Source organism: Salvelinus namaycush, unplaced genomic scaffold, assembly GCF_016432855.1.
Source record: "Salvelinus namaycush isolate Seneca unplaced genomic scaffold, SaNama_1.0 Scaffold163, whole genome shotgun sequence".
Lineage (NCBI taxonomy): Eukaryota > Metazoa > Chordata > Actinopteri > Salmoniformes > Salmonidae > Salvelinus > Salvelinus namaycush.
In genome coordinates, this window is record NW_024058375.1 from 226,408 (window position 1) to 293,286 (window position 66,879).

The 66,879-nt window shown below is 49.5% G+C and overlaps 2 protein-coding genes across 2 annotated transcripts; both read right to left on the reverse strand.

The window, feature by feature from the left end:
- Positions 1-37,853: 37,853 nt before the first annotated feature.
- LOC120037212 (proline-rich extensin-like protein EPR1) lies at positions 37,854-43,033 on the reverse strand. The gene is made up of 5 exons (XM_038983387.1): positions 43,024-43,033; positions 41,996-42,367; positions 41,707-41,903; positions 39,060-41,627; positions 37,854-38,993 (listed from the first exon to the last, which is right to left on the reverse strand). The coding sequence occupies exons 1-5, from the start codon at positions 43,031-43,033 to the stop codon at positions 38,157-38,159; spliced, it is 3,984 nt and encodes a 1,327-aa protein (XP_038839315.1). The 3' UTR covers positions 37,854-38,156.
- Positions 42,363-57,380, reverse strand: acot8 (acyl-CoA thioesterase 8). The gene is made up of 6 exons (XM_038983388.1): positions 56,917-57,380; positions 55,747-55,883; positions 48,805-49,030; positions 48,356-48,513; positions 43,576-43,767; positions 42,363-43,176 (listed from the first exon to the last, which is right to left on the reverse strand). Exons 1-6 carry the CDS (start codon positions 57,060-57,062, stop codon positions 43,058-43,060), a joined length of 978 nt encoding a protein of 325 aa, XP_038839316.1. The 5' UTR covers positions 57,063-57,380; the 3' UTR covers positions 42,363-43,057.
- Positions 57,381-66,879: the final 9,499 nt, after the last annotated feature.

Consider the following 66,879-nt stretch of genomic DNA (forward strand, 5'->3'; position numbering starts at 1 on the left):
CTCAGTGTCCTGGTCTCAGTGTCCTGGTCTCAGTGGCTCAGTGTCTCAGTGTCCTGGTCTCCGTGTCTCAGTGTCTCCGTGTCTCAGTGTCTCAGTGTCTCAGTGTCCTGGTCTCAGTGTCTCAGTGTCTCAGTGTCCTGGTCTCAGTGTCTCAGTGTCTCAGTGTCTCAGTGTCCTGGTCTCCGTGTCTCAGTGTCTCAGTGTCTCAGTGTCCTGGTCTCAGTGTCTCAGTGTCTCAGTGTCCTGGTCTCAGTGTCTCAGTGTCTCAGTGTCCTGGTCTCAGTGTCTCAGTGTCTCAGTGTCTCAGTGTCCTGGTCTCAGTGTCTCAGTGTCCTAGTCTCAGTGTCTCAGTGTCCTGGTCTCAGTGTCTCAGTGTCTCAGTGTCCTGGTCTCAGTGTCTCAGTGTCCTGGTCTCAGTGTCTCAGTGTCCTGGTCTCAGTGTCTCAGTGTCCTGGTCTCAGTGTCTCAGTGTCCTGGTCTCAGTGTCTCAGTGTCCTGGTCTCAGTGTCTCAGTGTCCTGGTCTCAGTGTCTCAGTGTCTCAGTGTCTCAGTGTCCTGGTCTCAGTGTCTCAGTGTCTCAGTGTCCTGGTCTCAGTGTCTCAGTGTCTCAGTGTCCTGGTCTCAGTGTCTCAGTGTCTCAGTGTCTCAGTGTCCTGGTCTCAGTGTCTCAGTGTCCTGGTCTCAGTGTCTCAGTGTCCTGGTCTCAGTGTCTCAGTGTCCTGGTCTCAGTGTCTCAGGGTCCTGGTCTCAGTGTCTCAGGGTCCTGGTCTCAGTGTCTCAGTGTCTCAGTGTCCTGGTCTCAGTGTCTCAGTGTCCTGGTCTCAGTGTCTCAGTGTCTCAGTGTCCTGGTCTCAGTGTCTCAGTGTCTCAGTGTCTCAGTGTCCTGGTCTCAGTGTCTCAGTGTCCTGGTCTCAGTGTCTCAGTGTCCTGGTCTCAGTGTCTCAGTGTCCTGGTCTCAGTGTCTCAGTGTCCTGGTCTCAGTGTCTCAGTGTCCTGGTCTCAGTGTCTCAGTGTCCTGGTCTCAGTGTCTCAGTGTCCTGGTCTCAGTGTCTCAGGGTCCTGGTCTCAGTGTCTCAGGGTCCTGGTCTCAGTGTCTCAGGGTCCTGGTCTCAGTGTCTCAGTGTCCTGGTCTCAGTGTCCTGGTCTCAGTGTCTCAGTGTCCTGGTCTCAGTGTCTCAGTGTCCTGGTCTCAGTGTCTCAGTGTCCTGGTCTCAGTGTCTCAGTGTCCTGGTCTCAGTGTCTCAGTGTCCTGGTCTCAGTGTCTCAGTGTCCTGGTCTCAGTGTCTCAGTGTCCTGATCTCAGTGTCTCAGTGTCCTGGTCTCAGTGTCCTGGTCTCAGTGTCCTGGTCTCAGTGTCCTGGTCTCACTGTCCTGGTCTCACTGTCCTGGTCTCAGTGTCCTGGTCTCAGTGTCCTGGTCTCAGTGTCTCAGTGTCCTGGTCTCAGTGTCTCAGTGTCCTGGTCTCAGTGTCTCAGGGTCCTGGTCTCAGTGTCTCAGTGTCCTGGTCTCAGTGTCCTGGTCTCAGTGTCTCAGTGTCCTGGTCTCAGTGTCTCAGTGTCCTGGTCTCAGTGTCTCAGTGTCCTGGTCTCAGTGTCTCAGTGTCCTGGTCTCAGTGTCTCAGTGTCCTGGTCTCAGTGTCTCAGTGTCCTGGTCTCAGTGTCTCAGTGTCCTGATCTCAGTGTCTCAGTGTCCTGGTCTCAGTGTCCTGGTCTCACTGTCCTGGTCTCACTGTCCTGGTCTCAGTGTCCTGGTCTCAGTGTCCTGGTCTCAGTGTCTCAGTGTCCTGGTCTCAGTGTCTCAGTGTCCTGGTCTCCGTGTCTCAGTGTCTCAGTGTCTCAGTGTCCTGGTCTCAGTGTCTCAGTGTCTCAGTGTCCTGGTCTCAGTGTCTCAGTGTCTCAGTGTCCTGGTCTCAGTGTCTCAGTGTCTCAGTGTCTCAGTGTCCTGGTCTCAGTGTCTCAGTGTCCTGGTCTCAGTGTCTCAGTGTCCTGGTCTCAGTGTCTCAGTGTCCTGGTCTCAGTGTCTCAGGGTCCTGGTCTCAGTGTCTCAGGGTCCTGGTCTCAGTGTCTCAGTGTCTCAGTGTCCTGGTCTCAGTGTCCTGGTCTCAGTGTCTCAGTGTCTCAGTGTCTCAGTGTCCTGGTCTCAGTGTCTCAGTGTCCTGGTCTCAGTGTCTCAGTGTCCTGGTCTCAGTGTCTCAGTGTCCTGGTCTCAGTGTCTCAGTGTCCTGGTCTCAGTGTCTCAGTGTCCTGGTCTCAGTGTCTCAGTGTCCTGGTCTCAGTGTCTCAGGGTCCTGGTCTCAGTGTCTCAAGGTCCTGGTCTCAGTGTCTCAGTGTCTCAGTGTCCTGGTCTCAGTGTCTCAGTGTCTCAGTGTCTCAGTGTCCTGGTCTCAGTGTCTCAGTGTCCTGGTCTCAGTGTCTCAGTGTCCTGGTCTCAGTGTCTCAGTGTCCTGGTCTCAGTGTCTCAGTGTCCTGGTCTCAGTGTCTCAGTGTCCTGGTCTCAGTGTCTCAGTGTCCTGATCTCAGTGTCTCAGTGTCCTGGTCTCAGTGTCCTGGTCTCAGTGTCCTGGTCTCAGTGTCCTGGTCTCAGTGTCCTGGTCTCAGTGTCCTGGTCTCACTGTCCTGGTCTCAGTGTCCTGGTCTCAGTGTCCTGGTCTCAGTGTCTCAGTGTCCTGGTCTCAGTGTCTCAGTGTCCTGGTCTCAGTGTCTCAGTGTCCTGGTCTCAGTGTCTCAGTGTCCTGGTCTCAGTGTCTCAGGGTCCTGGTCTCAGTGTCTCAGGGTCCTGGTCTCCGTGTCTCAGTGTCTCAGTGTCTCAGTGTCCTGGTCTCAGTGTCTCAGTGTCTCAGTGTCCTGGTCTCAGTGTCCTGGTCTCAGTGGCTCAGTGTCTCAGTGTCCTGGTCTCAGTGTCCTGGTCTCAGTGGCTCAGTGTCTCAGTGTCCTGGTCTCAGTGTCCTGGTCTCAGTGGCTCAGTGTCTCAGTGTCCTGGTCTCCGTGTCTCAGTGTCTCCGTGTCTCAGTGTCTCAGTGTCTCAGTGTCCTGGTCTCAGTGTCTCAGTGTCTCAGTGTCCTGGTCTCAGTGTCTCAGTGTCTCAGTGTCTCAGTGTCCTGGTCTCCGTGTCTCAGTGTCTCAGTGTCTCAGTGTCCTGGTCTCAGTGTCTCAGTGTCTCAGTGTCCTGGTCTCAGTGTCTCAGTGTCTCAGTGTCCTGGTCTCAGTGTCTCAGTGTCTCAGTGTCTCAGTGTCCTGGTCTCAGTGTCTCAGTGTCCTAGTCTCAGTGTCTCAGTGTCCTGGTCTCAGTGTCTCAGTGTCTCAGTGTCCTGGTCTCAGTGTCTCAGTGTCCTGGTCTCAGTGTCTCAGTGTCCTGGTCTCAGTGTCTCAGTGTCCTGGTCTCAGTGTCTCAGTGTCCTGGTCTCAGTGTCTCAGTGTCCTGGTCTCAGTGTCTCAGTGTCCTGGTCTCAGTGTCTCAGTGTCCTGGTCTCCGTGTCTCAGTGTCTCAGTGTCTCAGTGTCCTGGTCTCAGTGTCTCAGTGTCTCAGTGTCCTGGTCTCAGTGTCTCAGTGTCTCAGTGTCCTGGTCTCAGTGTCTCAGTGTCTCAGTGTCTCAGTGTCCTGGTCTCAGTGTCTCAGTGTCCTGGTCTCAGTGTCTCAGTGTCCTGGTCTCAGTGTCTCAGTGTCCTGGTCTCAGTGTCTCAGGGTCCTGGTCTCAGTGTCTCAGGGTCCTGGTCTCAGTGTCTCAGTGTCTCAGTGTCCTGGTCTCAGTGTCTCAGTGTCCTGGTCTCAGTGTCTCAGTGTCTCAGTGTCCTGGTCTCAGTGTCTCAGTGTCTCAGTGTCTCAGTGTCCTGGTCTCAGTGTCTCAGTGTCCTGGTCTCAGTGTCTCAGTGTCCTGGTCTCAGTGTCTCAGTGTCCTGGTCTCAGTGTCTCAGTGTCCTGGTCTCAGTGTCTCAGTGTCCTGGTCTCAGTGTCTCAGTGTCCTGGTCTCAGTGTCTCAGGGTCCTGGTCTCAGTGTCTCAGGGTCCTGGTCTCAGTGTCTCAGGGTCCTGGTCTCAGTGTCTCAGTGTCCTGGTCTCAGTGTCCTGGTCTCAGTGTCTCAGTGTCCTGGTCTCAGTGTCTCAGTGTCCTGGTCTCAGTGTCTCAGTGTCCTGGTCTCAGTGTCTCAGTGTCCTGGTCTCAGTGTCTCAGTGTCCTGGTCTCAGTGTCTCAGTGTCCTGGTCTCAGTGTCTCAGTGTCCTGATCTCAGTGTCTCAGTGTCCTGGTCTCAGTGTCCTGGTCTCAGTGTCCTGGTCTCAGTGTCCTGGTCTCACTGTCCTGGTCTCACTGTCCTGGTCTCAGTGTCCTGGTCTCAGTGTCCTGGTCTCAGTGTCTCAGTGTCCTGGTCTCAGTGTCTCAGTGTCCTGGTCTCAGTGTCTCAGGGTCCTGGTCTCAGTGTCTCAGTGTCCTGGTCTCAGTGTCCTGGTCTCAGTGTCTCAGTGTCCTGGTCTCAGTGTCTCAGTGTCCTGGTCTCAGTGTCTCAGTGTCCTGGTCTCAGTGTCTCAGTGTCCTGGTCTCAGTGTCTCAGTGTCCTGGTCTCAGTGTCTCAGTGTCCTGGTCTCAGTGTCTCAGTGTCCTGATCTCAGTGTCTCAGTGTCCTGGTCTCAGTGTCCTGGTCTCAGTGTCCTGGTCTCACTGTCCTGGTCTCACTGTCCTGGTCTCAGTGTCCTGGTCTCAGTGTCCTGGTCTCAGTGTCCTGGTCTCAGTGTCTCAGTGTCCTGGTCTCAGTGTCTCAGTGTCCTGGTCTCAGTGTCTCAGTGTCCTGGTCTCAGTGTCTCAGTGTCCTGGTCTCAGTGTCTCAGTGTCCTGGTCTCAGTGTCTCAGTGTCCTGGTCTCAGTGTCTCAGTGTCCTGGTCTCAGTGTCCTGGTCTCAGTGTCTCAGTGTCCTGGTCTCAGTGTCTCAGTGTCCTGGTCTCAGTGTCTCAGTGTCCTGGTCTCAGTGTCTCAGTGTCCTGGTCTCAGTGTCTCAGTGTCCTGGTCTCAGTGTCTCAGTGTCCTGGTCTCAGTGTCTCAGTGTCCTGATCTCAGTGTCTCAGTGTCCTGGTCTCAGTGTCCTGGTCTCAGTGTCCTGGTCTCAGTGTCCTGGTCTCACTGTCCTGGTCTCACTGTCCTGGTCTCAGTGTCCTGGTCTCAGTGTCCTGGTCTCAGTGTCTCAGTGTCCTGGTCTCAGTGTCTCAGTGTCCTGGTCTCAGTGTCTCAGTGTCCTGGTCTCAGTGTCTCAGTGTCCTGATCTCAGTGTCTCAGTGTCCTGGTCTCAGTGTCCTGGTCTCAGTGTCCTGGTCTCAGTGTCCTGGTCTCAGTGTCCTGGTCTCACTGTCCTGGTCTCAGTGTCCTGGTCTCAGTGTCCTGGTCTCAGTGTCTCAGTGTCCTGGTCTCAGTGTCTCAGTGTCCTGGTCTCAGTGTCTCAGTGTCCTGGTCTCAGTGTCTCAGTGTCCTGGTCTCAGTGTCTCAGTGTCCTGGTCTCAGTGTCTCAGTGTCCTGGTCTCAGTGTCTCAGTGTCCTGGTCTCAGTGTCCTGGTCTCAGTGTCTCAGTGTCCTGGTCTCAGTGTCTCAGTGTCCTGGTCTCAGTGTCTCAGTGTCCTGGTCTCAGTGTCTCAGTGTCCTGGTCTCAGTGTCTCAGTGTCCTGGTCTCAGTGTCTCAGTGTCCTGGTCTCAGTGTCTCAGTGTCCTGATCTCAGTGTCCTCAGTGTCCTGGTCTCAGTGTCCTGGTCTCAGTGTCCTGGTCTCAGTGTCCTGGTCTCAGTGTCCTGGTCTCAGTGTCCTGGTCTCACTGTCCTGGTCTCAGTGTCCTGGTCTCAGTGTCCTGGTCTCAGTGTCTCAGTGTCCTGGTCTCAGTGTCTCAGTGTCCTGGTCTCAGTGTCTCAGTGTCCTGGTCTCAGTGTCTCAGTGTCCTGGTCTCAGTGTCTCAGTGTCCTGGTCTCAGTGTCTCAGTGTCCTGGTCTCAGTGTCTCAGTGTCCTGGTCTCAGTGTCCTGGTCTCAGTGTCCTGGTCTCAGTGTCTCAGTGTCCTGGTCTCAGTGTCTCAGTGTCCTGGTCTCAGTGTCTCAGTGTCCTGGTCTCAGTGTCTCAGTGTCCTGGTCTCAGTGTCTCAGTGTCCTGGTCTCAGTGTCCTGGTCTCAGTGTCCTGGTCTCAGTGTCCTGGTCTCAGTGTCTCAGTGTCCTGGTCTCAGTGTCTCAGTGTCCTGGTCTCAGTGTCTCAGTGTCCTGGTCTCAGTGTCTCGGTCTCAGTGTCTCGGTCTCAGTGTCTCGGTCTCAGTGTCTCCTGGTCTCCGTGTCTCCTGGTCTCCGTGTCTCAGTGTCTCAGTGTCTCAGTGTCTCAGTGTCTCAGTGTCTCAGTGTCTCAGTGTCTCAGTGTCTCAGTGTCTCAGTGTCTCAGTGTCTCCGTGTCTCCGTGTCTCCGTGTCTCCGTATCCCAGGCTGATAGTTCAGTCGGCTCCCCGACGTACAGGTACGACCGGCAGTACTCCAGCCCTCCTAGGGTAAGATTTGAATACCCCTTCCCTTTATAGCGCACTACTTTGGGCTCCATAGGTGCTGTGGAAACTGAACATATAGGGCTCTTCCTCCTCTATATAGGCAATAGGGTGCCATTTTGGACACAGCCAATGTGTTGTTCTTTAGTACAGCAACGATTATTGTAGAACCTCTCTAAGTAACCTGTTATTTAAATAGATCAGTGTGTTATTTCTGCATTGCATCACATGAATCATTCCCTCCCCATCCACACACACAGCTACTGATGCCCTTCGTCACAGCAGTGTGTGTGTGTTTCAATACCTTCTAACAGCAGTGTGTGTGTCTGTGTGTGTGTGTCTGTGTGTGTGTGTGTTTTAATATCTTCTAACAGCAGTGTGTGTGTGTGTGTGTGTGTGTGTGTGTGTGTGTGTGTGTGTGTGTGTGTGTGTGTGTGTGTGTGTGTGTGTGTGTGTGTGTGTGTGTGTTTCAATATCTTCTAACAGCAGTGTGTGTGTGTGTGTGTGTGTGTGTGTGTTGTGTGTGTGTGTGTGTGTGTGTGTGTGTGTGTGTGTGTGTGTGTGTGTGTGTGTGTGTGTGTGTGTGTGTGTGTGTGTGTGTGTGTGTGTGTGTGTGTTTCAATATCTTCTAACAGCAGCTTCTAACAGCAGTGTGTGTGTGTGTGTGTGTGTGTGTGTGTGTGTGTGTGTGTGTGTGTGTGTGTGTGTGTGTGTGTGTGTGTGTGTGTGTGTGTGTGTGTGTGTGTGTGTGTGTGTGTGTGTGTGTGTTTCAATACCTTCTAACAGCAGCATTTACTCACTGGCTCAAGTCCCAAACTGAACTGTATTCCTATATAGACCCTTTTGATCAGAGCCTTATGGGACCTACAGTATAAATGGAAAAGGGACGTAGACACTATATCCTTCAACAAAGGGGCGTAGACACTATGTCCTTCAACAAAGGGACGTAGACACTATGTCCTTCAACAAAGGGACGTAGACACTATGTCCTTCAACAAGGGGACGTAGACACTATGTCCTTCAACAAAGGGACGTAGACACTATGTCCTTCAACAAGGGGACGTAGACACTATGTCCTTCAACAAGGGGACGTAGACACTATGTCCTTCAACAAAGGGGACGTAGACACTATGTCCTTCAACAAAGGGGACGTAGACACTATGTCCTTCAACAAGGGGACGTAGACACTATGTCCTTCAACAAAGGGGACGTAGACACTATGTCCTTCAACAAGGGGACGTAGACACTATGTCCTTCAACAAGGGGACGTAGACACTATGTCCTTCAACAAAGGGACGTAGACACTATGTCCTTCAACAAGGGGACGTAGACACTATGTCTTTCAACAAAGGGACGTAGACACTATGTCCTTCAACAAAGGGGACGTAGACACTATGTCCTTCAACAAAGGGACGTAGACACTATGTCCTTCAACAAGGGGACGTAGACACTATGTCCTTCAACAAAGGGACGTAGACACTATGTCCTTCAACAAAGGGGACGTAGACACTATGTCCTTCAACAAGGGGACGTAGACACTATGTCCTTCAACAAGGGGACGTAGACACTATGTCCTTCAACAAGGGGACGTAGACACTATGTCCTTCAACAAGGGGACGTAGACACTATGTCCTTCAACAAAGGGGACGTAGACACTATGTCCTTCAACAAGGGGACGTAGACACTATGTCCTTCAACAAGGGGACGTAGACACTATGTCCTTCAACAAAGGGACGTAGACACTATGTCCTTCAACAAAGGGACGTAGACACTATGTCCTTCAACAAGGGGACGTAGACACTATGTCCTTCAACAAGGGGACGTAGACACTATGTCCTTCAACAAGGGGACGTAGACACTATGTCCTTCAACAAGGGGACGTAGACACTATGTCCTTCAACAAGGGGACGTAGACACTATGTCCTTCAACAAGGGGACGTAGACACTATGTCCTTCAACAAAGGGACGTAGACACTATGTCCTTCAACAAAGGGACGTAGACACTATGTCCTTCAACAAAGGGACGTAGACACTATGTCCTTCAACAAAGGGACGTAGACACTATGTCCTTCAACAAAGGGACGTAGACACTATGTCCTTCAACAAGGGGACGTAGACACTATGTCCTTCAACAAAGGGACGTAGACACTATGTCCTTCAACAAAGGGACGTAGACACTATGTCCTTCAACAAGGGGACGTAGACACTATGTCCTTCAACAAAGGGACGTAGACACTATGTCCTTCAACAAGGGGACGTAGACACTATGTCCTTCAACAAGGGGACGTAGACACTATGTCCTTCAACAAAGGGACGTAGACACTATGTCCTTCAACAAAGGGACGTAGACACTATGTCCTTCAACAAGGGGACGTAGACACTATGTCCTTCAACAAGGGGACGTAGACACTATGTCCTTCAACAAAGGGACGTAGACACTATGTCCTTCAACAAAGGGGACGTAGACACTATGTCCTTCAACAAGGGGACGTAGACAATATGTCCTTCAACAAGGGGACGTAGACACTATGTCCTTCAACAAGGGGACGTAGACACTATGTCCTTCAACAAGGGGACGTAGACACTATGTCCTTCAACAAGGGGACGTAGACACTATGTCCTTCAACAAAGGGACGTAGACACTATGTCCTTCAACAAGGGGACGTAGACACTATGTCCTTCAACAAAGGGACGTAGACACTATGTCCTTCAACAAAGGGACGTAGACACTATGTCCTTCAACAAAGGGACGTAGACACTATGTCCTTCAACAAGGGGACGTAGACACTATGTCCTTCAACAAGGGGACGTAGACACTATGTCCTTCAACAAAGGGACGTAGACACTATGTCCTTCAACAAGGGGACGTAGACACTATGTCCTTCAACAAAGGGACGTAGACACTATGTCCTTCAACAAAGGGACGTAGACACTATGTCCTTCAACAAGGGGACGTAGACACTATGTCCTTCAACAAGGGGACGTAGACACTATGTCCTTCAACAAGGGGACGTAGACACTATGTCCTTCAACAAGGGGACGTAGACACTATGTCCTTCAACAAGGGGACGTAGACACTATGTCCTTCAACAAAGTGACGTAGACACTATGTCCTTCAACAAGGGGACGTAGACACTATGTCCTTCAACAAGGGGACGTAGACACTATGTCCTTCAACAAGGGGACGTAGACACTATGTCCTTCAACAAGGGGACGTAGACACTATGTCCTTCAACAAAGGGACGTAGACACTATGTCCTTCAACAAAGGGACGTAGACACTATGTCCTTCAACAAGGGGACGTAGACACTATGTCCTTCAACAAGGGGACGTAGACACTATGTCCTTCAACAAGGGGACGTAGACACTATGTCCTTCAACAAGGGGACGTAGACACTATGTCCTTCAACAAGGGGACGTAGACACTATGTCCTTCAACAAGGGGACGTAGACACTATGTCCTTCAACAAAGGGACGTAGACACTATGTCCTTCAACAAAGGGACGTAGACACTATGTCCTTCAACAAAGGGACGTAGACACTATGTCCTTCAACAAGGGGACGTAGACACTATGTCCTTCAACAAAGGGACGTAGACACTATGTCCTTCAACAAAGGGACGTAGACACTATGTCCTTCAACAAAGGGACGTAGACACTATGTCCTTCAACAAAGGGACGTAGACACTATGTCCTTCAACAAGGGGACGTAGACACTATGTCCTTCAACAAAGGGACGTAGACACTATGTCCTTCAACAAGGGGACGTAGACACTATGTCCTTCAACAAAGGGACGTAGACACTATGTCCTTCAACAAAGGGACGTAGACACTATGTCCTTCAACAAGGGGACGTAGACACTATGTCCTTCAACAAGGGGACGTAGACACTATGTCCTTCAACAAGGGGACGTAGACACTATGTCCTTCAACAAGGGGACGTAGACACTATGTCCTTCAACAAAGGGACGTAGACACTATGTCCTTCAACAAAGGGACGTAGACACTATGTCCTTCAACAAGGGGACGTAGACACTATGTCCTTCAACAAAGGGACGTAGACACTATGTCCTTCAACAAAGGGACGTAGACACTATGTCCTTCAACAAGGGGACGTAGACACTATGTCCTTCAACAAAGGGACGTAGACACTATATCCTTCAACAAGGGGACGTAGACACTATATCCTTCAACAAGGGGACGTAGACACTATGTCCTTCAACAAGGGGACGTAGACACTATGTCCTTCAACAAGGGGACGTAGACACTATGTCCTTCAACAAAGTGACGTAGACACTATGTCCTTCAACAAGGGGACGTAGACACTATGTCCTTCAACAAGGGGACGTAGACACTATGTCCTTCAACAAAGGGACGTAGACACTATGTCCTTCAACAAAGGGACGTAGACACTATGTCCTTCAACAAGGGGACGTAGACACTATGTCCTTCAACAAGGGGACGTAGACACTATGTCCTTCAACAAAGGGACGTAGACACTATGTCCTTCAACAAAGGGACGTAGACACTATGTCCTTCAACAAGGGGACGTAGACACTATGTCCTTCAACAAGGGGACGTAGACACTATGTCCTTCAACAAGGGGACGTAGACACTATGTCCTTCAACAAGGGGACGTAGACACTATGTCCTTCAACAAGGGGACGTAGACACTATGTCCTTCAACAAGGGGACGTAGACACTATGTCCTTCAACAAAGGGACGTAGACACTATGTCCTTCAACAAGGGGATGTAGACACTATGTCCTTCAACAAGGGGACGTAGACACTATGTCCTTCAACAAAGGGACGTAGACACTATGTCCTTCAACAAGGGGACGTAGACACTATGTCCTTCAACAAGGGGACGTAGACACTATGTCCTTCAACAAGGGGACGTAGACACTATGTCCTTCAACAAAGGGACGTAGACACTATGTCCTTCAACAAGGGGACGTAGACACTATGTCCTTCAACAAAGGGACGTAGACACTATGTCCTTCAACAAGGGGACGTAGACACTATGTCCTTCAACAAGGGGACGTAGACACTATGTCCTTCAACAAGGGGACGTAGACACTATGTCCTTCAACAAAGGGACTTAGACACTATGTCCTTCAACAACGGGACTTAGACACTATGTCCTTCAACAAGGGGACGTAGACACTATGTCCTTCAACAAGGGGACGTAGACACTATGTCCTTCAACAAGGGGACGTAGACACTATGTCCTTCAACAAAGGAACGTAGACACTATGTCCTTCAACAAGGGGACGTAGACACTATGTCCTTCAACAAGGGGACGTAGACACTATGTCCTTCAACAAGGGGACGTAGACACTATGTCCTTCAACAAGGGGACGTAGACACTATGTCCTTCAACAAAGGGACGTAGACACTATGTCCTTCAACAAGGGGACGTAGACACTATGTCCTTCAACAAAGGGGACGTAGACACTATGTCCTTCAACAAGGGGACGTAGACACTATGTCCTTCAACAAGGGGACGTAGACACTATGTCCTTCAACAAGGGGACGTAGACACTATGTCCTTCAACAAGGGGACATAGACACTATGTCCTTCAACAAGGGGACGTAGACACTATGTCCTTCAACAAAGGGGCGTAGACACTATGTCCTTCAACAAGGGGACGTAGACACTATGTCCTTCAACAAAGGGACGTAGACACTATGTCCTTCAACAAAGGGACGTAGACACTATGTCCTTCAACAAGGGGACGTAGACACTATGTCCTTCAACAAGGGGACGTAGACACTATGTCCTTCAACAAGGGGACGTAGACACTATGTCCTTCAACAAAGGGACGTAGACACTATGTCCTTCAACAAGGGGACGTAGACACTATGTCCTTCAACAAGGGGACGTAGACACTATGTCCTTCAACAAGGGGACGTAGACACTATGTCCTTCAACAAGGGGACGTAGACACTATGTCCTTCAACAAAGGGACGTAGACACTATGTCCTTCAACAAGGGGACGTAGACACTATGTCCTTCAACAAAGGGACGTAGACACTATGTCCTTCAACAAGGGGACGTAGACACTATGTCCTTCAACAAGGGGACGTAGACACTATGTCCTTCAACAAAGGGACGTAGACACTATGTCCTTCAACAAAGGGACGTAGACACTATGTCCTTCAACAAAGGGACGTAGACACTATGTCCTTCAACAAGGGGACGTAGACACTATGTCCTTCAACAAGGGGACGTAGACACTATATCCTTCAACAAAGGGGACGTAGACACTATGTCCTTCAACAAAGTGTCGTCCTGTTTCCAACTTTCTTTTGATGTCCTCTCCTCTCCTGTCCTGTCCTGTCTACTCCCTCTACTCCTCTGTCCTGTCCTCTTCTCTCATCTCCCTTCCTCTGCTCCTCTGTCCTCTCCTCCTCTCTCCTGTCCTCTCCTCTCCTCCTCTGTCCTGTCCTCTTCTCTCCCTTGCTCTCATCCTCTCTTCTGTCCTCTCCCCTCCTCTCTCCTGTCCTCTCCCCTCCCCCATCCTCTCGCTTCCTTTCCTGTCCTCTCCTTCTCCTCTCTGACTCCATCCCAGGCCAGTATAATAGAATTATGAGTATTAGCAGCAGAAAGAGAAAATAGTGAGCTGGTTAATAAAATATGAAACATGTATTAAAATCTACATCATCATTAGGTCTCCACCACCTCTTCTCCCCCTCCCCCCCTCTCCTCTCCATCGCCTCTTCCCCTCCTCTCCACCACCTCCTCCCCTCCTCTCCATCGCCTCTTCCCCTCCTCTCCATTGCCTCCTCCCCTCCACCGCTTCCTCCCCTCCTCCCCATCGCCTCCTCCTCTCCTCTCCTCTCCACCGCCTCCTCCCCTCCTCCTCTCCACCGCCTCCTCCTCTCCTCTCCTCTCCATTGCCTCCTCCCCTCCATCGCCTCCTCCCCTCCTCCCCATCGCCTCCTCCTCTCCTCTCCACCGCCTCCTCCTCTCCACCGCCTCCTCCTCTCCTCCTCTTCCCCTCCTCTCCATCCCCTGCTCCCCTCTCTCCATCACCTCTTCCCCTCCTCTCCATCACCTCTTCCCCCTCTCTCCATCGCCTCTTCCCCTCCTCTCCATCGCCTCTTCCCCTCCTCTCCATCGCCTCTTCCCCTCCTCTCCATCGCCTCTTCCCCTCCTCTCCATCGCCTCTTCCCCCTCTCTCCATCGCCTCTTCCCCTCCTCTCCATCGCCTCTTCCTCTCCTCTCCACCGCCTCTTCCTCTCCTCTCCACCGCCTCTTCCTCTCCTCTACACCGCCTCTTCCTCTCCTCTCCACCGCCTCCTCCTCTCCACCGCCGCCTCCTCTCCAATGCTTCCTCTCCTCTTCCACTCTCCTCCTCTCCCCTTCACTGCCCCTCCACGGCCCCCCACTTCTCTCTTCTACCTCTCCTCTCCACCACCTCCCCTTTACTCCCTCCCCCTGTATCTCAATGTACAGTGAAGTATAAGAACTGCTTTTCCAGAGCCAGGAGATCAAAGCTACAGTAGGGAGTCAGGAGGAGAGAGAGATGGAGGGAGGAGTGTAGGATGGTGAGAGGAGAGCGAGAGGAGTGGATAGAAGGAGAAGTGGAGAATGAGGGAAGAGTGGGGGAGAGAGGGATGGAAGAGAGAGATGGAAGAGAGGAGTGGTGGAACGAGGGATGGAGAGAGGGATGGTGCAGTGACTTCCTTACCAACTGACCATAGCCACTGCCCAAGCATGAAGAGGGGTCATTTCAGAAACATACAGTCCACATTTGAAGTTCCCAAAAGCCAAACGGCCAAAACATTCAATGAGATCCAGGGATATGGTGCAAATAAATATATTTAAAAAATAATCTTATATCTAACAAAAATTGTTCTCCAATCAACTTAAGGCATAGATTACTTGACATGAAAAGACATAATATGGTCAGCCTAAAACTGTCACGGTTTTCTAAAGTTGAACCCAGAAGCAGACCAGGACAAGGAGAGTAAGACGAAGGTGAGTATTTATTTACAAGTTTAAATGTAGTGATAGAAAAATCCAAGTGGCGGAGCGGGCAGCGGAGGTGAGTTGATGGGATTGAATAGGCAGATCCAAGGAAGTAACTGAAGTCACCGACGACCAGGTAGGGATGGGATGATTGTTCCGGGTGAATGACTGTAGACAGAAAAAACGGAGGTGAGTTCAAGGCAAGCAAGACGCCGGGGAATAGGTAGGGGGTGAAGAAGCCCAGAGCTGGGCCGATTGGTACTCTTATTCTGCGCACAAACAGGACGAGCAGCAACAAACCTCCGGGTATCTTCTCCCATGGCAGGCCACCAAAATCGTCTGCGCAGTAGCGCCATAGTCCGGGCAACGCCAGGGTGACAAGCTATCTTGCTGGCGTGGGACCACTTCTGCTTACTGAACACCTCACCCAACTCGTGATATGTTTCAGGAACCAGGGACAAATCAGGAGGAGCAGACTCACTGACCCGACTGGGGACAGCATGAGAACAGGCAGTCCTGAGGCAGTTAGCATGGCACTCAATGCTCCAACTAGTTACCTTTCCAGTCACCCAATCGAACGAGGGATTGTGTTCTCTTAGCCAGGGGTATCCAAGAACCAGAGGAACATGGGGGGGAAGGCAAAATGAAAAAAGAAATAACCTCTGAATGATTCCCCGACAACAACATCTTAACCGGTTCAGTCCTCATAGTGATCCGTGCCAAACTACTGCCGTTCAGAGTGGTTGCTTCAATGGCTTCCGGTAATTGCTCCTTGGAAAGCCCCAGCTGTTCCACTAAGTCGGCATCAATGAAGCTGTCATCGGCACCTGAATCGATGAAAGCGTTAATCGCTAAACTCTGATTCTTATTTATGAGGGTAGCAGGAAAACGAGGTCTGACAGGGCTCTTGAGAGGTTGAAACTGGCTCGCTAACAAACCTCCCAAACTTAACGAGCCGAGCAGTTTAACGGGCGCTGAGGACAAACGGAGATGTAATGTTCCGAGCTACCACAGTAGAGGCAGCTGTTGGTCTCATGTCTACGTTGGCGCTCGTCCTTAGTTAACCCGTGCCGCCCCACTTGCATAGGTTCAGGATCTGGCGGCAGGACTCCTGACCCGAATGGTAACCGAGTAGCTGATTGATTGGACGGGACCCACTGCTTCTCCCTCCTTCTCTCTCGAACTCTGTTATCCACCCTAATAGCTAATGCGACCAAACTGTCCAGGTCACAAGGCTCCGGATAGGAGATCAGCTCATCCTTGAGTTGCTCCGACAACCCCTGGTAAAAAGCCGCTTGTAGTGCCTCCTCATTCCACCCACTCTCCACAGCCAATGTCCGGAACTCAATCACAAAGTCTGCCACGTGACGAGCTCCTTGGCGAAGAGAGAACAACCGCTTAGCTGCGTCCTTACCTCGGACTGGATGGTCAAAAAGCTTTCTCATCTCTGCCGTGAACTCCTGGTATGACGCCATGCAGGTGTCCTGTTGTTCCCAAACAGCTGAAGCCCATTCCAAAGCTCTACCACGCAGCAGTTCAATAACAAAAGCTATCCTAGCCTTGTCTGTGGCGTAAGAGTGGGGCTGCAGATCAAACACTAAACCACACTGCATAAGAAATGAACGGCATCTTCCCAAATCCCCTTCGTATTTATCAGGCGTCGGTACCTTGGGCTCACGGAAGGAAACCGCTCCAGAAGCGGCAGGTGAGAGGGGTGAAACAGGTGGTGGAGAATCCGCCGGCAAACTGAACTGATCCTGGATACTCGTCAAGCTAGCAGAGAAGTTCTGGACTGAAATCGCTATCTCCTGTAGCGCCGTGCTGTGTTGTCCCAATATCTTCCCCTGATGGGTAATGGCATGGCGAACGGAGTCCAGGTCCGCTGGGTTCATTCCTGGCCGGATCGTTCTGTCACGGTTTTCTAAAGTTGAACCCAGAAGCAGACCAGGACAAGGAGAGTAAGACGAAGGTGAGTATTTATTTACAAGTTTAAATGTAGTGATAGAAAAATCCAAGTGGCGGAGCGGGCAGCGGAGGTGAGTTGATGGGATTGAATAGGCAGATCCAAGGAAGTAACTGAAGTCACCGACGACCAGGTAGGGATGGGATGATTGTTCCGGGTGAATGACTGTAGACAGAAAAAACGGAGGTGAGTTCAAGGCAAGCAAGACGTACAAAACAACAAAACAAACTCTATCAAACTGGAGGCTGATACGCTGGCACAACATACTGTTCATGGCTAACGATCCGGCAGGGAATGGATGTCAGGTCAGCGCTTATGAAGTGGAGGGGTGATGATCAGGACCAGGTGTGCAGATAGCGGATTGGAAACAGGTGCGGTAAATCAGAGATCTCCCAACCAGCTACGTCGCCCGGCAACCAGACAGGGTGCGTTCCAGGACACCGGAAAAAACACTCCAGGACAGAACACAGGCAAAAACAGACTCAGGAAGCGGGATTCGTGACAAAAACACTAGGCACAAAGGGGACCCAAAAAACAAAGTAAACTTCTGACCCGTCTGTAAACAATTGTTGGAAGAATGACTTGTGTCATTCACAAAGTAGATGTCCTAACCGACTTGCCAAAACTACAGTTTGTTAACTTCTTATGGCTAGGGGGCAGCATTTTCACATTTGGATGAAAAGCGTGCCCAGAGTAAACTGCCTGCTACTCAGTCCGCTAGTAGAACCCTAGTCCTAGACAGGTTAACAAGAAATGTGTTTACTGGTTGAAAAACAAGTTTAATGACTCCAACCTAAGTGTATGTAAACTTCCGACTTCAACTGTATGCACACACACATACTGTCAAGCCCTGTCAGGGTGTGACTAGGGTGGGCAATCTATGTTTTCTATTTCTTTGTTGGCCTGGTATGGTTCTCAATCAGAGGCAGCTGTCTATCGTTGTCTCTGATTGGGGATCATAGTTAGGCAGCCTTTTCCCACCTGTAGTTTGTGGGATCTTGTTTTTGGTACTGTGCTGTTTAGCCCTACTAGACGTTACGTTTCGTTTTTGTACTTGTTGTTTTTTCGGTGTTCATTTAATAAATTAAAATGTACCACGCTGCACCTTGGTCCGATCCTTCCATCGACGAACGTAACACATACATGGAGCTCTGTATGTTCTGTCTTTTATACAATATGCTCTAATGGATGGAGAGAGGGATGGAGGAGAGATAAATAGAGGAGAGATGGATGGGGGACGGGGGAGAAAGAGACGGAGGAGAAAGAGAGGGATGGAGGAGAGGGATGGAGGAGAGAGGGATGGAGGAGAGGAGGATGGAGGGATGGAGGAGAGAGGGATGGAGGAGAGATAAATAGAGGAGAGATGGATGGGGGACGGGGGAGAAAGAGACGGAGGAGAAAGAGAAGGATGGCGAGAGGGATGGAGGAGAGATAAATAGAGGAGAGAGGGATGGAGGAGGGAGGGAGGAGAGAGGGACAGAGGAGAGAGGGACAGAGGAGAGAGGGATGGGGACGGGGGAGAAAGAGACGGAGGAGAAAGAGAGGGATGGCGAGAGGGATGGAGGAGAGATAAACAGAGGAGAGAGGGACAGAGGAGGGACAGAGGAGAGAGGGACAGAGGAGAGAGGGACAGAGGAGAGAGGGACAGAGGAGAGAGGGATGGGGGACGGGGGAGAAAGAGACGGAGGAGAAAGAGAGGGATGGCGAGAGGGATGGAGGAGAGATAAATAGAGGAGAGAGGGATGGAGGAGGGATGGAGGAGAGAGGGATGGAGGAGAGAGGGACAGAGGAGAGAGGGATGGGGGACGGGGGAGAAAGAGACGGAGGAGAAAGAGAGGGATGGCGAGAGGGATGGAGGAGAGATAAATAGAGGAGAGAGGGACAAAGGAGGGACAGAGGAGAGAGGGACAGAGGAGAGAGGGACAGAGGAGAGAGGGACAGAGGAGAGAGGGACAGAGGAGAGAGGGACAGAGGAGAGAGGGACAGAGGAGAGAGGGACAGAGGAGAGAGAGAGAGAGGAGAGAGGGATGGATGGAGGAGGGATGGAGGAGAGAGGGACGGAGGAGAGAGGGGCGGAGGAGAGAGGGGCGGAGGAGAGATGGAGAAGAGAGGGATGGAGGAGAGAGAAATAGAGGAGAGAGGGATAGAGGAGAAAGAAACGGAGGAGAGAGGGACGGAGGAGAGAGAAATAGAAGAGAGAGGGACGGAGGAGAGAGGGACGGAGGAGAGAGGGACGGAGGAGAGAGGGATGGAGAGGAGAGGGACGGAGGAGAGAGGGACGGAGTAGAGAGAGAGACGGAGGAGAGAGAGAGGGACGAAGGAGAGAGAGAGACGGAGGAGAGAGATAGAGGAGAGAGGGATGGAGGAGAGAGGGATGGAGGAGGAGAGGGATGAAGGAGAGAGGGACAGAGGATAGAGGGATAGAGGAAAGAGGGAGAGAGGGATAGAGGAGAGAGGGATGGAGAGAGGGATGGAGGAGAGATGGATGGAGAGAGGGATGGAGGAGAGAGAGATAGAGGAGAGGGACGGAGAGGAGAGGGACGGATGAGAGAGGGATGGAGGAGAGAGAGCTGGAGAAGAGAGGGATAGAGGAGAGAGCGATGGAGGAGAGAGAGATAGAGGAGAGATGGATGGAGAGAGGGACGGAGGAGAAAGAGAGGGATGGCGAGAGGGATGGAGGAGAGATAAATAGAGGAGGGATGGAGGAGAGAGGGACGGAGGAGACAGGAATGGAAGAGAGAGGGACGGAGGAGAAAGGGACGGAGGAGAGAGGGGCGGAGGAGAGATGGAGAAGAGAGGGATGGAGGAGAGATAAATAGAGGAGCGAGGGATAGAGGTGAAAGGGACGGAGGAGAGAGGGACAGAGGAGAGAGGGAGAGAGGAGGGAGGGACAGAGGAGAGAGGGACAGAGGAGAGAGGGACAGAGGAGAGAGGGACAGAGGAGGGAGGGACAGAGGAGAGAGGGACAGAGGAGAGAGGGACAGAGGAGAGAGGGACAGAGGAGAGAGGGACAGAGGAGAGAGGGACAGAGGAGAGAGGGACAGAGGAGAGAGGGACAGAGGAGAGAGGGACAGAGGAGAGAGGGACAGAGGAGAGAGAGACAGAGGAGAGAGAGACGAAGGAGAGAGGGACGGAGGAGAGAGAGACGGAGGAGAGAGAGACGGAGGAGAGAGGGGCGGAGGAGAGAGGGACGGAGGAGAGAGGGGCGGAGGAGAGAGAGACGAAGGAGAGAGGGACGAGGAGAGAGGGACGAGGAGAGAGGGACGGAGGAGAGAGGGACGGAGGAGAGAGGGACGGAGGAGAGAGGGACGGAGGAGAGAGGGACGGAGGAGAGAGGGGCGGAGGAGAGAGAGACGAAGGAGAGAGGGACGGAGGAGAGAGGGGCGGAGGAGAGAGGGACGGAGGAGAGAGGGACGGAGGAGAGAGGGACGGAGGAGAGAGGGACGGAGGAGAGAGGGACGGAAAGGAGAGGGACGGAGAGGAGAGGGACGGAGGAGAGAGGGACGGAGGAGAGAGGGGCGGAGGAGAGAGACACGAAGGAGAGAGGGACGGAGGAGAGAGGGAAAGAGGAGAGAGGGACGGAGGAGAGAGGGACGGAGGAGAGAGGGACGGAGGAAAGAGGGACGGAGGAGAGAGGGACGGAGGAGAGAGGGACGGAGAGGGACGGAGAGGGACGGAGGAGAGAGGGACGGAGGAGAGATAGAGACGGAGGAGAGAGAGAGACGTAGGAGAGAGAGAGGGACGAAGGAGAGAGAGAGGGACGAAGGAGAGAGAGAGACGGAGGAGAGAGATATAGGAGAGAGGGATGGAGGAGAGAGGGATAGAGGAGAGGGATGGATGAGAGAGGGATGGAGGAGGAGAGGGACAAAGGAGAGAGGGATAGAGGAGAGAGGATTAGAGGAGAGAGGGATGGAGGAGAGAAGGACGGAGGAGAGAGGGACGGAGGAGAGAGGGACGGAGGAGACAGAGACAGAGGAGAGAGAGACAGAGGAAAGAGGGATGGAGAGAGGGATGGAGGAGAGATGGATGGAGAGAGGGATGAAGAGGAGAGGGACGGAGGAGAGAGGGACGGAGGAGAGAGGGACGGAGGAGACAGAGACAGAGGAGAGAGAGACAGAGGAAAGAGGGATGGAGAGAGGGATGGAGGAGAGATGGATGGAGAGAGGGATGAAGAGGAGAGGGACGGAGGAGAGAGGAATGGAGAGAGAGAGGGACGGAGAGGAGAGGGACGGAGGAGAGAGGGATGGAGGAGAGAGAGAGGGACGGAGAGGAGAGGGAAGGAGGAGAGAGGGATGGAGGAGAGAGAGAGAGAGGAGAGATGGATGGAGAGAGGGATGGAGGAGAGATGGATGGAGAGAGGGATGGAGGAGAGATGGATGGAGAGAGGGATGGGACCGTGGCCCTCCAGCGGGTAGTGAAGACACCTCAGTACATCACTGGGACCGTGACCCTCCAGCGGGTAGTGAAGACACCCCAGTACATCACTGGGACCGTGGCCCTCCAGCGGATAGTGAAGACACCTCAGTACATCACTGGGACCGTGACCCTCCAGCGGGTAGTGAAGACACCCCAGTACATCACTGGGACCGTGGCCCTCCAGCGGATAGTGAAGACACCTCAGTACATCACTGGGACCGTGGCCCTCCAGCGGGTGGTGAAGACACCTCAGTACATCACTGGGACCGTGACCCTCCAGCGGGTAGTGAAGACACCCCAGTACATCACTGGGACCGTGACCCTCCAGCGGGTAGTGAAGACACCCCAGTACATCACTGGGACCGTGACCCTCCAGCGGGTGGTGAAGACACCCCAGTACATCACTGGGACCGTGACCCTCCAGCGGGTGGTGAAGACACCCCAGTACATCACTGGGACCGTGACCCTCCAGCGGGTGGTGAAGACACCTCAGTACATCACTGGGACCGTGACCCTCCAGCGGGTAGTGAAGACAGCCCAGTACATCACTGGGACCGTGGCCCTCCAGCGGGTGGTGAAGACACCCCAGTACATCACTGAGACCCGTCTCCCACCCATCCAGGACATCTACTCTGCCTGAGGAAGGCTGTAGCATCTTTAGGAACCTCACACACCCCAGTACATCACTGGGACCCGTCTCCCACCCATCCAGGACATCTACTCTGCATGAGGAAGCCTGTAGCATCATTAGGAACCTCACATACCCCAGCCATGAGCTGTGTTCTCCCTGTTTCCTCCCGGAGCATGAGCTCTTATACCTACAGAATCAGAGACAGTTACTATCTACAAGCCATCAGACTGTATCAGAGCACGAGGTCTGATACCAACAGGATCAGAGAGTTTCTATCTACAAGCCCGTCAGACTGCTGAACACTTGAAATGGACTGACCACCTGTTCTGATTCTAACAGGACTGACCACCTGCTCTGATTCTAACAGGACTGACCACCTGCTCTGATTCTAACAGGACTGACCACCTGCTCTGATTCTAACAGGACTGACCACCTGCTCTGATTCTAACAGGACTGATCTCCTGCTCTGATTCTAACAGGACTGACCACCTGCTCTGATTCTAACAGGACTGACCACCTGCTCTGATTCTAACAGGACTGACCACCTGCTCTGATTCTAACAGGACTGACCACCTGCTCTGATTCTAACAGGACTGATCACCTGCTCTGATTCTAAAAGGACTGACCACCTGCTCTGATTCTAACAGGACTGACCACCTGCTCTGATTCTAACAGGACTGACAACCTGCTCTGATTCTAACAGGACTGACCACCTGCTCTGATTCTAACAGGACTGACAACCTGCTCTGATTCTAACAGGACTGACCACCTGCTCTGATTCTAACAGGACTGACCACCTGCTCTGATTCTAACAGGACTGACCACCTGCTCTGATTCTAACCCTAACAGGACTGCACTGACTCTCTGCACCTTAGCACACACGCACTCATGAAATAAAAAATGTAATAATATTTAACCTTTATTTAACTAGGCAAGTCAGTTAAAGAACCCGTTCTTATTTACAATGACGGCATACCCCAGCCAAACCCGGACGACGCTGGGCCAATTGTGCACTGCCCTATGGAACTCCCAATCGTGGCAGGATGTGGCACAGCCTGGAATCAAACCAGGGTCTGTAGTGACGCATCTAGCACTGAGATGCAGCGGCTTAGACCGCCGCGCCACTCAGGAGGCCCCATGCATACACATACACACACACATACATTCACGCTACACACACCCACCCACCCACACACATTCATGAACAAGATCGTGCAGACAGAGATGGTCGTTCATGGGCAAGATGGTCGTTAATGGGCAAGATGGCCGTTCATGGGCAAGATGGCCGTTCACGGGCAAGATGGCGCCGACAGAGATGGTCGCCTTGCTTCGAGTCCTTAGGAAACTACGCAGTATTTTGTTTTTCTATGTATAATTTCTTACATTGTTAGCACAGAAAATCTGAAGTGTTATTACATGCAGCCAGGAAGAACTATTGGATATAAGAGTGACGTCAACTTACCAACATTACAACCAGGAATACGACTTTCCCAAAGCGGATCCTTTGTTCAGACCACCACCCAGGACATTGGATCTAATCGCAGAGGCCGTAACAAAACAACGTCGCCAGAGAAGAGGTAGACGGAGCGGCCTTCAAAGGCGTGCACACAGCCCACCACTTCCGAGTATACTACTCGCCAATGTCCAGTCTCTAGACAACAAGGTGGACAAAATTAGGGAAAGGGTTGCCTTCCAGAGAGACATCAGAGATTTGTAACATTCTCTGTTTCACAGAAACATGGCTCACTCGGGATATGTTATCAGAGTTGGTACAGCCACCGGGATTCTTCATGCGTCGACAGAAATAAACATCTCTCTGGGAAGGAGAAGGGCGGCGGTGTATGCTTCATGATTAACGACTAATGGTGTAACCATAACAACATACAGGAAGTAAAGTCCTTCTGTTCACCCGACCTAGAATTCCTTACAATCAAATGCCGACCATATTATCTCCCAAGAGAATTCTCGTCAGTTATCGTCACAGCTGTGTACATTCCCCCTTCAAGCAGATACCACGATGACCCTCAAGGAACTTCACTGGACTCTATGTAAACTGAAAACTATATATCCTGAGGCAGCATTTATTGTAGCTGGGGATTTTAACAAAGCAAATCTGAGAACAAGGCTACCTAAATTCTACCAGCATATTGATTGAGAGCACTTCTACGGCAATACACTGGAACACTGCTACTCTACCTTCCGCAATGCATACAAGGCCCTCCCCTGTCCTCCTTTCGGCAAATCCGACCATGACTCCATCTTACTCCTACCGTCCTATAGGCAGAAACTCAAACAGGATGTACCCGTGACTAGAACCATTCAACACTGATCGGACCAACCGGAATCCACGCTTCAAGATTGTTTTGATCACGTGGACTGGGAAATGTTCCGGGCAGCCTCAGAGTGTCACAGTTGCGTGTATAAGTGGCAGGGAAGTCAGGAGCAGGAGAGTCAAATAGAGTGTAGAATGGAGTTTTTTAATTATAGTCCCAGTAATCTGCTCCATAACACTCATAAGAAAACATAAAACAAATATGGGTACGATGACCCGTCGCACACCTATACACCATAAATACAACACTTGACAAATAACAATCTCTGACAAAGACATGAGGGGAAACAGAGGGTTAAATACACAATAGGTAATGGATGGGATTGAAAACAGGTGTGTGGGAAGACAAGACAAAACCAATGGAAAATGAAAAATGGATCGATGATGGCTAGAAGACCGGTGACGTCGACCGCCGAACACCGCCCGAACAAGGAGAGGCAACGACTTCGGCAGAAGTCGTGACACAGAGAATAACATCAATCTATACGTTGACTCGGTGACTGAGTTTATAAGGAAGTGTATAGGAGATGTTGTACCCACTGTGACTATTAAAACCTACCCCAACCAGAAACCATGGATGGATGGCGGCATTTGCGCAAAACTTAAAGCGCAAACCACTGCATTAAACCATGGAAGGGTGACTGGGAATATGGCCGAATATAAACAGTGCAGTTATTCCCTTCGCAAGGCAATCAAACAAGTGGTACAGGGACAAAGTGGAGCCTCAGAGACGAGACGTATGTGGCAGGATCTACAGGCAAAAACGGAAAACAAAAAGAAAAAAATACAGTGCCACCGACGCGGCCCGTTAACAAGGACTGCGGGCCCCCCTCTCCTTCTCCGTGGCCGACGTGAGTAACACATTTAAACGTGTTAACGTGCTAACTCAGAGAGGCTGCTGCCTACATAGAGACTAACTAGTCACTTTAAACAATGGCACTTTAATAATGTTTACATATCTTACATTACTCATCTCATATTTATATACTGTATTTTATACCATCTATTGCATCTTGCCTATGCCACTCGGCCATCGCTCATCCATATATTTATATGTACATATTCTCATTCCATTCCTTTACTTAGATTTGTTTGTATAAAGTAGTTGTTGGGGAATTGTTAGATTACTTGTTAGATATTACTGCACTGTCGGAACTAGAATTACAAGCATTTCGCTACACTGGCATTAACATCTGCTAACCATGTGTATATGACCAATAACATCTGCTAACCATGTGTATGTGACCATTAACATCTGCTAACCGTGTGTATGTGACCAATAACATTTGATTTGATTTGATGCTACACACACACACACACACACACACACACACACACACACACACACACACACATTCATGCTACACATACCCACACACACACATTCATGCTACACCCCCCCCCCCCCCCACCACCCCTCTCCACACATCACAACTGCTGCTTCCAGGCTCTTATTGAACTGCTCAGTTTATACACGACCCACCTTCCCCCCTTCTCCAATACTCGTGTAAATATTGTTCTATAAATGCTGCCTCCTGTATTACACTGATGCTAAAATGTTTATCCTGCTGAGTCATTTGACTTGATGTCGTATTCTTATCTTGTACTATTTCTTATTGTTGTTTCATTGGACGGAAGGAACCTCCCAGTGAGCATTTCATTGGATCATGTATGCCATGCGTATCCCGTACATACACTACATAACCAAAAGTATGTGGACACCTGCTCGTCAAACTTCTCATTCCAAAATCATGGGCATTAATTAATATGGAGTCGGTCCCCCCTTTGCTGCTATAACAGCCTCCACTCTTCTGGGAAGGCTTTCCACTAGATGTTGGAACATTGCTGCTATAACAGCCTCCACTCTTCTGGGAAGGCTTTCCACTAGATGTTGGAACATTGCTGCTATAACAGCCTCCACTCTTCTGGGAAGGCTTTCCACTAGATGTTGGAACATTGCTGCTATAACAGCCTCCACTCTTCTGGGAAGGCTTTCCACTAGATGTTGGAACATTGCTGCTATAACAGCCTCCACTCTTCTGGGAAGGCTTTCCACTAGATGTTGGAACATTGCTGCTATAACAGCCTCCACTCCTCTGGGAAGGCTTTCCACTAGATGTTGGAACATTGCTGCTATAACAGCCTCCACTCTTCTGGGAAGGCTTTCCACTAGATGTTGGAACATTGCTGCTATAACAGCCTCCACTCTTCTGGGAAGGCTTTCCACTAGATGTTGGAACATTGCTGCTATAACAGCCTCCACTCTTCTGGGAAGGCTTTCCACTAGATGTTGGAACATTGCTGCTATAACAGCCTCCACTCTTCTGGGAAGGCTTTCCACTAGATGTTGGAACATTGCTGCTATAACAGCCTCCACTCTTCTGGGAAGGCTTTCCACTAGATGTTGGAACATTGCTGCTATAACAGCCTCCACTCCTCTGGGAAGGCTTTCCACTAGATGTTGGAACATTGCTGCTATAACAGCCTCCACTCTTCTGGGAAGGCTTTCCACTAGATGTTGGAACATTGCTGCTATAACAGCCTCCACTCTTCTGGGAAGGCTTTCCACTAGATGTTGGAACATTGCTGCTATAACAGCCTCCACTCTTCTGGGAAGGCTTTCCACTAGATGTTGGAACATTGCTGCTATAACAGCCTCCACTCTTCTGGGAAGGCTTTCCACTAGATGTTGGAACATTGCTGCTATAACAGCCTCCACTCTTCTGGGAAGGCTTTCCACTAGATGTTGGAACATTGCTGCTATAACAGCCTCCACTCTTCTGGGAAGGCTTTCCACTAGATGTTGGAACATTGCTGCTATAACAGCCTCCACTCTTCTGGGAAGGCTTTCCACTAGATGAACAATGCTGCTGGGACTTGCTTCCATTCAGCCACAAGAGCATTAGTGAGGTCGGGCACTGATGTTGGGCGATGAGACCTAGCTTGCAGTCGGCATTCCAATTCAAAAGGTGTTTGATGGGGTTGAGGTCAAGGCTCTGTACAGGCCAGTCAAGTTTTTCAACACCGATCTTGACAAATTATATTATTTTTTTTACATTGGATAAAAGTAGAGACTCAGAGCTACAAAATGGTATATCATACACTGCATTTGAGGAACCAACGGGAAAGTAATTCTGCTTTGAAAGTTGATCAACTTGTAAACTCACCTTTGAGAAAGGTGTTTTGGCACTGCTATTGGAGAGCCCTTCTTTGTCTACACCCATTCAGCATTGTTCACACCCTCTTAAGCCTTAGCCCCACCCATCTCTTTAAGGGTTAATCCAACCGTTCTGTACTAACTTGCCAGCTACTTCCAGACATCTAAGAGAGACAGAACAGCTCACTGAACATTACTCGCCCTAGCAGAGCTGGTTAGTCTGTTTTCATGTTATCCAGAGCGTTGGTGTTGCGTTGGCAACTGTGCTGTCAGATTGTCCATTCGTAAATTCAGAGCGTTTCCCGTTCAGAGCGCACACTGGACGCTCTGGCCAATAAGTAGGGTGGTTCTGAAAGCTCTGGCCAATAAGTAGGGTGGTTCTGAAAGCTCTGGCCAATAAGCAGGGTGGTTCTGAAAGCTCTGACCAATAAGTAGGGTGGTTCTGAAAGCTCTGACCAATAAGTAGGGTGGTTCTGAAAGCTCTGACCAATAAGTAGGGTGGTTCTGAAAGCTCTGACCAATAAGTAGGGTGGTTCTGAAAGCTCTGACCAATAAGTAGGGTGGTTCTGAAAGCTCTGACCAATAAGTAGGGTGGTTCTGAAAGCTCTGACCAATAAGTAGGGTGGTTCTGAAAGCTCTGACCAATAAGTAGGGTGGTTCTGAAAGCTCTGACCAATAAGTAGGGTGGTTCTGAAAGCTCTGACCAATAAGTAGGGTGGTTCTGAAAGCTCTGACCAATAAGTAGGGTGGTTCTGAAAGCTCTGACCAATAAGTAGGGTGGTTCTGAAAGCTCTGACCAATAAGTAGGGTGGTTCTGAAAGCTCTGACCAATAAGTAGGGTGGTTCTGAAAGCTCCGACCTCACAACAACAGTCAGGCACCCAAGCTAACATTGGCCAGCTACTTCCATGAAGATAATGAGAGAACACCCCACTCTGACCATTATACTCCCCCTAGCAGAGCTGGTTAGGCTGTTTTCATAATGAGAGAACACATCACTCTGACCATTATACTCCCCCTAGCAGAGCTGGTTAGGCTGTTTTCATAATGAGAGAACACCCCACTCTGACCATTATACTCCCCCTAGCAGAGCTGGTTAGGCTGTTTTCATAATGAGAGAACACCCCACTCTGACCATTATACTCCCCCTAGCAGAGCTGGTTAGGCTGTTTTCATAATGAGAGAACACCCCACTCTGACCATTATACTCCCCCTAGCAGAGCTGGTTAGGCTGTTTTCATAATGAGAGAACACCCCACTCTGACCATGTTACTCCCCCTAGCAGAGCTGGTTAGGCTGTTTTCATGTTATCCAGAACGTTGGTGACTGTACCTGTGCTGCTGGCAACAATTGAATTACGCTTTGTTGCTGACGTTTACCGACACAGGACATATTCAACGGGTGTTGAGCTTTCAAAAATGCATCAGTTATTCTGCGCTCTGGCACACTAAGACGAGAGTCTTTTGTTAAGAGATGTAGCTAGATAGCTAGCTAGGTAAACAATGAATCCCAGCGCATGACGTAACATTAGTTAGCGAGCCAGCCAGCTAACGTTAGCTAGCTAGCTAACAATAAAATTTAACTTGAAATGAAAATATTTTGTCAAATTAGAGTGGAGTCTTTTGTTGAGATGTGTAGCTAGCTAGCCAGCTAAACAATGGACCAAAATCACAACTCATGATGTTACTACCCTGCATGAATCTGCAGGTAGCTAACCAACCAGGTTATATGGCAGGAACTAGTCAAGCAAATGTGTCTGAGATACGAAGAATAAGATCATACACAAACGTTAGCTAGCGACCCACCCAGCCAGTTAGCTAACAGTACACTTGAAACGAAACAACTTTCTGTCAAAATTAGAAATGTGCAATATCTGAAAATGTAGCTAGCTAGACTATCTAACCAGTACACATCATGGTTGGACGCATCTCCTGTCTGATGCCATGCATGGTTGCCCTTAGTTTGACAATGTAATCCAGACTAGTGTTTTCTCCATCTCCTTAACTATCATACTCGAATTCCACTGATTTCAAAACTCAGTCCTCCAGAAAGTGGAGAACATACACATAACTTTAGCTAGCTAACCGTACACTTTAACTTGACATTAGGTTTATGCAGTTTTACTACGCGATACATTTCTAAAGAAGCCACGTTCGACACGATTACCTAGACATACTGACCAGCTCCAATAGATAGACGTGTGCTATATGGCAGACCAATCCAAACTCATCTCTCGGCATGTCCAGCCCACTCATTATCTCAGCCAATCATGGCTAGCGGGAAGGTTGCTCACTTTGTCTGTGGCTTAACCAACTAGGCTCGTAATTTAACCATTGTATACGTATTTACAGATTATCTTTAGTATTGTAACTGTACTCAGAGAGGTTCTGTATTGAGAGACTAGTAGTTATAGTCATTATCGTTAGTATTGTAAATGTACTCAGATGGCATACACATTTGATTTTAAAGCACATGAAAGTTCACATGTTCGAGAAGGCATTTCTGCCCAAAAAAATACATTTTTGGATTTTTTTTAAATGTTACGTTCAAACGGCTCTCCTGTGAAGTCGTGACTTGCGACATATGCTTAGTTTCCTGATTCGGGTCACATATTATGGCAAGAACAGCTCAAATAAGCAAAGAGAAACAACAGTCCATCATAACTTTAAGACATGAAGGTCAGTCAAGAAAATGTCAAGAACTTTGAAAGTTTCTTCAAGTTCAGTCGCAAAAACCATCAAGCACTATGATGAAACTGTCTCTCATGAGGACCGCCACAGGAATGGAAGACCCAGAGTTACCTCTGCTGCAGAGGAAAAGTTCATTAGAGTTACCAGACTCATATTGCAGCCCAAATAAATGCTTCAGAGTTCAAGTAACAGACACATCTCAATAAGAAGGGACTTGCTTGGGCCCAGAAATACGAGCAATGGACATGACACAGGTGGAAATCTGCCCTTTGGTCTGATTTTTGGTTCCAACTGCCATGTCTTTGTGAGACGTAGAGTAGGTGAACGGATGATCTCCGCTTGTGTGGTTCCCACCGTGAAACATGGAGGAGGTGTGATGGTTTGGGGGTGCTTAGCTGGTGACACTGATTTATTTAGAATTCAAGGCACACTTAACCAGCATGGCTACCACAGCATTCTGCAGCGATACGCCATCCCATCTGGTTTGCGCTTAGTGGGACTATCATTTGTTTTTCAACAGGACAATGACCCCAAAACATACCTCCAGGCTTTGTAAGGGATATTTGACCCAGAAGGAGAGTGATGGAGTGCTGCATCAGATGACCTGGCATCCACAATCACCCGACCTCAACCCAGTTGAGATGGTTTGGGATGAGTTGGACCGCAGAGTGAAGGAGAAGCAGCCAACAAGTACTCAGCATATGTGGGAACTCCTTCAAGACTGTTAGAAAAGCATTCCTCATGATGCTGGTTGAGAAAATGGCAAGATTGTGCAAAGCTGTCATCAAGGCAAAGGGTGGCTACTTTGAAGAATCTTAAATATAAAATATATTTTGATTTGTTTAACACATTTAAGGTTACTACATGATTCCATGTGTGTTATTTCATAGTTTTGATGTCTTCACTATTATTCTACAATGTAGAAAATAGTCAAAATAAAGAAAAACCCTTGAATGAGTAGGTGTGTCCAAACGTTTGACTGGTACTGTATATATATATATATATTGTGACATATAGTAGTGTTACTAGTTCAACTGGGGGCCTACTGTACGGTCATCAGCTGTACTGTTGCTCTATAGCAAAACACTGAGCTGTTAACACTATGCTATTACTGCCCATCCCGCACCACCTGGGAGCTGTGTGTGTGTGTGTGTGTGTGTGTGTGTGTGTGTGTGTGTGTGTGTGTGTGTGTGTGTGTGTGTGTGTGTGTGTGTGTGTGTGTGTGTGTGTGTGTGTGTGTGTGTGTGTTTGTTTAGTTTAAATAGGAGTACAATGGTTTGGAACAACTGTCAGGGACAGGAAATGAAAACTTATCACACCAGGTTTACCCCCACAACATGTTTGATTGAGTCCCCTTTCTGTTGATCTACTGAAACATGGATTCTGCTCCATTACCTTTATTTAACAAGTCAGTTATGTAACCTTTATTTAACGAGGCAAGTCAGTTATGAACAAGTTCTTATTTTCAATGACGGCCTAGGAATAGTGGGTTAACTGCCTTGTTCAGGGGCAGAACGACAGATTTTTACCTTGTCAGCTCGGGGATTCGATCTAGCAACCGTTTGGTTACTGGCCCAACGCTCTAACCACTAGGCTACCCTGCCGCCGAAATACTCGCCCTATACTCTTCTGGTATGTTCAGCTCTTCACAGGTTCTGTTGTCACTGAATTGACTGGAATTGAAATATAATTGACCCAAACCCTGGTTTCATTTGACCTCAGATGTTGATGCTGCCACCACCTTGCTTCACCGTAGGGATGGTGCCAGGTTTCCTCCAGACATGAGGTTGGCATTCAGGCCAAAGAGTTCCATCTTGGTTTCATCAGACCAGAGAATCTTGTTTCTCACGGTCTGAGAGTCCTTTAGGTGCCTTTTGGCAAACTCTAAGCGGGCTGTCATGTGCCTTTTACTGAGGAGTGTCTTCCGTCTGGCCACTCTACCATAAAGGCCTGATTTGTGGACTGCTGCAGAGATGGGAGAACCTTCCAGAAGGATAACCATCTCCACAGAGGAACTCTGGAGCTCTGTTAGAGTGACCATCATCCCTTTCCCCCCAATTGCTCAGTTTGTCCGTGCAGAAAGCTCTTGGAAGAGTCTTGGTGGTTCTTATATAGACAGGTGTGTGCCTTTCCAAATCTGTCCAATCAATTGAATTTACCACAGGTGAACTCCAATCAAGTTGTAGAAACATCTCAAGGATGATCAATGGAAACAGGATGCACCTGAGCTCAAATTCGAGTCTCATAGCAAAGGGTCTGAATACTTATGTAAATAAGGTATTGCAGTTTTGCTAACATTTCTTAAAAAATGTTTTCACTTTGTCATTATGGGGTATTGTGTGTAGATTGATGAGTAAAATAAACAATTTAATCAATTTCTGAATAAGGCAATAACGCAACAAAATGTGAATAAAGGGGAATTGGTCTGAATGCTTTCTGAATGTACTGTATATTAAAACAAGTATCTATAGGTTCTATGCTGCAGTGGCTTTAACAATCCCCACAAAATCCTGGAGGGATATTCCACTGTCGTTTTCTGCTCTCTCATGCAAACACTTCACATTACTAGGCTACAGCTCCTGTATTCACAGCTTGTCTGCGGAGGCTTGTATTAGCCTATAGTTTATATAAATAACACGTTACTATTCATGACTAATAATGCATGTTTTTCAGAAAAAAAATGAATATATTTATGAGGCTACATTTGTTTTATACGAAATTCAAACGCACTCCCATGGATGATCACGATTGATGTTCGCAGTGTGCCGCGGACGCCGTCACTCAACCGGGGAGGGGAAAAAAACACACCTCATGTTGCAAAACATAACCTACATCCAACACAACACGGCCAGGATATTCAGATTCTGAAATGTAGAATTCGGGGATTGACTACTATAGAAATCAGACAGACAATCCGTGGTGAGTGATAGTCACCAACCTGCTGCAGTATGCTGTGCTCCGGTAGCTCCGGCGGCACGAGGTTCCGCGATGATGCTGCTCGGGTCGCTGTGAGATCTGCCTCTCTGCAGCAGGCAGGACTCCTCCAGCACATTCGAGGTAGCCATGGAGATGGAGACAGACTACAGACTGGAGACAGGCAGACTAAAACGGTCGGAAAAGAAAATACAATATTGAGAATGTTCTCAGCGTCAGAGAGATACAAGGTCACCACGAGCAGAACATCCAGCGGTAGTCGGTAATGGGTAGTAACGGATAATTAATTCGGTTTGACAACCAACCACATCTTCGTTGAGTAGGCGACCCGAGAGGCAACGGGAAGAAGATAATATATCCATCAGTGACGCGTCTCTCTCTCTCCCCCTCTCCATCCCCCTCTCTCTGTCCACCTCTAGTAATCTCTCTCTCTGCGTGAGCATGTGCGCCAACCTAGAGGAGAGGGATGGTGTTCGTAGGATACAGTGACATGTTTGTCTGATATTATGGCAAAATTCATATAAAATCCGACCTTTTTATTTTATTTTAGCTGAGCTCATACAAGACTAAGGACATTAAAGGGGCAATCTGCGAATGATTTATATATATGCCCATTAATTATATATACCCATGGATTCTTGAAGAATGTAATTTATACATGCCTCATGAGTTTTGTTCAACTGTGGTACCCCATCAAAACGCAAAAAAATCAGCTTGTTTTACCCCATGGTTGATAAACAAGACAATTGTAAACACAGACAGTATATCCTCAAAGCATGGTTAAAACTATGTCTAATATCGTTGACAGTCATTCATGGCATCCATAGCTCTGTCTTTGAGTTTGATAGTGGTGGTTACATCTCTCCAACCCCATCCCTAAGCTATTACCAAAACAGCTGCTTTGAACTGCAGATCGTCCCTTTAAGGATAGTGGTGGTTACATCTCTCCAACCCCATCCCTAAGCTATTACCAAAACAGCTGCTTTGAACTGCAGATCGTCCCTTTAAGGATAGTGGTGGTTACATCTCTCCAACCCCATCCCTAAGCTATTACCAAAACAGCTGCTTTGAACTGCAGATCGTCCCTTTAAGGATAGTGGTGGTTACATCTCTCCAACCCCATCCCTAAGCTATTACCAAAACAGCTGCTTTGAACTGCAGATCGTCCCTTTAAGGATAGTGGTGGTTACATCTCTCCAACCCCATCCCTAAGCTATTACCAAAACAGCTGCTTTGAACTGCAGATCGTCCCTTTAAGGATAGTGGTGGTTACATCTCTCCAACCCCATCCCTAAGCTATTACCAAAACAGCTGCTTTGAACTGCAGATCGTCCCTTTAAGGATAGTGGTGGTTACATCTCTCCAACCCCATCCCTAAGCTATTACCAAAACAGCTGCTTTGAACTGCAGATCGTCCCTTTAAGGATAGTGGTGGTTACATCTCTCCAACCCCATCCCTAAGCTATTACCAAAACAGCTGCTTTGAACTGCAGATCGTCCCTTTAAGGATAGGGGTGGTTTCACTGACACAGATTAGGCCTAAAATTAGTCTTGGACTAAAAAATAGATTATCTTTGGGGACAAACAACATCGTTCACTGATATACAACACTCCATCTCCATCATGACAGTCAGCATCCCAAATGGCACCCTATTCCCTATATAGTGCACTACTGTTGACCAGAGCCCTATTCCCTAATAGAACACTACTGTTGACCAGAGCCCTATTCCCTATATAGTGCACTACTGTTGACCAGAGCCATATTCCCTATATAGAACACTACTGTTGACCAGAGCCCTATTCCCTATATAGAACACTACTGTTGACCAGAGCCCTATTCCCTATATAGAACACTACTGTTGACCAGGGCCCTATTCCCTATGTAGAACACTACTGTTGACCAGGGCCCTATTCCCTATATAGAACACTACTGTTGACCAGAGCCCTATTCCCTATATAGAACACTACTGTTGACCAGGGCCCTATTCCCTATATAGTGCACTACTGTTGACCAGAGCCCTATTCCCTATATAGAACACTACTGTTGACCAGAGCCCTATTCCCTATATAGAACACTACTGTTGACCAGAGCCCTATTCCCTATATAGAACACTACTGTTGACCAGAGCCCTATTCCCTATATAGATGCTGTTATAATCTACATCATATTATCAGATGCTGTTATAATCTACATCATATTATCAGATGCTGTTATAATCTACATCATATTATCAGATGCTGTTATAATCTACATCATATTATCAGATGCTGTTATAATCTACATCACGTGTCAAACTCATTCCGCGGAGGGCCGAGCGTCTGCTGGTTCGCTAAGTAATAAAGAACTCCCCTCACCTGATTGTCTAGGTCTCAGTAAGGAACTCTCCTCACCTGGTTGTCTAGGTCTCAGTAAGGAACTCCCCTCACCTGGTTGTCTAGGTCTCAGTAAGGAACTCCCCTCACCTGATTGTCTAGGTCTCAGTAAGGAACTCTCCTCACCTGATTGTCTAGGTCTCAGTAAGGAACTCTCCTCACCTGATTGTCTAGGTCTCAGTAAGGAACTCCCCTCACCTGATTGTCTAGGTCTCAGTAAGGAACTCCCCTCACCTGATTGTCTAGGTCTCAGTAAGGAACTCTCCTCACCTGATTGTCTAGGTCTCAGTAAGGAACTCTCCTCACCTGATTGTCTAGGTCTCAGTAAGGAACTCTCCTCACCTGATTGTCTAGGTCTCAGTAAGGAACTCTCCTCACCTGATTGTCTAGGTCTCAGTAAGGAACTCTCCTCACCTGATTGTCTAGGTCTCAGTAAGGAACTCTCCTCACCTGATTGTCTAGGTCTCAGTAAGGAACTCTCCTCACCTGATTGTCTACGTCTTAATTGAAAGGAAAAACAAAAACCTGCAGACACTCGGCTCTCCGTGGAATGAGTTTGACACCCCTGTTCTACACTGAACAAAAATATGAACTCAACATGTAAAGTGTTGGTCCCATGTTTCATGAGCTGAAATAAAAGATCCCAGAAATGTTCCATACGAGCAAAAAGCTTATTTCTCTCAAATTTTGTTTACATTCCTGTTAGTGAGCATTTCTCTTTTGCCAAGATAATCCATCCACCTGACAGGTGTGGCATATCAAGAAGCTGATTAAACAGCATGATCATTACACAGGTGCACCTTGTGCTGGGGACAATAAAAGGTCACTAATGCCAGTTGAGGGAGCGTGCATTTGGTATGTTGACTGCAGAAATGTCCACCAGAGCTGTTGCCAGACATTTGAATGTTCATTTCCCTACCATAAACTGCCTCCAACGTCATTTTAAAGAATTTGGCAGCACGTCCAACCGTCCTTACAACCGCAGACCACGTGTAACCACGCCAGCCCAGGACCTCCACATCTGGCTTCTTCTCCTGCAGGATCATCTGAGGGGGGATGGGAGGGTGTTGAGGAGTATTTCTGGCTGTAAGCCCTTTTGTGTGGAAAACCTCATTCAGATGGTCTGGGCCTGGCTCTCCTGCCCAGTCATGTGAAATCTATAGATTAGGGTTTAATGGATTTATTTCAATTTACTAATTTCCTTCTATGAACTGTAACTCAGTAAAATCATTGTTGCATTTATATTTAAAAAAAAAAAAAACATTTAAAAAATCATTTATATTTTTGTTCAGTTTACATCCATTCCATCCACACAGAACTTACTGGAAGATCCACTTGGAGTGAAAACCTACATGGGGGTTAAAAAAGAAACCTGGCAACCAGGCTAAAATGTCCTGGAACTGGGTAAAGTTCATGATGCTGTTGACCTTAACAAGGGCCCCAGCATCAGTGGAATCAAAATAGCCCCATAACATCAAAGATCCACCACCATATTTTAATGTAGGTCTGAGATACTTTTTTGCATATGTTTCTGTTAACCAATGCCAAACCCACCACTGGTGTGCGTGGCCAAAAAGCTTTATTTTCATGCCATCTGACCACAACACTGGCTGGAGATTGATATACGCCATTTTGCACTTGGATTGGAACCGGTGCTGTGATCAGATGACCTTTGGCCAGGCACACCAATGGTGAGTTTGGCATTGGTTAACAGAAGTGTAACGGATGTGAAATGGCTAGCTAGTTAGCGGTGGTGCGCGCTAATAGCGTTTCAATCGATTACGTCACTCGCTCTGAGACCTTGAAGTAGTGGTTCCCCTTGCTCTGCAAAGGGCCGCGGCGTTTGTGGAGCGATGGGTAACGATGCTTCGTGGGTGTCAGTTGTTGATATGTGCGTACAGCAAACTTGTACACATTGTAAAATAGAAAATAGAAAATAGTATTCAGAACATGACCTACCCCTTGCATCACATTTTCCTACTGGGAAGACCTGACATTCGCGATCTCCCCCTATCTGCAAGCGGGGCCAATCACAACACACCTTATTGTCATCAGAGTTGAACTAACCAATAAGAATGCTTGAACATTAAATACACATTTCTTTAGAGGCAAGTGGAAACATAACCAACCCTGTTACAGAAGCAACACAAGTGGTGGGTTTTACACCCCAAGCGCTAATCAAAATCTATAAAGAAATGGTTAATTGACCACAAAAAACATTTTGCAATGATCAACGCAGTCTCCGGACTTGAACCCCATTGAAAACCTGCGGTTTGGACTGAAGAGAGCAGTCCATAAGCACAGACGAAGATCCCTCCCATTGTGTTCTCCAATCAGAATGGTCTAATCCTCCATACAGAATCTGATTGGAGAACACAGTGGGAGGGATCTTAGACCATTCCTCCATACAGAATCTGATTGGAGAACACAGTGGGAGGGATCTTAGACCATTCCTCCATACAGAATCTGATTGGAGAACACATTGAGAGGGATCTTAGACCATTCCTCCATACAGAATCTGATTGGAGAACACATTGGGAGGGATCTTAGACCATTCCTCCATACAGAATCTGATTGGAGAACACAGTGGGAGGGATCTTAGACCATTCCTCCATACAGAATCTGATTGGAGAACACATTGGGAGGGATCTTAGACCATTCCTCCATACAGAATCTGATTGGAGAACACATTGAGAGGGATCTTAGACCATTCCTCCATACAGAATCTGATTGGAGAACACATTGGGAGGGATCTTAGACCATTCCTCCATACAGAATCTGATTGGAGAACAAAAGGCTCAGTGTAATGACCCTCACAAGGGGAGGTGCTAGAGGAATGAAAACAAGGGTGCCAATCATTTCAACCCCTATCTTTTTGAGATTTTTTTTTATTACTTGTTAAACAAAATCTCTAGGATAAAATAATTTACATTTTTTGCATACAATATAGCTCAATATTTCAATGATTGCTCATCTTTATCAATGGTGTCAATAATTACTGGACCCGACTCTACATTTCCTGTACATTCATGAAAATATATTAATTATTGAAATATGAACAATTAATAAGGGAAGCTTATGGACACAACAATTATCAAATGCAATTATAAAATAATTTAAAATGGTAAAATAATTAAATAAATAAAAAAGAGTTAATACATATGGAAATCTAGATCAGAAAATCTATTCAGTCAGAATCAACTCATTCTAATCATCACCATATGGTTCAGTAGATTGTAGACGCAGAAGGGGATGTAGGCTGGGGATGAAGTCTGGGGATGAAGACTGGGGATGTAGGCTGGGGATGAAGTCTGGGGATGTAGGCTGGGGATGAAGTCTGGGGATGAAGTCTGGGGATGAAGACTGGGGACGTAGACTGGGGACGTAGACTGGGGACGTAGACTGGGGACGTAGGCTGGGGATGAAGTCTGGGGATGAAGACTGGGGACGTAGGCTGGGGACGTAGACTGGGGACGTAGGCTGGGGACGTAGGCTGGGGACGTAGGCTGGGGACGTAGGCTGGGGACGTAGGCTGGGGACGTAGGCTGGGGACGTGGGCTGGGGATGAAGTCTGGGGACGTGGGCTGGGGATGAAGACTGGGGATGTAGGCTGGGGATGAAGACTGGGGATGTAGGCTGGGGATGTAGGCTGGGGATGAAGACTGGGGATGTAGGCTGGGGATGAAGTCTGGGGATGTAGACTGGGGATGAAGACTGGGGATGAAGACTGGGGATGTAGGCTGGGGATGTAGGCTGGGGATGAAGACTGGGGATGTAGGCTGGGGATGAAGACTGGGGATGTAGGCTGGGGATGAAGACTGGGGATGTAGGCTGGGGATGAAGACTGGGGATGTAGGCTGGGGATGTAGGCTGGGGATGTAGGCTGGGGATGTAGGCTGGGGATGAAGGCTGGGGATGAAGGCTGGGGATGTAGGCTGGGGATGAAGTCTGGGGATGAAGTCTGGGGATGTAGGCTGGGGATGAAGACTGGGGATGTAGGCTGGGGATGAAGGCTGGGGATGTAGGCTGGGGATGTAGGCTGGGGATGAAGGCTGGGGATTTAGGCTGGGGATTTAGGCTGGGGTCTGATGTCTTGGGATGTAGGCTGGGGATGAAGGCTGGGGATGAAGGCTGGGGATGAAGACTGGGGATGTAGGCTGGGGATGTAGGCTGGGGATGTAGGCTGGGGATGAAGGCTGGGGATGAAGGCTGGGGATGAAGACTGGGGATGTAGGCTGGGGATGTAGGCTGGGGATGTAGGCTGGGGATGTAGGCTGGGGATGAAGACTGGGGATGTAGTCTGGGGATGTAGGCTGGGGATGTAGGCTGGGGATGTAGGCTGGGGATGTAGGCTGGGGATGTAGGCTGGGGATGTAGACTGGGGATGTAGACTGGGGATGTAGGCTGGGGATGTAGGCTGGGGATGTAGGCTGGGGATGAAGTCTGGGGATGTAGGCTGGGGATGTAGGCTGGGGATGTAGGCTGGGGATGTAGGCTGGGGATGTAGACTGGGGATGAAGGCTGGGGATGAAGGCTGGGGATGAAGACTGGGGATGTAGGCTGGGGATGTAGGCTGGGGATGTAGGCTGGGGATGTAGGCTGGGGATGTAGGCTGGGGATGAAGTCTGGGGATGTAGGCTGTGGATGTAGGCTGGGGATGAAGGCTGGGGATGTAGGCTGTGGATGTAGGCTGGGGATGAAGTCTGGGGATGTAGGCTGGGGATGAAGTCTGGGGATGTAGGCTGGGGATGAAGTCTGGGGATGTAGACTGGGGATGTAGGCTGGGGATGTAGGCTGGGGATGAAGCCTGGGGATGTAGGCTGGGGATGAAGACTGGGGATGAAGACTGGGGATGAAGACTGGGGATGTAGGCTGGGGATGAAGGCTGGGGATGTAGGCTGGGGATGTAGGCTGGGGATGAAGGCTGGGGATGAAGGCTGGGGATGAAGGCTGGGGATGAAGGCTGGGGATGAAGACGGGGGATGAAGACGGGGGATGAAGACTGGGGATGAAGACTGGGGATGTAGGCTGTGGATGAAGACTGGGGACGTAGGCTGGGGTCTGATGTCTTGGGATGTAGGCTGGGGATGAAGGCTGGGGATGTAGGCTGGGTATGAAGACTGGGGATGTAGGCTGGGGATGAAGACTGGGGATGTAGGCTGGGGATGAAGACTGGGGATGTAGGCTGGGGATGAAGTCTGGGGATGAAGGCTGGGGATGAAGACTGGGGATGTAGGCTGGGGATGTAGGCTGGGGATGAAGACTGGGGACGTAGGCTGGGGTCTGATGTCTTGGGATGTAGGCTGGGGATGAAGGCTGGGGATGAAGACTGGGGATGAAGACTGGGGATGAAGACTGGGGATGAAGACTGGGGATGTAGGCTGGGGACGTAGGCTGGGGATGAAGACTGGGGACGTAGGCTGGGGTCTGATGTCTTGGGATGTAGGCTGGGGATGAAGACTGGGGATGTAGGCTGGGGATGAAGACTGGGGATGAAGGCTGGGGATGTAGACTGGGGATGTAGGCTGGGGATGAAGACTGGGGATGAAGACTGGGGATGAAGACGGGGGATGAAGGCTGGGGATGAAGGCTGGGGATGTAGTCTGGGGATGAAGACTGGGGATGTAGTATGGGGATGATGTCTGGGGATGTAGGCTGGGGATGAAGTCTGGGGATGTAGGCTGGGGATGAAGTCTGGGGATGAAGTCTGGGGATGTAGGTTGGGGATGAAGTCTGGGGATGTAGGCTGGGGATGAAGTCTGGGGATGTAGGCTGGGGATGTAGGCTGGGGATGAAGTCTGGGGATGAAGGCTGGGGATGTAGGCTGGGGATGTAGGCTGGGGATGAAGACTGGGGATGTAGGCTGGGGATGTAGGCTGGGGATGAAGGCTGGGGATGTAGGCTGGGGATGAAGACTGGGGATGAAGGCTGGGGATGAAGGCTGGGGATGAAGGCTGGGGATGTAGGCTGGGGATGAAGACTGGGGATGAAGGCTGGGGATGTAGGCTGGGGATGTAGGCTGGGGATGAAGGCTGGGGATGTAGGCTGGGGATGAAGGCTGGGGATGAAGACTGGGGATGTAGGCTGGGGATGAAGGCTGGGGATGAAGACTGGGGATGAAGACGGGGGATGAAGGCTGGGGATGAAGACTGGGGATGTAGGCTGGGGATGTAGGCTGGGGATGTAGGCTGGGGATGAAGACTGGGGACGTAGGCTGGGGTCTGATGTCTTGGGATGTAGGCTGGGGATGAAGACTGGGGATGTAGGCTGGAGATGTAGGCTGGGGTCTTATGTCTTGGGATGTAGGCTGGGGATGAAGACTGGGGATGTAGGCTGGAGATGTAGGCTGGGGATGTAGGCTGGGGATGTAGGCTGGGGATGAAGGCTGGGGATGTAGGCTGGGGATGAAGGCTGGGGATGAAGGCTGGGGATGAAGGCTGGGGATGAAGACGGGGGATGAAGGCTGGGGATGAAGGCTGGGGATGAAGGCTGGGGATGAAGACTGGGGATGTAGGCTGGGGATGTAGGCTGGGGATGAAGACTGGGGACGTAGGCTGGGGTCTGATGTCTTGGGATGTAGGCTGGGGATGAAGACTGGGGATGTAGGCTGGAGATGTAGGCTGGGGTCTTATGTCTTGGGATGTAGGCTGGGGATGAAGACTGGGGATGTAGGCTGGGGATGAAGGCTGGGGATGTAGGCTGGGGATGTAGGCTGGGGTCTGATGTCTTGGGATGAAGACTGGGGATGTAGGCTGGGGATGTAGGCTGGGGATTTAGGCTGGGGATGTAGGCTGGGGTCTGATGTCTTGGGATGAAGACTGGGGATGTAGGCTGAGGATGAAGTCTGAGGATGAAGGCTGGGGATGAAGACTGGGGATGTAGGCTGGGGATGTAGGCTGGGGATGAAGACTGGGGACGTAGGCTGGGGTCTGATGTCTTGGGATGTAGGCTGGGGATGAAGACTGGGGATGTAGACTGGGGATGTAGGCTGGGGATGTAGGCTGGGGTCTTATGTCTTGGGATGTAGGCTGGGGATGAAGACTGGGGATGTAGGCTGGGGATGTAGGCTGGGGATGTAGGCTGGGGTCTGATGTCTTGGGATGAAGACTGGGGATGTAGGCTGGGGATGAAGTCTGAGGATGTAGGCTGGGGATGAAGGCTGGGGATGTAGGCTGGGGATGTAGGCTGGGGTCTGATGTCTTGGGATGAAGACTGGGGATGTAGGCTGGGGATCTAGGCTGGGGATTTAGGCTGGGGATGAAGACTGAGGATGAAGGCTGGGGATGTAGGCTGGGGATGAAGGCTGGGGATGAAGGCTGGGGATGTAGGCTGGGGATGTAGGCTGGGGATGTAGGCTGGGGATGTAGGCTGGGGTCTGATGTCTTGGGATGAAGACTGGGGATGTAGGCTGGGGATTAAGGCTGGGGATTAAGGCTGGGGATGTAGGCTGGGGATGTAGGCTGGGGTCTGATGTCTTGGATGAAGGCTGGGGATGAAGGCTGGGGATGAAGGCTGGGGATTAAGGCTGGGGATGAAGGCTGAAGTTGTAGGCTGGGGATGTAGGCTGAAGTTGTAGGTTAGGGATGAAGGCTGGGGATGAAGGCGGAAGTTGTAGGCAGGGGATGAAGGCTGGGGATGTAGGCTGGGGATGAAGGCTGGGGATGTAGGCTGAAGTTGTAGGCTGGGGATGAAGGCTGGGGATGAAGGCGGAAGTTGTAGGCAGGGGATGAAGGCTGGGGATGTAGGCTGGGGATGAAGTCAGGGTATGTAGGCTGGGGATGAAGGCAGGGTATGTAGGCTGGGGATGAGGTTGAACCGTTCATCAACTCCCAGCGGATGATCACTAACACACCGTGGCCACCAGCCGTTCGTCGGCAGGGTGTCTCTCTTTAGACAGCCAGCCCAATTCTGATCTTTTTTTCACAAATTGGTCTTTTTACCAATTATATTAGCTCTGACAAATATATGTGAAGAGATCTGATGTGATTGGTCAAAAGACCAATTGGCGGAAAAGAGATCATATTTGGGCTGCCTGTGTAAACGCAGCCAGTCTCCTGACTCTACATGGCTTCATCAGCCATTTAACAGGTTGTCACGGTTATAGCTTGCTCTCGTTAGTCACGGCCTTGACCCTGAGTACCCCCTCCTGGGCACAGCTGGCAGCCAGCACCCCGTCTCTCCTCCACAGACGTCCCTGGACCAGCCCTCTGCTGCCCCCTGGTGGACACACACACGTACGTTAGCATGTGGGAAGACCAACACAGAGAACCAGTTGGAAGGTGAATGCTGCTGTCTGTAACTTTGTGTGTCCAGTGTGTGTGTATATGTGTGTCTGTGTGTCCATTCCTGTCTCTCTATGTGTATATGTGTCCCTGTGTGTCCATACCTGTCTCTCTATGTGTGTGAGTGGGTGGGAAGTGTGTGTGGGTGAGTGTGTGTGTGTGTCCAGTGTGTGTGTATATGTGTCTCTGTGTGTCCAGTGTGTGTGTATATGTGTCTCTGTGTGTCCATACCTGTCTCTCTATGTGTGTGTGTGTGAGTGGGTGGGAAGTGTGTGTGAGTGGGTGGGAAGTGTGTGTGTGTGTGTCCAGTGTGTGTGTATATATGTGGTCATACCAGCCCAAGAGCTCTCAGTCTCGTAGAGCATCCATTCGTCTGCCCTGAAGGTGTTGTGGAACCACATGGCGTGATCCAGAGAGGCTGAGAAAGTGGCACGCTGCCCGGGGTAGGGCAGGAGAGCAGTGTCCAGGAACGAATAGTCTGACACATAGGCTGCCACACAGCAGTGGAGCTTCATATCACCTTTACCTGGGGTAACACACACAGCTTACTGCATCTCCCTCTGGCAGAGTGGTTAGAGCAGGGAGGGTCAGAGCAGGGCCGGTTAGAGCAGGGAGGGTCAGAGCAGGGCCGGTTAGAGCAGGGAGGGTCAGAGCAGGGCCGGTTAGAGCAGGGAGGGTCAGAGCAGGGAGGGTCAGAGCAGGGAGGGTCAGAGCAGGGAGGGTTAGAGCAGGGAGGGTCAGAGCAGGGAGGGTCAGAGCAGGGCCGGTCAGAGCAGGGCCGGTCAGAGCAGGGAGGGTCAGAGCAGGGAGGGTCAGAGCAGGGAGGGTCAGAGCAGGGAGGGTCAGAGCAGGGCCGGTCAGAGCAGGGCCGGTCAGAGCAGGGCCGGTCAGAGCAGGGCCGGTCAGAGCAGGGAGGGTCAGAGCAGGGAGGGTCAGAGCAGGGAGGGTCAGAGCAGGGAGGGTCAGAGCAGGGAGGGTCAGAGCAGGGAGGGTCAGAGCAGGGAGGGTCAGAGCAGGGAGGGTTAGAGCAGGGCCGGTTAGAGCAGGGAGGGTCAGAGCAGGGCCGGTCAGAGCAGGGAGGGTCAGAGCAGGGAGGGTCAGAGCAGGGCCGGTTAGAGCAGGGAGGGTCAGAGCAGGGAGGGTCAGAGCAGGGAGGGTCAGAGCAGGGAGGGTCAGAGCAGGGAGGGTCAGAGCAGGGAGGGTCAGAGCAGGGCCGGTTAGAGCAGGGCCGGTTAGAGCAGGGAGGGTCAGAGCAGGGAGGGTCAGAGCAGGGAGGGTCAGAGCAGGGAGGGTCAGAGCAGGGAGGGTCAGAGCAGGGCCGGTTAGAGCAGGGAGGGTCAGAGCAGGGAGGGTCAGAGCAGGGAGGGTCAGAGCAGGGAGGGTCAGAGCAGGGCCGGTCAGAGCAGGGCCGGTTAGAGCAGGGAGGGTCAGAGCAGGGAGGGTCAGAGCAGGGAGGGTCAGAGCTGGGAGGGTTAGAGCAGGGAGGGTCAGAGCAGGGAGGGTCAGAGCAGGGAGGGTCAGAGCAGGGAGGGTCAGAGCAGGGCCGGTCAGAGCAGGGCCGGTCAGAGCAGGGCCGGTTAGAGCAGGGCCGGTTAGAGCAGGGCCGGTTAGAGCAGGGCCGGTTAGAGCAGGGCCGGTTAGAGCAGGGAGGGTCAGAGCAGGGCTGGTCAGAGCAGGGAGGGTCAGAGCAGGGAGGGTCAGAGCAGGGAGGGTCAGAGCAGGGAGGGTCAGAGCAGGGCCGGTCAGAGCAGGGCCGGTTAGAGCAGGGCCGGTTAGAGCAGGGCCGGTCAGAGCAGGGAGGGTCAGAGCAGGGAGGGTCAGAGCAGGGAGGGTCAGAGCAGGGCCGGTCAGAGCAGGGCCGGTCAGAGCAGGGCCGGTCAGAGCAGGGAGGGTCAGAGCAGGGAGGGTCAGAGCAGGGAGGGTCAGAGCAGGGAGGGTCAGAGCAGGGAGGGTCAGAGCAGGGAGGGTTAGAGCAGGGAGGGTCAGAGCAGGGAGGGTCAGAGCAGGGAGGGTCAGAGCAGGGAGGGTCAGAGCAGGGCCGGTTAGAGCAGGGAGGGTCAGAGCAGGGAGGGTCAGAGCAGGGCCGGTTAGAGCAGGAAGGGTCAGAGCAGGGCCGGTCAGAGCAGGGAGGGTCAGAGCAGGGCCGGTTAGAGCAGGGAGGGTCAGAGCAGGGAGGGTCAGAGCAGGGCCGGTCAGAGCAGGGAGGGTCAGAGCAGGGAGGGTCAGAGCAGGGCCGGTTAGAGCAGGGAGGGTCAGAGCAGGGCCGGTTAGAGCAGGGAGGGTCAGAGCAGGGCCGGTTAGAGCAGGGAGGGTCAGAGCAGGGAGGGTTAGAGCAGGGAGGGTCAGAGCAGGGCCGGTTAGAGCAGGGAGGGTCAGAGCAGGGAGGGTCAGAGCAGGGCCGGTTAGAGCAGGGAGGGTCAGAGCAGGGAGGGTCAGAGCAGGGAGGGTCAGAGCAGGGAGGGTCAGAGCAGGGCCGGTTAGAGCAGGGAGGGTCAGAGCAGGGCCGGTTAGAGCAGGGAGGGTCAGAGCAGGGCCGGTTAGAGCAGGGCCGGTCAGAGCAGGGAGGGTTAGAGCAGGAAGGGTCAGAGCAGGGAGGGTCAGAGCAGGGAGGGTTAGAGCAGGGAGGGTCAGAGCAGGGAGGGTCAGAGCAGGGCCGGTTAGAGCAGGAAGGGTCAGAGCAGGGCCGGTTAGAGCAGGGAGGGTCAGAGCAGGGAGGGTCAGAGCAGGGAGGGTCAGAGCAGGGAGGGTCAGAGCAGGGAGGGTCAGAGCAGGGAGGGTCAGAGCAGGGAGGGTCAGAGCAGGGAGGGTCAGAGCAGGGCCGGTCAGAGCAGGGCCGGTCAGAGCAGGGCCGGTCAGAGCAGGGAGGGTCAGAGCAGGGAGGGTCAGAGCAGGGAGGGTCAGAGCAGGGAGGGTCAGAGCAGGGAGGGTTAGAGCAGGGAGGGTCAGAGCAGGGCCGGTTAGAGCAGGGAGGGTCAGAGCAGGGAGGGTCAGAGCAGGGAGGGTCAGAGCAGGGAGGGTCAGAGCAGGGAGGGTCAGAGCAGGGAGGGTCAGAGCAGGGAGGGTCAGAGCAGGGAGGGTCAGAGCAGGGAGGGTCAGAGCAGGGAGGGTTAGAGCAGGGAGGGTCAGAGCAGGGAGGGTCAGAGCAGGGAGGGTCAGAGCAGGGAGGGTCAGAGCAGGGCCGGTTAGAGCAGGGAGGGTCAGAGCAGGGCCGGTCAGAGCAGGGAGGGTCAGAGCAGGGAGGGTCAGAGCAGGGAGGGTCAGAGCAGGGCCGGTTAGAGCAGGGAGGGTCAGAGCAGGGAGGGTCAGAGCAGGGAGGGTCAGAGCAGGGAGGGTCAGAGCAGGGAGGGTCAGAGCAGGGAGGGTCAGAGCAGGGAGGGTCAGAGCAGGGAGGGTCAGAGCAGGGCCGGTTAGAGCAGGGCCGGTTAGAGCAGGGCCGGTTAGAGCAGGGAGGGTCAGAGCAGGGAGGGTCAGAGCAGGGAGGGTCAGAGCAGGGAGGGTCAGAGCAGGGAGGGTCAGAGCAGGGCCGGTTAGAGCAGGGAGGGTCAGAGCAGGGAGGGTCAGAGCAGGGAGGGTCAGAGCAGGGAGGGTCAGAGCAGGGAGGGTCAGAGCAGGGCCGGTTAGAGCAGGGAGGGTCAGAGCAGGGAGGGTCAGAGCAGGGAGGGTCAGAGCTGGGAGGGTTAGAGCAGGGAGGGTCAGAGCAGGGAGGGTCAGAGCAGGGAGGGTCAGAGCAGGGAGGGTCAGAGCAGGGCCGGTCAGAGCAGGGAGGGTCAGAGCAGGGAGGGTCAGAGCAGGGCCGGTTAGAGCAGGGCCGGTTAGAGCAGGGAGGGTCAGAGCAGGGCTGGTCAGAGCAGGGAGGGTCAGAGCAGGGAGGGTCAGAGCAGGGAGGGTCAGAGCAGGGAGGGTCAGAGCAGGGCCGGTTAGAGCAGGGCCGGTTAGAGCAGGGCCGGTCAGAGCAGGGAGGGTCAGAGCAGGGAGGGTCAGAGCAGGGCCGGTCAGAGCAGGGCCGGTCAGAGCAGGGCCGGTCAGAGCAGGGAGGGTCAGAGCAGGGAGGGTCAGAGCAGGGAGGGTCAGAGCAGGGAGGGTCAGAGCAGGGAGGGTCAGAGCAGGGCCGGTCAGAGCAGGGAGGGTCAGAGCAGGGCCGGTTAGAGCAGGGAGGGTCAGAGCAGGGAGGGTCAGAGCAGGGAGGGTCAGAGCAGGGCCGGTTAGAGCAGGGAGGGTCAGAGCAGGGAGGGTTAGAGCAGGGAGGGTCAGAGCAGGGCCGGTCAGAGCAGGGAGGGTCAGAGCAGGGCCGGTCAGAGCAGGGCCGGTCAGAGCAGGGCCGGTCAGAGCAGGGAGGGTCAGAGCAGGGAGGGTCAGAGCAGGGAGGGTCAGAGCAGGGCCGGTTAGAGCAGGGAGGGTCAGAGCAGGGAGGGTCAGAGCAGGGCCGGTTAGAGCAGGGAGGGTCAGAGCAGGGAGGGTCAGAGCAGGGCCGGTTAGAGCAGGGAGGGTCAGAGCAGGGAGGGTCAGAGCAGGGAGGGTCAGAGCAGGGAGGGTCAGAGCAGGGAGGGTCAGAGCAGGGCCGGTTAGAGCAGGGAGGGTCAGAGCAGGGAGGGTCAGAGCAGGGAGGGTCAGAGCAGGGAGGGTCAGAGCAGGGCCGGTTAGAGCAGGGAGGGTCAGAGCAGGGAGGGTCAGAGCAGGGAGGGTCAGAGCAGGGCCGGTTAGAGCAGGGAGGGTCAGAGCAGGGAGGGTCAGAGCAGGGAGGGTCAGAGCAGGGCCGGTCAGAGCAGGGAGGGTTAGAGCAGGGAGGGTCAGAGCAGGGAGGGTCAGAGCAGGGCCGGTCAGAGCAGGGAGGGTTAGAGCAGGGAGGGTCAGAGCAGGGCCGGTCAGAGCAGGGAGGGTCAGAGCTGGGCCGGTTAGAGCAGGACTGCCCAACTCTCTTCCTGCTGAGCTACCCTCCTGTAGATTCACGCCAACCCTAATTTGGAGTGAATAATTAGCTGCTTAATTAGCTGCTTACCAATACCTGAACCAGGTATGGTAGGTTAGGGTTGTACTGAAAACCACAGGACTGTAGATCTCCAGGACGAGGGAAGGGCAGCCCTGGGTTAGAGTCATACACAGTTTCTGTATCTTACCGATGTGGCCTCTAGCGCGCACCCAGTACAGCTTCTTGGGTTCCATGGCAACGCCGCGGTAGAAGTCTGGAGGATTGACAGGTTTAATCTCTATGGGAACCTCGTCAGCTAGCAGCTTGTTCAGACCCTGTTTGGCTTTCTCAGCCAAGTCTGGCTTACTGGAACACACACAGAATGAGGATAGGATCAGTTCGGACGTGAACCCTTGGCATTGCCATGTCCTACTGGAGTTACACAGAACCAGGACCATTATATATATATATATATATTTCAGAGGTTTAAAAAGGAACATAAAGGAACGATATAAAACAACTTTGTTTGTTTGAACAGTTCAGAACTTTATTTTGCTGGTCGGAACTGTGGAACGGAACGAAAAAGAATAGTGGCTCTGATCAGAGCGAAAGGAAAATAATATTGGTTCCAACCCCTGGTTATAACCGTGTTATTACCTGAGGTAGAGCTGTATGAGTTCCTCCACCGTCAGCAGGTCTTCAGGAGGGGGGACAGAGGGCATGGTGAACTGGTGCTGCAGAGGAGAGGGCTGGTTACTGTGGAAGGAGGCCTGGCAGATGAGGATGGGTTGACCGTGTTGGATGGCCTTCACTGACCGCACGCTGAAACTACGACCGTCCCTGGTCCTCTCCACCTGGTACAGCACTGGCACCTTGGGGTCTCCTGGCACACAGGCCCGAGGAGAGAGGTAGGGCTATATGTTAGGAGGGTTTAGGTCAGAGGTTAGGCTCCTCCTCCAGGCCTGCCGAGCTGAAGAAACGCCGAACAGAGACACATGACATTGAACTCCACTGAGTTCGCCCCATTACCTAGATACAGTGTATTCAGAAAGTATTTAGACCCAATTACTGTAACATTTTGTTACGTTATTTTTTTAAACCCCTCATTAATCTACACACAATACCCAATAATGACAAAGCAAACAGGCTTTTTAAAAAGGTATTAAAAATAAAGACTTGTCCCGAAGCCACTCCTGCATTGTATTGGCTGTGTGCTTAGGGTCGTTGTCCTGTTGGAAGGTGAACCTTCACCCTAGTCTGGGGTCCTGAGCGCTCTGGAGCAGGTTTTCATCAAGAATCTCTCTGTACTTTGCTCTGTTCATCTTTCCCTCGATCCTGACTAGTCTCCCAGTACCTGCCGCTGAAAAATATCCCCACAGCATGATGCTGCCACCACCATGCTTCACCGTAGGGATGGTGCCAGGTTTCCTCCCGATGTGACGCTTGGCATTCCGGTCAAAATAGTTCTTGGTTTCATCAGAACAGAGAATCTTGAGTGGCCCAGCCAGAGCCCGGACTTGAACCCGATCTAATATCTCTGGAGAGACCAGAAAATAGCTGTGCAGCGACACTCCCATCCAACCTGACAGAGCTTGAGAGGATCTGCAGAGAACAATGGGAGAAACTCCCCAAATACAGGTGTGCCAAGCTTGTAGCGTCATAACCAAGAAGACTCGAGGCTGTAATCGCTGCCAAAGGTGCTTCAACAAAGTACTGAGTAAAGGGTCTGAAAACGTATGTAAATGTGATCATCATCATTTTTTTTTTTATACACATTTTCTAAAAACCTGTTTTTGCTTAGTCATTAAAGGGTATTGTGTCATTATGGGGTATTGTGTCATTGTGGGGTATTGAGTCATTGTGGGGTATTGAGTCATTGTGGGGTGTTGAGTCATTGTGGGGTGTTGAGTCATCGTGGGGTGTTGAGTCATCGTGGGGTGTTGAGTCATCGTGGGGTGTTGAGTCATCGTGGGGTGTTGAGTCATCGTGGGGTGTTGAGTCATTGTGGGGTATTGTATGTAGATTAATGAGGGGGAAAAAGACTAATACATTTTTAGAATAAGGTTGTAATGTAACAAAATGTTGAAAAAGTCAAGGGGTCTGAGTACTTTCTGAATGCACTATACGTTGTGGCAGGTCTAGAGTCTATAGTTACTACACAGTACGTTAGGAGAGTTGGGGTCAGGGGTTAAAAAACGAAACGTCCCTTATTCAGGACCCTGTCTTTCAAAGATAATTCGTACAAATCCAAATAACTTCACAGATCTTCATTGTGAAGGGTTTAAACACGGTTTCCCGTGCTTGTTCAATGAACCATAAACAATTAAGACACTAACAGCTTACAGACGGTTAGCAATTAAGGTCACAGTTATGAAAACTTAGCACACTAAAGAGGCCTCTACTGACTCCGAAAAACACCAAAAGAAAGATGCCCAGGGTCCCTGCTCATCTGCGTGAATGTGCCTTAGGCATGCTGCATGGAGGCATGAGGACTGCAGATGTGGCCAGGGCAATAAATTGCAATGTCCGTACTGTGAGACGCCTAAGACTCTACAGGGAGACAGGACAGATAGCTGATCGTCCTCGCAGTGGCAGACCACGTGTAACAACACCTGCACAGGATCAGTACATTCGAACATCACACCTGCGGGACAGGTACAGGATGGCAACAACAACTGCCCGAGTTACACCAGGAACGCACAATCCCTCCATCAGTGCTCAGACTGTCCACAATAGGCTGAGAGAGGCTGGACTGAGGGCTTGTAGACCTGTTGTAAGGCAGGTCCTCACCAGACATCACTGGCAACAACGTCGCCTATGGGCACAAACCCACCGTCGCTGGACCAGACAGGACTGGCAAAAAGTGCTCTTCACTGACGAGTCAAGGTTTTGTCTCACCAGGGGCGATGGTCGGATTCGCATTTATCATCGAAGGAATGAGCATTACTTTAAAGCCTGTACTCTGGAGAGGGATCGATGGAGGTGGAGGGTCTGTCATGGTCTGGGGCGGTGTGTCACAGCGTCATCGGACTGAGCTTGTTGTCATTGCAGGCAATCTCAACGCTGACATCCTCCTCTCTCATGTGGTACCCTTCCTTCAGACTCATCCTGACATGACCCTCCAGCATGACAATGCCACCAGCCATACTGCTCGTTCTGTGCGTGATTTCCTGCAAGACAGGAATGTCAGTGTTCTGCCATGGCCAGCGAAGAGCCCGGATCTCAATCCCATTGAGCACGTTTGGGACCTGTTGGATTGGAGGGTGAGGGCTAGGGCCATTCCCCACAGAAATGTCTGTGAACTTGCAGGTGCCTTGGTGGAAGAGTGGGGTAACATCTCACAGCAAGAACTGGCACATCTGGTGCAGTCCACGAGGAGGAGATGCACTGCAGTACTTAATGCAGCTAGTGGCCACACCAGATACTGACTGTTACTTTTGATTTTGACCCCCCCTTTGTTCAGGAACACATTATTCCATTTCTGTTAATCACATGTCTGTGGAACTTGTTCAGTTTATGTCTCCGTTGTTGAATCTTGTTATGTTCATACAAATATTTACACATGTTAAGTTTGCTGAAAATAAACACAGTTGAAAAGTGAGAGGACGTTTCTTTCTTTGCTGAGTTTATGTTAGAAGAGTTGGGGTCAGGGGTTATATGTTAGTATCAGAGTTATATGTTAGGATAGTTAGGATCAGAGTTATATGTTAGGATAATTAAGGTCAGGGTGAGGAGCAGGAAGAGGAGCAGGAGGGTAAGGGTCAGGATGAGGAGCAGGAGGGTAAGGGTCAGGATGAGGAGCAGGAAGGTAAGGGTCAGGATGAGGAGCAGGAAGGTAAGGGTCAGGATGAGGAGCAGGAAGGTAAGGGTCAGGATGAGGAGCAGGAAGGTAAGGGTCAGGATGAGGAGCAGGAGGGTAAGGGTCAGGATGAGGAGCAGGAAGGTAAGGGTCAGGATGAGGAGCAGGAGGGTAAGGGTCAGGATGAGGAGCAGGAAGGTAAGGGTCAGGATGAGGAGCAGGAAGGTAAGGGTCAGGATGAGGAGCAGGAAGGTAAGGGTCAGGATGAGGAGCAGGAAGGTAAGGGTCAGGATGAGGAGCAGGAGGGTAAGGGTCAGGATGAGGAGCAGGAGGGTAAGGGTCAGGATGAGGAGCAGGAAGATAAGGGTCAGGATGAGGAGCAGGAGGGTAAGGGTCAGGATGAGGAGCAGGAAGGTAAGGGTCAGGATGAGGAGCAGGAAGGTAAGGGTCAGGATGAGGAGCAGGAGGGTAAGGGTCAGGATGAGGAGCAGGAAGGTAAGGGTCAGGATGAGGAGCAGGAAGGTAAGGGTCAGGATGAGGAGCAGGAAGGTAAGGGTCAGGATGAGGAGCAGGAGGGTAAGGGTCAGGATGAGGAGCAGGAAGGTAAGGGTCAGGATGAGGAGCAGGAAGGTAAGGGTCAGGATGAGGAGCAGGAAGGTAAGGGTCAGGATGAGGAGCAGGAGGGTAAGGGTCAGGATGAGGAGCAGGAAGGTAAGGGTCAGGATGAGGAGCAGGAAGGTAAGGGTCAGGATGAGGAGCAGGAAGGTAAGGGTCAGGATGAGGAGCAGGAGGGTAAGGGTCAGGATGAGGAGCAGGAAGGTAAGGGTCAGGATGAGGAGCAGGAAGGTAAGGGTCAGGATGAGGAGCAGGAAGATAAGGGTCAGGATGAGGAGCAGGAAGGTAAGGGTCAGGATGAGGAGCAGGAAGGTAAGGGTCAGGATGAGGAGCAGGAAGGTAAGGGTCAGGATGAGGAGCAGGAAGGTAAGGGTCAGGATGAGGAGCAGGAGGGTAAGGGTCAGGATGAGGAGCAGGAGGGTAAGGGTCAGGATGAGGAGCAGGAAGGTAAGGGTCAGGATGAGGAGCAGGAGGGTAAGGGTCAGGATGAGGAGCAGGAAGAGGAGCAGGAGGGTAAGGGTCAGGATGAGGAGCAGGAAGGTAAGGGTCAGGATGAGGAGCAGGAAGGTAAGGGTCAGGATGAGGAGCAGGAAGGTAAGGGTCAGGATGAGGAGCAGGAAGGTAAGGGTCAGGATGAGGAGCAGGAGGGTAAGGGTCAGGATGAGGAGCAGGAAGGTAAGGGTCAGGATGAGGAGCAGGAAGGTAAGGGTCAGGATGAGGAGCAGGAAGGTAAGGGTCAGGATGAGGAGCAGGAGGGTAAGGGTCAGGATGAGGAGCAGGAAGAGGAGCAGGAGGGTAAGGGTCAGGATGAGGAGCAGGAAGAGGAGCAGGAGGGTAAGGGTCAGGATGAGGAGCAGGATGAGGAGCAGGAGGGTAAGGGTCAGGATGAGGAGCAGGAAGAGGAGCAGGAGGGTAAGGGTCAGGATGAGGAGCAGGAAGGTAAGGGTCAGGATGAGGAGCAGGAAGGTAAGGGTCAGGATGAGGAGCAGGAGGGTAAGGGTCAGGATGAGGAGCAGGAGGGTATGGGTCAGGATGAGGAGCAGGAAGGTAAGGGTCAGGATGAGGAGCAGGAAGGTAAGGGTCAGGATGAGGAGCAGGAAGGTAAGGGTCAGGATGAGGAGCAGGAAGAGGAGCAGGAAGGTAAGTGTCAGGATGAGGAGCAGGAAGGTAAGGGTCAGGATGAGGAGCAGGAAGAGGAGCAGGAAGAGGAGCAGGATGAGGAGCAGGAAGAGGAGCAGGAAGGTAAGGGTCAGGATGAGGAGCAGGAGGGTAAGGGTCAGGATGAGGAGCAGGAAGGTAAGGGTCAGGATGAGGAGCAGGAAGATAAGGGTCAGGATGAGGAGCAGGAAGGTAAGGGTCAGGAAGAGGAGCAGGAGGGTAAGGGTCAGGATGAGGAGCAGGAAGGTAAGGGTCAGGATGAGGAGCAGGAGGGTAAGGGTCAGGATGAGGAGCAGGAGGGTAAGGGTCAGGATGAGGAGCAGGAGGGTAAGGGTCAGGATGAGGAGCAGGAAGGTAAGGGTCAGGATGAGGAGCAGGAAGGTAAGGGTCAGGATGAGGAGCAGGAAGGTAAGGGTCAGGATGAGGAGCAGGAAGAGGAGCAGGAAGGTAAGGGTCAGGATGAGGAGCAGGAAGGTAAGGGTCAGGATGAGGAGCAGGAAGGTAAGGGTCAGGATGAGGAGCAGGAGGGTAAGGGTCAGGATGAGGAGCAGGAAGATAAGGGTCAGGATGAGGAGCAGGAAGGTAAGGGTCAGGATGAGGAGCAGGAAGGTAAGGGTCAGGATGAGGAGCAGGAAGGTAAGGGTCAGGATGAGGAGCAGGAAGGTAAGGGTCAGGATGAGGAGCAGGAAGATAAGGGTCAGGATGAGGAGCAGGAAGGTAAGGGTCAGGGTGAGGAGCAGGAAGGTAAGGGTCAGGATGAGGAGCAGGAGGGTAAGGGTCAGGATGAGGAGCAGGAAGGTAAGGGTCAGGATGAGGAGCAGGAAGGTAAGGGTCAGGATGAGGAGCAGGAGGGTAAGGGTCAGGTGTTAAATGGGACCTCTCCAGCATGAGAGGTAGTAGCAGGGTTAGTAGTCAGTATAGGGTAGGTTAGTTGGAGCAGGGCAAATTCAATCAGGCTAATTCAATCTGTACCTTGACTGTATAATCTGTGGCATGTTGTGGTAATGTTGACTGTATAATCTGTGGCATGTTGTGGTAATGTTGACTGTATAATCTGTGGCATGTTGTGGTAATGTTGACTGTATAATCTGTGGCATGTTGTGGTAATGTTGACTGTATAATCTGTGGCATGCTGTGGTAATGTTGACTGTATACTCTGTGGCATGTTGTGGTAATGTTGACTGTATAATCTGTGGCATGTTGTGGTAATGTTGACTGTATACTCTGTGGCATGCTGTGGTAATGTTGACTGTATACTCTGTGGCATGTTGTGGTAATGTTGACTGTATAATCTGTGGCATGCTGTGGTAATGTTGACTGTATAATCTGTGGCATGTTGTGGTAATGTTGACTGTATAATCTGTGGCATGTTGTGGTAATGTTGACTGTATACTCTGTGGAATGTTGTGGTAATGTTGACTGTATACTCTGTGGCATGTTGTGGTAATGTTGACTGTATACTCTGTGGCATGTTGTGGTAATGTTGACTGTATACTCTGTGGAATGTTGTGGTAATGTTGACTGTATACTCTGTGGCATGTTGTGGTAATGTTGACTGTATAATCTGTGGCATGTTGTGGTAATGTTGACTGTATAATCTGTGGCATGTTGTGGTAATGTTGACTGTATACTCTGTGGCATGTTGTGGTAATGTTGACTGTATACTCTGTGGCATGTTGTGGTAATGTTGACTGAAGGTCAGTTCCTTACTGCCCCTTGAAAAGTTACTGTTCAATCGATTACATTTATAATGGCCTTTTTACATCAGCAGATGTCACGAAGTGCTTATACAGACACCCAGTCTAAAACCCCAAACAGCAAGCAATGGAGAAGCATTGTATAACCTGTGGGGTGTTGCGGTAATGCTATGAGTTGTGGTAGTGTTGTAATATTATGGTAATGCTATCATAGTGTTGTGGTAGTGTTGTAATATTATGGTAATGCTATCATAGTGTTGTGGTAGTGTTGTAATATTATGGTAATGCTATGGTAGCGTTGTGCTGATGTTGACAATGTCAGCTCCTCACCTGCCCGTACAAAGTAGCAGTGGAGAGAGTGAGCCAAAACGTTTTCCCCGACGGACTCTGCTGCAGCCACCAGGGCCTGGCCAATGATCTGACCCCCAAACAGACGACGGGTACGGGGCACCCAGTGGTGAGTCCCTCTGTAACGCGGTGCACACACACACACCACACGCACAGACAACCAGAATTTCCCAGATGAGGGGGCACAAGTTTATACTGAGTTGCATCACAATTAAAACTTGACATTGCCATAGTACAACTAAACAACATGAGGTAAATGTCGAGCAGTAGCTAGCTAACTAGCTGTACTGATCTGCTAATAGTAGACCAAAGGTGAGTGTTGGGCAGGCTAATAATATGCTAACAGTATGCTACCAGTATGCTACCTGTACAGCTCTATCTCCAGCTAACAGTATGCTACCAGTATGCTACCTGTACAGATCTATCTCCAGCTAACAGTATGCTACCAGTATGCTACCTGTACAGATCTATCTCCAGCTAACAGTATGCTAACAGTATGCTACTTGTACAGATATATCTCCAGCTAACAGTATGCTACCAGTATGCTACCTGTACAGATCTATCTCCAGCTAACAGTATGCTAACAGTATGCTACCTGTACAGATCTATCTCCAGCTAACAGTATGCTAACAGTATGCTACCTGTACAGATCTATCTCCAGCTAACAGTATGCTACCTGTACAGATCTATCTCCAGCTAACAGTATGCTAACAGTATGCTACCTGTACAGATCTATCTCCAGCTAACAGTATGCTAACAGTATGCTACCTGTACAGATCTATCTCCAGCTAACAGTATGCTAACAGTATGCTACCTGTACAGATCTCCAGCTAACAGTATGCTACCAGTATGCTACCTGTACAGCTCTATCTCCAGCTAACAGTATGCTAACAGTATGCTACTTATACAGATCTATCTCCAGCTAACAGTATGCTAACAGTATGCTACCTGTACAGATCTATCTCCAGCTAACAGTATGCTAACAGTATGCTACCTGTACAGATCTATCTCCAGCTAACAGTATGCTAACAGTATGCTACCTGTACAGATCTATCTCCAGCTAACAGTATGCTACCTGTACAGATCTATCTCCAGCTAACAGTATGCTACCTGTACAGATCTCCAGCTAACAGTATGCTAACAGTATGCTACCTGTACAGATCTATCTCCAGCTTCTCTAGGTTCAGAACGCTGGTGACCAGAACACTTCGAAGGTCTTGCGACACCGCAGCAGCGCCAGGAGGCACCGCGGAGTCCGACCTGTCTTCCGATGTTTCACCACTCACTTTCTCTGCCATGTTTCTCTTGCCGTTTTCTACTTGAATTCTTACTCCACTCTCCAAACAGCTGGCAAACTGGAATAATTACGCGTCACCGCCATCTACTGGGTGTGAAGTATGTAATGGAGTGGAGCCATCATGTTTTTAAATGAGGATCTATGTGATTGTAATCTCCTTCCGAGTGGTACGGTTCAGTTGGTGTGTGGATGGATGTAAATAGTGCTCATGTCCAGAGGATTTCTAAGTCTTTTTTGTTGCTGTTTTGACTAATGCCAAAGATGCGTTCTTTCTGTGCTTTTCTAAATGTTTTATAACTAACCCAAGATAGACCACCGACTGTCGTTTTGCAATGGGAGCGATTTAATCATAGTGGGCAGAGCCAAACACCACCTAGCGAGATTCTATTGGCGCGTTCTAGCATGTATTTACATATTTAGATTAGGGAACGCCTCTGTGCTGATGCTCATATATATTCCAATCTCCACGGGCAACACTATACGGACACTCCTGACCTGCAAAATGATATATCATGTCAGAATTGATTAAGTATAGAGTTAGGGTTCGAGTTAAGGGTTTGATTAACGGTCAGTTTTAGATTTTGAGTAGTCGTTTTGAAAGGCAGCAGTGTCCTTCGTCTCACAATCTCCACCACCAGCCTGCCTGCTCCTGCATTACCTACAAATCACCGGAAGGTGGCAGCACTCACCCTGGAATCACTGGGCCTGCAAGGTTACTCAGTGTGTGCGTGCGTGTGAATGCATTAGGGGTCATAACCAGACGTGGAACGACAGGTTCAAAAGTGGTGTGACAAAAATGTTACCCGTTTTTCCTGATCTCATAACCTGCTCAGGTAAAACTCTGGGTCCTATTTGTAGGCTATGACAAAATATTATTATTATAGATAGCTTCCCTTTTTCTCTGTGCTAGGACTATATAGCTGGGGAAACACTCCTGCCCTAAGGTGGATCAAACCCTTTCAAACTTCCACAAACCTTGTTATTATTCCTTTTTAATCTGATACTATATCAAAAGAGCCAGAGACAACAACTTCAATGGACAACATCCTCTGTAGTTTAGTGAACTACTGTAGCAGGGCTGGACAACATGCTCTGTAGTTTAGTGAACTACTGTAGCAGGGCTGGACAACATGCTCTGTAGTTTAGTGAACTACTGTAGCAGGGCTGGACAACATGCTCTGTAGTTTAGTGAACTACTGTAGCAGGGCTGGACAACATGCTCTGTAGTTTAGTGAACTACTGTAGCAGGCCTGGACAACATGCTCTGTAGTTTAGTGAACTACTGTAGCAGGGCTGGACAACATCCTCTGTAGTTTACTGAACTACTGTAGCAGGGCTGGACAACATCCTCTGTAGTTTAGTGAACTACTGTAGCAGGGCTGGACAACATGCTCTGTAGTTTAGTGAACTACTGTAGCAGGGCTGGACAACATGCTCTGTAGTTTAGTGAACTACTGTAGCAGGGCTGGACAACATGCTCTGTAGTTTAGTGAACTACTGTAGCAGGGCTGGACAACATGCTCTGTAGTTTAGTGAACTACTGTAGCAGGGCTGGACAACATGCTCTGTAGTTTAGTGAACTACTGTAGCAGGGCTGGACAACATCCTCTGTAGTTTAGTGAACTACTGTAGCAGGGCTGGACAACATCCTCTGTAGTTTACTGAACTACTGTAGCAGGGCTGGACAACATCCTCTGTAGTTTAGTGAACTACTGTAGCAGGGCTGGACAACATGCTCTGTAGTTTAGTGAACTACTGTAGCAGGGCTGGACAACATGCTCTTTAGTTTAGTGAACTACTGTAGCAGGGCTGGACAACATGCTCTTTAGTTTAGTGAACTACTGTAGCAGGGCTGGACAACATGCTCTGTAGTTTAGTGAACTACTGTAGCAGGGCTGGACAACATGCTCTGTAGTTTAGTGAACTACTGTAGCAGGGCTGGACAACATGCTCTGTAGTTTAGTGAACTACTGTAGCAGGGCTGGACAACATGCTCTGTAGTTTAGTGAACTACTGTAGCAGGGCTGGACAACATGCTCTGTAGTTTAGTGAACTACTGTAGCAGGGCTGGACAACATCCTCTGTAGTTTAGTGAACTACTGTAGCAGGGCTGGACAACATCCTCTGTAGTTTACTGAACTACTGTAGCAGGGCTGGACAACATCCTCTGTAGTTTAGTGAACTACTGTAGCAGGGCTGGACAACATGCTCTGTAGTTTAGTGAACTACTGTAGCAGGGCTGGACAACATGCTCTTTAGTTTAGTGAACTACTGTAGCAGGGCTGGACAACATGCTCTTTAGTTTAGTGAACTACTGTAGCAGGGCTGGACAACATGCTCTGTAGTTTAGTGAACTACTGTAGCAGGGCTGGACAACATGCTCTGTAGTTTAGTAAACTACTGTAGCAGGGCTGGACAACATGCTCTGTAGTTTAGTGAACTACTGTAGCAGGGCTGGACAACATGCTCTTTAGTTTAGTGAACTACTGTAGCAGGGCTGGACAACATGCTCTGTAGTTTAGTGAACTACTGTAGCAGGGCTGGACAACATGCTCTGTAGTTTAGTGAACTACTGTAGCAGGGCTGGACAACATGCTCTGTAGTTTAGTGAACTACTGTAGCAGGGCTGGACAACATCCTCTGTAGTTTAGTGAACTACTGTAGCAGGGCTGGACAACATGCTCTGTAGTTTAGTGAACTACTGTAGCAGGGCTGGACAACATGCTCTGTAGTTTACTGAACTACTGTAGCAGGGCTGGACAACATGCTCTGTAGTTTACTGAACTACTGTAGCAGGGCTGGACAACATGCTCTGTAGTTTAGTGAACTACTGTAGCAGGGCTGGACAACATGCTCTGTAGTTTAGTGAACTACTGTAGCAGGGCTGGACAACATGCTCTGTAGTTTAGTGAACTACTGTAGCAGGGCTGGACAACATGCTCTGTAGTTTAGTGAACTACTGTAGCAGGGCTGGACAACATGCTCTGTAGTTTAGTGAACTACTGTAGCAGGGCTGGACAACATGCTCTGTAGTTTAGTGAACTACTGTAGCAGGGCTGGACAACATGCTCTGTAGTTTAGTGAACTACTGTAGCAGGGCTGGACAACATGCTCTGTAGTTTACTGAACTACTGTAGCAGGGCTGGACAACATGCTCTGTAGTTTAGTGAACTACTGTAGCAGGGCTGGACAACATGCTCTGTAGTTTAGTGAACTACTGTAGCAGGGCTGGACAACATGCTCTGTAGTTTAGTGAACTACTGTAGCAGGGCTGGACAACATGCTCTGTAGTTTAGTGAACTACTGTAGCAGGGCTGGACAACATGCTCTGTAGTTTAGTGAACTACTGTAGCAGGGCTGGACAACATGCTCTGTAGTTTAGTGAACTACTGTAGCAGGGCTGGACAACATGCTCTGTAGTTTAGTGAACTACTGTAGCAGGGCTGGACAACATGCTCTGTAGTTTAGTGAACTACTGTAGCAGGGCTGGACAACATGCTCTGTAGTTTAGTGAACTACTGTAGCAGGGCTGGACAACATGCTCTGTAGTTTAGTGAACTACTGTAGCAGGGCTGGACAACATGCTCTGTAGTTTAGTGAACTACTGTAGCAGGGCTGGACAACATGCTCTGTAGTTTAGTGAACTACTGTAGCAGGGCTGGACAACATGCTCTGTAGTTTAGTGAACTACTGTAGCAGGCCTGGACAACATGCTCTGTAGTTTACTGAACTACTGTAGCAGGGCTGGACAACATGCTCTGTAGTTTAGTGAACTACTGTAGCAGGGCTGGACAACATGCTCTGTAGTTTAGTGAACTACTGTAGCAGGGCTGGACAACATGCTCTGTAGTTTAGTGAACTACTGTAGCAGGGCTGGACAACATGCTCTGTAGTTTAGTGAACTACTGTAGCAGGGCTGGACAACATGCTCTGTAGTTTAGTGAACTACTGTAGCAGGGCTGGACAACATGCTCTGTAGTTTAGTGAACTACTGTAGCAGGGCTGGACAACATGCTCTGTAGTTTAGTGAACTACTGTAGCAGGGCTGGACAACATGCTCTGTAGTTTAGTGAACTACTGTAGCAGGGCTGGACAACATGCTCTGTAGTTTAGTGAACTACTGTAGCAGGGCTGGACAACATGCTCTGTAGTTTAGTGAACTACTGTAGCAGGGCTGGACAACATGCTCTGTAGTTTAGTGAACTACTGTAGCAGGGCTGGACAACATGCTCTGTAGTTTAGTGAACTACTGTAGCAGGGCTGGACAACATCCTCTGTAGTTTAGTGAACTACTGTAGCAGGGCTGGACAACATGCTCTGTAGTTTAGTGAACTACTGTAGCAGGGCTGGACAACATGCTCTGTAGTTTAGTGAACTACTGTAGCAGGGCTGGACAACATGCTCTGTAGTTTAGTGAACTACTGTAGCAGGGCTGGACAACATGCTCTGTAGTTTAGTGAACTACTGTAGCAGGGCTGGACAACATGCTCTGTAGTTTAGTGAACTACTGTAGCAGGGCTGGACAACATGCTCTGTAGTTTAGTGAACTACTGTAGCAGGGCTGGACAACATCCTCTGTAGTTTAGTGAACTACTGTAGCAGGGCTGGACAACATCCTCTGTAGTTTAGTGAACTACTGTAGCAGGGCTGGACAACATGCTCTGTAGTTTAGTGAACTACTGTAGCAGGGCTGGACAACATGCTCTGTAGTTTAGTGAACTACTGTAGCAGGGCTGGACAACATGCTCTGTAGTTTAGTGAACTACTGTAGCAGGGCTGGACAACATGCTCTGTAGTTTAGTGAACTACTGTAGCAGGGCTGGACAACATGCTCTGTAGTTTAGTGAACTACTGTAGCAGGGCTGGACAACATGCTCTGTAGTTTAGTGAACTACTGTAGCAGGGCTGGACAACATCCTCTGTAGTTTAGTGAACTACTGTAGCAGGGCTGGACAACATGCTCTGTAGTTTAGTGAACTACTGTAGCAGGGCTGGACAACATCCTCTGTAGTTTAGTGAACTACTGTAGCAGGGCTGGACAACATGCTCTGTAGTTTAGTGAACTACTGTAGCAGGGCTGGACAACATGCTCTGTAGTTTAGTGAACTACTGTAGCAGGGCTGGACAACATGCTCTGTAGTTTAGTGAACTACTGTAGCAGGGCTGGACAACATGCTCTGTAGTTTAGTGAACTACTGTAGCAGGGCTGGACAACATGCTCTGTAGTTTAGTGAACTACTGTAGCAGGGCTGGACAACATGCTCTTTAGTTTAGTGAACTACTGTAGCAGGGCTGGACAACATGCTCTGTAGTTTAGTGAACTACTGTAGCAGGGCTGGACAACATGCTCTGTAGTTTAGTGAACTACTGTAGCAGGGCTGGACAACATCCTCTGTAGTTTAGTGAACTACTGTAGCAGGGCTGGACAACATGCTCTGTAGTTTAATGAACTACTGTAGCAGGGCTGGACAACATGCTCTGTAGTTTAGTGAACTACTGTAGCAGGGCTGGACAACATGCTCTGTAGTTTAGTGAACTACTGTAGCAGGGCTGGACAACATGCTCTGTAGTTTAGTGAACTACTGTAGCAGGGCTGGACAACATGCTCTGTAGTTTAGTGAACTACTGTAGCAGGGCTGGACAACATGCTCTGTAGTTTAGTGAACTACTGTAGCAGGGCTGGACAACATGCTCTGTAGTTTAGTGAACTACTGTAGCAGGGCTGGACAACATGCTCTGTAGTTTAGTGAACTACTGTAGCAGGGCTGGACAACATGCTCTGTAGTTTAGTGAACTACTGTAGCAGGGCTGGACAACATGCTCTGTAGTTTAGTGAACTACCGTAGCAGGGCTGGACAACATGCTCTGTAGTTTAGTGAACTACTGTAGCAGGGCTGGACAACATGCTCTGTAGTTTAGTGAACTACTGTAGCAGGGCTGAGTGTTATACAAACAATGGTTACAATGTCTTTTAAATATGAATTTCACTGCACACAATGTTAAGCAGTGGACTTTGAATGCAGCAAAATGTAAAAGACAGACAGGTTTCAATGTATAAAAGTAGGAGCAGGCAGGCTGGTTCCACTTTATGTGGATAGTCCATCTGTAAATGCTCTACAGACTATCTACAGACAGTAGTGCTGTGCGATTAGTGCTTTTTGAGGTCAGTTCGTTTTTAGGTTAGATTATTAAAAAATCACGGTTTATGATTTCAATTCAAAAAATATATTAAATGCATTTTGCATTATGTTGGTTGAATGCTGTAACAATATTATATAATAATACTGCTTATCTCTTATTAACCATAATTTCTTCACATTACTTTAATAAAATATTTAATTTGTTTGGTATATTTTATTGGTTTTATTTGATGACTTTATTATTTAATTCCAAGTCATCATCTCATCTCTATAGAGCTGCTGTCTGAGTCATCATCTCATCTCTATAGAGCTGCTGTCTGAGTCATCATCTCATCTCTATAGAGCTGCTGTCTGAGTCATCATCTCATCTCTATAGAGCTGCTGTCTGAGTCATCATCTCATCTCTATAGAGCTGCTGTCTGAGTCATCGTCTCATCTCTATAGAGCTGCTGTCTGAGTCATCGTCTCATCTCTATAGAGCTGCTGTCTGAGTCATCATCTCATCTCTATAGAGCTGCTGTCTGAGTCATCATCTCATCTCTATAGAGCTGCTGTCTGAGTCATCATCTCATCTCTATAGAGCTGCTGTCTGAGTCATCATCTCATCTCTATAGAGCTGCTGTCTGAGTCATCATCTCATCTCTATAGAGCTGCTGTCTGAGTCATCATCTCATCTCTATAGAGCTGCTGTCTGAGTCTCCTATTATATATACGGCCAGGTCTATTATAATACAGGTATGTTTATATACAGACCAGGTATATATTTCAGTCATGTCTATTATAATACGCCCAGGTCTCTATATAATACAGGTCTATTATATAAAGGCCAGGTCTATTATTATACAGGCCAGGTCTATTATAATACAGACCAGGTCTATTATAATACGGACTAGTCTATTATAATACGGGCCAGGTCTCTATAATCAGGTTTATTATATAAAGGCATGTCTATATACAGCCATGTCTATTATAATACAGACCTATTAATATAATACAGGCCAGGTCTATTATAAAACTGGTCATGTCTACAGGCCAGGTCTACAGGCCAGGTATTAATATAATACAGGCCAGGTCTATTATAAATACAGGCCAGGTCTATTATAATACAGGTCTATTATAATAAAGGCCAGGTCTATTATAATACAGGCCAGGTCTATTATAATCGACCGTCTATTCATAAAAAGCCAGGTCTAATTATAATCAGGCCAGGTCCATTATAATACAGGTATATTATAATCACCAGGTTTAGTATAATACAGGTCATGTCTATTATAATACAGCCAGGTCTATTTATATCAGGTCTATTATAATAAGGCACAGGTCTATTATATACAGACCAGGTCTATTATAAAAAAGGCCAGGTATATTATAATACAGGCCAGGTCCATTATAATACAGGACAGGTCTATTACAATAAAGACCAGGTATATTATAATACAGGCCAGGTCTAATATAATACAGGCCAGGTCTATTATAATATAGGTCTATTATAATAAGGCCCAGGTCTGTTATAAGACAGACCAGGTCTGTTATTATACAGGTATTGTTAGAATACAGACCAGGTATCATTATAATTTCAGGTCATGTCTATTATAATACAGGCCAGGTCTATTATAATACAGGTCTATTATAATAAAAGCCAGGTCTATTATAATACAGGCCAGGTCTATTATAATCCAGACCAGGTCTATTATAATACAGGCAAGTCTATTATAATACAGGCAAGGTCGATTTTAATACAGACCAGGTCTATTATAATACAGGCCAGGTCTATTATAATACAGACCAGGTCTATTATAATACAGATCAGGTCTATTATAATGCAGACCAGGTCTATTATAGTACAGACCAGGTCTATTATGATACAGACCAGGTCTATTATAATACAGGCCAGGTCTACAGGCCAGACCTACAGGCCAGGTCTAATATAATAAAGGCCAGGTCTATTAGTAATACAGACCAGGTATATTATAATACAGGCCAGGTCTATTATAAAACTGGCCAGGTCTACAGGCCATGTGTAGTATAATACAGGTCAGGTCTATTATAATACAGACCAGGTCTATTATAATACAGCCAAGTCTATTATAATACAGGCAAGGTCTATTATAATACAGACCAGGTCTATTATAATACAGGTCAGGTCTATTATAAAACTGGCCAGGTCTACAGGCCAGGTCTACAGGCCAGGTGTAGTATAATACAGACCAGGTCTATTATAATACAGACCAGGTATATTATAATACAGGCCTGGTATATTATAATACAGGCCATGTCTATTATAATACAGGCCAGGTCTATTATAATACAGGTATATTATAATACAGACCGTGTCTTTATAATACAGGTCTGTCTATTATAATACAGGCCAGGTCTATTATAATACAGGCCTGGTCTATTATAATACAGGTATATTATAATACAGGCCTGGTATATTATAATACAGGCCATGTCTATTATAATACAGGCCTGGTCTATAATAGAATACAGGTAATTATAATACGACCAGGTATATTATAATACAGGTCATGTCTATTATATACCGTCTATTATAATAAGGGCCAGGTCTATTATAATACAGGCCAGGTCTATTATAATACAGACCAGGTCTATTATAATACAGATATATTATAATACAGTTCAGGTATATTATAATACAGGTCGTGTCTATTATAATACAGGCCAGGTCTACTATAATACAGGTTTATTATAATAAAGGCCAGGTCTATTATAATACAGGCCAGGTCTATTATAATACAGACCAGATCTATTATAATACAGCCAGTCTATTATAAAACTGGCCAGTCTACAGGCCAGGTCTACAGGCAAGGTGTAGTATAATCAGGTCAGATATCTCTATTAATACAGCCAGGTCTATTATAATACAGGTCATTAAAAAGGCAGTCTATTATAATACAGGCCAGTTCTATTATAATACAGACCAGGTCTATTATAAAAAAGGCCAGGTCTATTATAATACAGGCCAGGTCCATTATAATACACGTATATTATAATACAGACCATGTATATTATAATACAGGTCATGTCTATTATAATACAGGCCAGGTCTATTATAATACAGGTCTATTATAATAAAAGCCAGGTATATTATAATACAGAGCAGGTTTATTATAAAAAAGGCCAGGTCTATTATAATACAGGCCAGTGTCATTATATACAGACGGTCTATTACAATAAAGACCAGGTATATTATAATACAGGCCATGTCTAATATATAATACAGGCCAGGTCTATTATAATACAGGTATGTTATAATACAGACCAGGTATATTATAATACAGGTCATGTCTATTATAATACAGGCCAGGTCTATTATAATACAGGTCTATTATAATAAAAGCCAGGTCTATTATAATACAGGCCAGGTCTATTATAATACAGACCAGGTCTATTATAATACAGGCCAGGTCCATTATAATACAGGACAGGTCTATTATAATAAAGACCAGGTCTATTATAATACAGACCAGGTCTATTATAATACAGGCCAGGTCTGTTATAATACAGGCCAGGTCTGTTATAATACAGGCCAGGTCTACTATAGTACAGGACAGGTCTACAGACCAGGTCTATTATAATATGGGCCAGGTCTACTATAATACAGGCCAGTTCTAATATAATACAGGCCAGTTCTACAGGCCAGGTCTATTATAATAT

Coding starts and splice junctions, on each gene's coding strand:
- LOC120037212 (XM_038983387.1), bottom strand. Junction 41,904..41,995: donor AGCCTACATCCCCAGTCTTC/ATCCCCAGCCTA, acceptor TCCCCAGCCTAC/ATCCCAAGACATCAGACCCC. Junction 38,994..39,059: donor AGCCTTCATCCCCAGCCTAC/ATCCCAAGACAT, acceptor TCCCCAGCCTAC/ATCCCCAGCCTACATCCCCA.
- acot8 (XM_038983388.1), bottom strand. CDS start 57,062: ATGGCAGAGAAAGTGAGTGGTGAAACATCGGAAGACAGGTCGGACTCC. Junction 55,884..56,916: donor CTGGAGATAGATCTGTACAG/GTAGCATACTGT, acceptor ACCGCGTTACAG/AGGGACTCACCACTGGGTGC. Junction 43,177..43,575: donor GACTGAGAGCTCTTGGGCTG/GTATGACCACAT, acceptor TGTGTCCACCAG/GGGGCAGCAGAGGGCTGGTC.